The sequence below is a fragment of the Gopherus evgoodei genome, chromosome 21, assembly GCF_007399415.2.
Source record: "Gopherus evgoodei ecotype Sinaloan lineage chromosome 21, rGopEvg1_v1.p, whole genome shotgun sequence".
NCBI classification, from domain to species: domain Eukaryota; kingdom Metazoa; phylum Chordata; order Testudines; family Testudinidae; genus Gopherus; species Gopherus evgoodei.
The window spans coordinates 328,311-388,153 of NC_044342.1; the positions used below are offsets into that span (position 1 = coordinate 328,311).

The following is a 59,843-nucleotide window of genomic DNA, read 5'->3' on the forward strand; positions in this document are numbered from 1 at the left end:
ACCAGATGTCAGGGTAGAGCTCATCCTGACTCTGCTCACATAGGAGATCAGGTAGGTCAGCCCTGGAGCTCAACCCAAAGAGCAGCACTGCTATTGAGAGAGGATCGCTCAGCAAGGACATGGCCTCTCCTGGAGCCTGGTGGATTGCGTAGTCACAGGAGTAGGGCTCCGGCTCAGTCTCGGTTTCCTCCTTGTCCCAATTATTGGGGTTGGGGATTTTACCCAAGTGCTGGTAAAACCTGGATTTCATCCCTCGGACAGGCCTGGGAGCCGAGCTGATACACGGTATGTGTGTGGAGGGGTGGGGGGACACAGAGAGCGTGTGGGGGTCAGCAGAGAGTCTGGAATAGAGATAGCAGGGAGACCCCTAGGGAGTGAGGGGAAGAGCAGATAGGGGAAGGAGGCACCGACACAGGGCTTCAGCCCAGCCCCACCTTCCTGCCTCCTGCCCCATGACTGTGAAATAACCCACAGCAGATATACCGTGGGGGTCTCCCAGTGAACTTGTGGGAACAGCACCCCCTTCCCAGTACCTGCTGGGCCCAGCACAGCATGGCTGGTCCTCTCCCAGTGGCTGAGCTCTACACCCACCCCACCTGGATGGGAGAGGGGCCGGGGACAACTAGGTTTGGATACCACCAAGGAATGAGCAGCCTCTGGTCCATGCTGGACTTTCCCCTAGTTCTCGAGGGGTGTTGGTATCTCAACCAGTAACATGCTCACCCTAGGGAGCTGTGGGGCTGGGTTCTCACTGCCCTACATTCTCCCCACCTGGGGAAGTGAAGTACAGAGAGGGGACTGAATGGTTGTTGGCAGGGTTGTTGATGCAAATAGTTCAACCCCAAGACCCTCATTCCCATCAGGGTATTCACCCCACATGCTCCATCTGGGGCAATGAAGTGTAAGAGGGGGGAGAACCCATCAACCGACCTTCAGAGCTGCCTAGCATAACTAGAAAGCATCAAAGCGAAAGAGAAATGAGGAAGCTGAGGCGGATAGGGGGAAGGGAGGGGGGAGTTTTCCACCCACTGCATTTCCTCCGGGATCTCTGCAGAACCAGCATTTAATGACGAAGGCAGAGTCACTGCTTAGCTCAGGGACTGGAGAGAAACCAGCACCACATGCGTAGGGGAGGTGGCCATTTATCAGGGCTGACAGTGGGTGGGGGGCGGAGCAGCAGCCCCAGGTTACTGACACCCCCAGCGGTGAGCCAGGGATTCAGCTGGTGCAAAGGGGCCTCAGATGAGTTTTACTGGCTCACATCCACTGGGATCTGGCCTTAGTGACTACCATGCAGCTACGGCCCATTGATCCCAGCTGGGATCTGGCCCCATTCACTCAATGGAGCTACGGCCCATTGACCCCAGCTGGGATCTGGCCCCATTCACTCAATGGAGCTACGGCCCATTGACCCCAGCTGGGATCTGGCCCCATTCACTCAATGGAGCTACGGCCCATTGACCCCAGCTGGGATCTGGCCCCATTCACTCAATGGAGCTACGGCCCATTGACCCCAGCTGGGATCTGGCCCCATTCACTCAATGGAGCTACGGCCCATTGACACCCACTGGGGATCTCTCTCATTCATAGCGAAGAGTAGGAAACCAGCCCTCTGGTCCTGCTGTGGCCTTGGGGTGTGTTTTCATCTAACATTTGGAGGTGCTGCAGCAGCGCAGGGAGCTTAGCACAGATGGGGAGTGATGGGGCTGGGGAGGGTTTCCAGTTCCCAATCTCTGACCCCGTGTGTTGGGTATTGACTGTGCACTGGCACTGAGAGGGGGAACAGGAGCTGGAGGGTGGGCCCGGCCCAGCTGGAAGTGGGGAAAGAGCAGCAGAGTTTTCATTCTCCTACCAGCCCTGGAGAGTGGGGGGCCGGGATTCCTAGACACAAGGAGGAGAAGCGCCGCTGAGGTTGGAAGAGGGTCTCCAGAGGGAAGTCCTAGGAAGCGTTGGTCTCTGCAAGAGCTGGATGAGCCTGGGGAGATGTGATGGGGCTGCGGGGGCAGGGGGAGCCTGGGGAGAGATGAAGAATTATGTTTATCTGAGTTTATCCCCACAGGGGAGAGTCTTTAAAGTGACCTGCTGGAGGGTCGCATCATGGGAGGAGAAATCACTCCAGGGCTTGAGCTGTGCCCCACCCCTGACACGGCTGCATTTCGGTGGGTTGCTGGAGCATTCATAGACACCTCTGCTGCTACTGTAGTTAGCTGGCCTTCCCCAGCAGTCTCTTTGGATCCTTTCTGCCTTCAGCCCTTTTGTCCCTAACTGCTTGCTGCTCTTCAGTCCTTCCAAATGCTTTCTAATAATAACAAATAAGTCTCTAAAATGATCCCTAGCTACACTGGTGCAATGCACATTAAGGGGCACTGTGCTGTAGGGAATGTGGTAGGGGGCGTTGTTCCCACAGAGTCAGCACAGACCCTAGTGCGACACTAGAGGGCGCTGTGCTGCCGGGAGTTTGGTATGGGGCTAAGCGGGGGAGGGGGGGTGGTGGTGGTCTCCACTCAGGGTATATCTACACTACAGGATTATTCTGATTTTACATAAACTGGTTTTGTAAATCAGATTGTATAAAGTCGAGTGCACGCAGCCACACTAAGCACATTAATTCGGTGGTGTGTGTCCATGGTCCGAGGCTAGCGTCGATTTCTGGAGCATTGCACTGTAGGTAGCTATCCCATAGCTATCCCATAGTTCCTGCAGTCTCCCCTGCCCATTGGAATTCTGGGTTGAGACCGCAATGCACGATGGTGCAAAAACAGTGTCGCAGGTGATTCTGGGTAAATGTCGTCACTCATTCCTTCCTCCGTGAAAGCAATGGTAGACAATCATTTCACGCCCTTTTTCCCTGGATTGCCCTGGTAGATGCCACAGCACGGCAACCATGGAGCCTGTTCAGCTTTTTTTACTGTCACCGTATGTCTACTGGATGTTGCTAACAGACGCGGTACTGCAGCGCTATACATCAGCATTCATTTGCCTTTGCAAGATAGCAGAGACGGTTATCAGTTCTGTACCGTCTGCCATGCCATTGTAAATTGGCGATGAGATGACAGTTATCAGTCGTTCTGTACCGCCTGCTGCTGTCATGGGTGCCCCTGGCTGAGGTTGGCCGGGGGCGCAAAGACAAAAATGGGAATGACTTCCCGAGTGAATCCCTCCTTTATGGTATCTAAAAAGAGTCAGTCCTGCCTAGAATATGGGGCAAGTGTACTAGAGAACCAGTGTACCAGCGAACCAGAGAGCACAGACGCTTCATGTCAGATCCCGCAGAAATGATGAGCTACATGCCATTCTAGGGGGTGCCCCTGTAACAACCCCACCCATTGCTTCCCTGCTCCCCCAACCCTCCTGGGCTACCGTGGCAGTGTCCCCCCATTTGTGTGATGAAGTAATAAAGAATGCAGGAATAAGAAACACTGACTTGTTAGTGAGATAAAATGAGGAGGAGGCAGCCTCCAGCTGCTATGATAGTCCAGGCAGGACATTAAATGGTGCGGAGGAGAGGAGCCCAGCATCCCGCTGCTATGATAGTCCAGGCAGTACAGAATCTTTTCTTTACACATGAAAGGAAGGGGGCTGATGGAGCTCAGCCCCCAGTTGCTATGATGAAGACGGTTACCAGCCGTTCTGTACCATCTACTGGGAATGACCGAAAGTAATTCCTATTTTTACCCAGGTGCCCCCGGCCGATCTCACCTGAGGCCAGCCAGGAGCACTCACGGGCTGATGATGAAGACGGATAGCAGTCATATTGTGCCGTCTGCCACCGGGGACGGGAGGGGAGAGGATACTGCTGTTCACTGTCGCAGCATCACGTCTATCAGCAGCATGCAGTAGACATAGGGTGACATTGAAAAAAATCAAGAAACAATTTTTTTCCCTTTTCTTTCACTGGGAGGGCGGTAAATTGATGAGCTATTCCCTAAACCATGCCGGACAATGTGTTTGACCCTACAGGCCTTGGGAGCTCAGCCAAGAATGCAAATACTTTTCGGAGACTGCTGTGGACTGTGGGATAGCTGGAGTCCTCAGTACTCCCTCCCTCCCTCCATGAGCGTCCATTTGATTCTTTGGCCTTCCGTTACGCTTGTCACGCAGCACTGTGTAGCCTGGAGATTTTTTTCAAATGCTTTGGCATTTCGTCTTCTGTAACGGAGCTCTAATAGAACAGATTTGTCTCCCCATACAGCGACTAGATCCAGTATCTCCCGTATGGTCCATGCTGGAGCTCTTTTTGGATTTGGGACTGCATCACCACCCGTGCTGATCAGAGCTCCATGCTGGGCAAACAGGAAATGAAATTCAAAAGTTCGCGGGGCTTTTCCTGTCTACCTGGCCAGTGCATCTGAGTTCAGATTGCTTTCCAGAGTGGTCACAATGGTGCACTGTGGGATACTGCCTGGAGGCCAATACTGTTGATTTGCAGTCACACTAACCCTAATCCGATAAGGTAATACTGATTTCAGCGCTACTCCTCTCGTCAGGGAGGAGTACAGAAACCGGTTTAAAGAGCCCTTTATATCGATATAAAGGGCCTCGTTGTGTGGACGGGTGCAGCGTTAAATTGGTTTAACGCTGCTAAAATCGGTTTAAACATGTAGTGTAGAGCAGGCCTCAGACTCAGTTGTGATTCCGCTGCTCCAGTGTGGTGCTAGGGGGCGCTGTGCTACAGGAGCTGTATTGTTGTTTCAGATGGAAATCTGGCTGCCTTGTCACTCACTTTCTTTATTGTTCCCCTGGCACGTCTGTGACCAGCTGAGTCCCGAAATGTCCCCTAAAGCCCCAATTGCAGTTGGGCTTCTCTCTCTTTTGTCCCTTATGCACCGTTGCCCTGTGGCTCTCGCACATCTGCCATGGCTCACCCCAGAGGTGGCTGCATCTCAGCACCGGCAGGGAGACCCCTGTGCAGTGTTGAGTTCGGGCCTGTTCAAACAGCTTTCAAATCCCATCATAGATTCAGTTCTATCCCAGCAGGCTAATGATGCTCCAGATCAGCTTAGTGTTGATTTCACACCGGCCATAATTTCCCCTGGACCAACCAACCGTTCCTGGCTGAGAATGGTAGGGAGGGTTTACCGCCCACATGGGTCACTTTGCTGGGAGATTCAGAGATACAGCATGAAGGGCTGTTTACTGAGCTCTAGAAGCAGCAGATGATGAAGCTGTTGGTGAGGAAGAAGGAGCCGCCCATAGCCAGCTCCCAGACCCAGAGGAAGCAGTGAGCTACCAAGAGATGAGAATCACAAGTGGAAACGACAGTGAACGTCACTGCTAATGGTGAAGCACACGATATCCATGTGTCTTTGCCTCTAGGACTTACGACAAACTCCCCTGGATTTCAGGTGCCCCATCAAACCCACCCGCGGCCCTTCTCTCTTAGGCTGGTGGATACCCAGCCCTGATTCTTCCCTATCATGTGTTTCCCTCTCCTCCAACACCCCTCTGACCTATCCTGTCTTAGCTGGGCTGTCAGAGGCTCTGGGTGCTCCTCCTGTGAAGTGTGTGCGGGGTTAGGAGGGTGAATTTATCTGGGGAGACTTTAGCACCCATGAGCCACCTTACCTGCTATGGTGACATTCCAGGCCCAGCTCCTGGTGGACAGGACCCACCTCCTGCCCACATTCTCCTTGTACCCGCATGTAAATTCTCCAGTTCGTTTGGGACCAGCCCATGGGATGCTGAGCACAGAGGCATTCAGAGAGCCAGTGCCAGGTTCCAAAGTGCTGATCTCAGACCCTGGGTCCCCAGGGCCAATATCAGCCCCGTCCTTTTAGAAGTGAGACCTCCTCTTGCTGGCACCCCCAGGGGTTGGGCAGGTGATGCCTTCACTCACCACTCTAGATGGAGGATCCATGCTCAGCGCTGGCTGGGGAGGAGATCTGATGGGGGCAACAAAGGGGACGGGTCAGCAGGGGCTGGGCAGCAGGTGAGGTGGGAAATGCAGACAACCCCCAGACCTCACTGCGGAGATGAAGGAAGAGGGGAACATGCACCAGAACCCTAATTGGGCCCTGGGTGATCGCTACTTCCCACTACCCAACACAGATGTAATGATGTTGAATAGTGCCCATATAAGAAAAATAAAAACTACTGATTATTCCTCAAAAAAGGTTTTAAATGACTTTTGACTATAAAGGCAACACAGGCAAAGTAGGAAAAACAAGAAAAAAGACCAACGCTGAATAAGGATTAATATAAATGGCAAGTTATACTGAAGACAAGCACAAGTACATATAAAGTTATTATTCATCAGCTACTTACTACTATTCTTAACACTATAGTATGGATACAACTTGAGATCAATTCAGCTTGAGCAACTAGCCTTCTTTATTCCATAAACTTACCTTGCATTCATCCAAAAATACGTCACCCTTCAGTCGGCTGTTTTCCGCACTGGCCAGGTACAGATAGTCGACAAGTGCATGTCCCTTCGGTCAGGGGGTGTGGGTCAGGTTTCCTTTATGACCGAAACACACACACAGCCCGGGACTTTGTACTTTTTATGTGATCTGTCGGCCATGTCTTAAAACAGGCCAACCAATTAGAGTCAGCCAAATCTTTAATGTGGTTAGCATTGTCGCTTTGGCTGTATAATTTATGCTTACTTATCTCCTTGTGTCACTTTGACCGTATAATTTATGCTTACTTATTTCCTTGTAGCCAGTTGTTTTAAATGTGGGTTAGACAAGATGTGCCTGGGGGCTCAACTTATCTCGCCTTATAGGAGTTGTGGAGATTGGAGGCTGAGTCCTCAGGGGACCAAGGACAGTGGAACCAGACAGTATCCAACACCTCTTCACTGCTAATGCCCCGGGCCTGGCTGTGCATGGATCCCGCAGCTGGGCTTGGAGGTCAGGGATGCCCTTTCCCCTGGGCCAGCCTGATTGGAATGTGGGGTGCAAGGGGGACCCTCCAAGGGAAGCAGGCACTGGAGGAGGGGTGTTGGGTAGAGGGCAGTTTCATGCAGTGGGAGGTTTCCCCGGAAGATCTCCTCTTGTGCAAACAGGAATTGATGCAGGTCAGGTCTCTGGCCCGTGTTATGCAGGAGGCCGGGTGAGATGATCAGACTGCTCCTTGCTGACCTGACAATGTATGATCCTTCAGATCTCTCCCCCCGCCACACACACTGAGCAGTGCCCATTGCCACCAGCAGGTGACAGCATGGACACACACACACAGATCATATTTCATGTATGTATCTATGAGTTTCCTACCCTTTGACCTGCAGGTAGGTGACCTCACAATGCATTAGACAGCGACAAGTCAGGCCCTGAGTGGAGCCCAGGGGCAGATCTGCAATTCAGAAGAGGCCAGTGTTAAAAAGTCACATTCTGGAGCCAACCTGCTCTTTGAGAAGAGAGAGGTGGGTTGTTGGACTCAATATTAAGTGGGGGGAGGGAGAAGGGGGGTCCTAAAAAAGGGTAACTTAAATAACCTTCCCTGGGTCAAAATTCATTCCTGAGGTTGCATATAGAAGTCCATACAGTTGAAGGCGTTATTGTGAGTTGGGTTGTACCTCTTTGAATCCGGGGCTATGAGTGTAAATGCCACACTTCATGGAACAGAGTTGTAAGAAGCCAATAATCTCCTTTATAGAATGAGGAAGCTCAAACGAGCAGCCTCCACCCAAAGTGCACATGGGTGGATATTGTTTTAATAGAGGTGTGACTGTGTTATGGGTTAGGGTTAGGGTTAGAGGTGTGCGTGGGTGTCATGCTGAATAGTCTGGTCTCATTCTCCCTCGTACTCCCCTGTCTATCTGTCTCCATCTGATTTCTTTTGTCTTAGATTGTCGGTCTTCGAGGCAGAGACTGTCTTTTTATTCGGAGTCTATACAGCACCTAGCGTGGTGGGGGTCACGCAGCAGCGGTGAATCATGTAACATACAGAGGGACACTTTGCCCTGAGCCTAACACATTCACTGTTCATTGCATACGGCACAGGAGAGCACAGATCATACAAAACAATAAACAGTCTAAACTGCAACATCCCTCACTGGTTCCTCTTCCCCTTGGGAATGCTTAGGAACCATTGGTGTCCAGGGAAGCGGGGTGTTCTCCGCCTCGTGGTCAGCCCCTCATGCAGCCTCTCACCGAGCTTCTGTAAACTTGCTGTCTCCTCTGCCCCACACATCCTCATCCTGCCTGGCCCTCTCTATTCTGGTTTGTTTCTTCATTTAACCCCCTCCTAGTCACTTTTGTTCTGTCTTTTCTGTAACTTTCCACGGCTCCTACCTTCCTCCCTCCACTTGGGGAATAAGCTAATGTTGGGTTCTGAAGATGCAGGTGCTCTTTTTAGCATTATCCTTGTGTGGGCAAAGTTCTGTCCTTCCCTGATAATGTTTTTTTTTTTAAGGATGAAAATCAATGCAAAAATAAATCCCATTTCTGAGTAAATATTGAGGTTAATATGCAGGTGGGGGGCAGAAAAAAACAAAAAATAGAGAAATAAGAGGATAGCAAGTGTGACAGACCCAGACCAGTGGGGTACAGGAGTCTGGCAGAGAGCAAATATACTGGTCCTATTGGCATCCAGCAGGGGTGGGCGGGCGAAGCCCGCCCACTTCTAAAGGGCCTCCCCCAGCCTAAGGGGAGGACCCACAGGTCTGGGACACCAAATAATTACGGGGGACAACTAATGAAAAAAAACAGGATCGGGAGTGAGGTCATAGGGCTAAACGAAGGGAACCCGATGGGGACACCGAGCAGAGAACCCCAGACAACGCCCACTGCTCCTCGAAGACGTCAAGGGAGCCAGTGGACGCCGCCCAGAGGAACTCTGCTCAGATGCGTGAGCAGACGGAGGAACGGAAATAGGCCCTACAGTCGCAGGAAATCCCGTCGGCCAACCTCCTCTCCCTGGTGTTGTAGATGGCCAGTTTGGCCAGGGCCAAGAGGAGGTTGAGAAGGAGATCCCGCGACTTCGTGGGGCCACGGATGGGGAGCGTGTAGATAAAAAGGTGAGGGGAAAAGTGCAACCAAAAACGCAGGAAAATATTCAGGAGGAGCCGGAACAGGGGCAAATATACTGGTCACTGGATGAGTAGTTTTCTGTTCCCTGAGGGGCTGCACTAGAGTAATCAGGAACCTGCTAGAACCAATTAAGACAGGCAGGATAATTAAGTCACCTGGAGCCAATTAAGAAACTGCTAGAATCAGTTAGGACAGGCTAGCTAATCAGAGCACCTGAGCATAAAAAGGACCTCACTTCAGTTTGTGGTGTGCATGCAAGGAGCTGGGAGCAAGGGACACAAGAAGCTGAGAGTGAGAAGACAGATTGTTGGAAGACTGAGGAGTACAAGCATTATCAGACACCAGGAGGAAGGTCCTGTGGTGAGGATAGAGAGGGTGTTTGGAGGAGGCCATGGGGAGGTAGCCCAGGGAGTTGTAGCTGTCATGCAGTTGTTGCAGGAGGCACTCTAGACAGCTGCAATCCACAGGGCCCTGGGCTGGAACCTGGAGTAGAGAGCGGGCCTGGGTTCCTCCCAACTCCTGATCTGACACAGGAGGAGTTGACCCAGACTGTGGCTTCTACCAGAGGGGACAGTCTCTAGGCTGTTTTCTGACCCATATGAATCTGTGAGGTGAGCAAATCTGCCAATAAGTGCAGGACCCAGCTAGGTAGAGGAGGAACTTTGTCACACAAGTTAAAGCAGTTAAATGCTGTGGTTTATTTAATGAACTTTACATTAACAGAAACATGCACTTGTGTGTGTATCTTCCACCACATCCTGTTTACATGTAGACTAATGTATTATTCATGTAAACACATCTATCTAATATAACGTACTGGAGTTTAACATGGTGGCTCTCAAATGTTTGTACTGGTGACCCCTTTCACATAGCAAGTCTCTGAGTGTGACCTCCCCTTGTAAATTAAAAACACTTCACATCCAGCATTTATAATGGTGGGAGTTAAGTGGGGTTTGGGGTGGAGGTTGACAGCTCATGACCCCCCCCCATGTAATAACTTGTGACCTCCTGAGGGGTCCTGACTCCCAGTTTGAGAACCCCTGGGTTAACATAATCAGTATTTTGGAGTGGTCCAAATTGGTAAAAAAAAAGAAAAAATAGCTTGGGGAAAATTTTCAGTAAAAACTAAAAATGAAGGGCCTTTGTATGTGATAGTGCTACTGTGTGTGTGTGTGGCGGGTCTTTGTGTGAACCACCTTCTGTGGAATATGCTTGTGTGTGCCTGCTTTGTGTATTTCTGCATTGTGTGTCTCTCTCTGGGCGGCTCCTTGTGCCTGCCTGTGTACAATGTTTGCGTGTTGGGAAACGAATTCTTGGTTAGTGTTTGTGAGTTGTGATTTTTCTGTGTAACAGATGGCTGAAGGCAGGCCCCCAGCTGGTGTGAGTGAATGTAGCTCCACTGTGGACAACTGAATTAGGTGGTGAAAATGAGTATGAGGGTCTATCCTGATGTTCCAAATGTCTCCCTGTGTCACTAATGTCCAGGCACAAGGGTTCTCCACAGAGCTGCCTCTTCAACTGATTGATGCTAAATGACCCCTGTCTGAGACATCCATAGGGCCATCTGCATCACTGACAGCAACTGTGTATTGCCACGGTCCTGCAGCTCTGTCCAGGCCGCTCTGGGAATCACTGGGTGGTCTCAGTCTAATCCACCGCAGCAACAGGCCTGAATGACACTTCCTGGACTTCAAGATCTGAGACAAAACACTCAGATCCAAACACCCCCAATAAATGTGGTGAGTCTCAGAATCCAGAACTGAATTTCACAGACCTGGTCATTCAGTCCTGCCCTTAGTTGTACAAGCAGCCACATGTGGACCGCACCAATTGGCCTCCTTCTTGGCAGGTTCAGAAGCCGCATGAAGGGACAATAGACATGGAGTCTGAACAAACTTCTGGGTTCTGATCCATAGAAATGAGTGCCTTGGGGCATTTATGGAGCACATTGTCTGATGTGGGGTGGGTCGGTCGGGGGGATGAGACAGAGAGCACTCACCTGTATCCCCACTGATCTACCTAATCATCTCTTTATCCAACTATCGACCCATCCAACTGTCCATCTGCATAATCATCTGTCCATCCATCTAATTCTTTCTTGCTGTCTGTCCATTTTCTCCTCCTTCTGCTATTTGTCCATCCAAATATCTACCCCTTGGTCTAGTTCATTGTCTGTCTACACTTCTATGAATCTGTCTTCCAAGCTGTTCATCTGTCTAATCCTCTCTCGGTCCACCTGGCTAAATGTGTTTACACTCTCTTTGTCCGTCGCTAATGGATCCTTCCCTGTGGAAGTGGACTTCCGTGGGCAGGGGCTGCTGACTGGGGACATGTGACAGGCCCTAAATTCAATTTATAGATATAACCTGATATTTGGTAACTAAGGAACTTTCCTTCCCACTCTGTGTGCTGCTAATTTCACAGGCACAGCAGGTGGGAATTGGAGCTGACAAGAGGCTGGCAGCGTGATTGTAACACTGCTAAGACAGCGGTGAGAAGGGGATAGACTGTAACAAGTGCTATCTTGGTCACTGGTGGCTGATCAGAGAAGTGGCCCTGAATGGTCTGTCCATGGTGCGTAAGGTGCTTGACCTTAAGGATGCAGCTGTGTCTATAGGTCTGATCACAGATTTGCTGTGACGGATCCCCAGTTTGAAGGAACCCAGATCTGTTTCATTTGGAACATGTTCATTTCACTGATGCTTTGCTTTGATAAAAATAACTCAAAAAATAATTTTAAAAATCCTGCTTCATTATGTGCTTATTAAAACCACCCCAGTTAGCAACACACCTATTAAAAAGAAATCTCACCAGTGAGCCATGCAGCACCTGTCTCTCTAGAGAGATTTAAAGCAGGACACGATGGTTATTAAAACTTCACGTGCCTTAATCAGCACTTTGAGGAATGTTAAACCCAGCTGGGACCTGGGCACTGCCTGGAGATCTGACAAACCTCCCAAGGTTCTGCCACTGGCAGAACCAGTTAATTGGTATTTTAATGGGTCCTGTCGACTGGAAACACGGGTGGTAAATGCAGGTTGCAGCAACAGTCCCATCGGGGCTGATTCGAAGAGAAAGTCAAAGGTGCTGATTGAAGTTAGACAAAGGAAGGGATGAGTCTGTTCCTATGGCAATTAGCCCCCCGTGGTTGAAGCAAAATGGTCAAGCCCTTCACTCCTGGCCTCTGTGAACAGCCAGAGAGCAGGGCAATGCAAGGGGGCGGGATGGCTGCAATGAAACTGGCATGTAAACAATCTCAGATTCCCACTTGGTTGGCCAGGGCAGCACAGCCCAGGTGTGGGGAGAAAGAGGCAATTTCAGATTTCTAGGCCTCAGGGATGGAGCTCAGCCAAGGTACCTAGGTTGTGACAGGCTTTGCTGTGCTGCCCGTGAACTCCAGCTCTGCCAGTGCCCCTCAGTCCGAACCCACAGCCCCTTCCTCTGTTCCATCTCTGGGTTCACACACGCACAGACCTGTCATTACCCCTGAGTTGCAGTCTGCAGCCCCTGCTATCCCAGCCCTGGGCTGCCCCCTGCACATCTCTGCTGAATTCCATTATTCCTAACACACAATCCCTCTCGTATCCCAGTGCTGGCTCCCTTCACAGCTTTGGTGAGATGCCTCAGGCCTGACTTACATCACTCCTACTATTCCCGTTCCCAAACTGTTCCTCAGCTTGGCCAATGCATCATAATGAGCTACAACCCCCCACCCCCCATCATTGCTGTGTCTGGCCCCAAAACACACAGCCCCCCAAGTTTTCCTCTTAGCCTGGCCCTATTCGGCCCTGTATTGGAAATGGCCTGATTCCCCTCAGGTGGGGAGCCTTCTCTACCCAGTGCTGGCTGGCCCCTGGCTCTCCAGGACAAGAACATGTGGCCCTGTCACAGGCAGGGATAGGCAGACATAGTCAAAGTGGTGCAACTTGTATGTGTAGGCCAGGGGTGAAAGTAAAATACAGCTCTCAGTACGGGTCTCACTCTGCCCCCCACCCTGGAAGGGGTGGGGCCATGGTGGAAGTAAGTTACGTTTCTTACTGGTACAGTCCAAACACAAGCAACCCACCTCTCTTGCATACCTCATGGATCCCTCCCATTGCATGACTTTGATATAGAAAATAAAGTTACTATTACTACTGCCAGTACTGTCTGTAATAAAACCTGACTATTGGAATAAGCCTGAAAAAGTGAAAACTCACTGTCACATTTTTCTCTGTGTCCTCCCTCCTCCTCCAGCCAGGCTGCCGACATGGCTTGGCTCCGTGTTTCCCTGACCCCGCACTCAGCAGGGGCTGCAGCGGCTCCCCTCCAGCTTGCAGCAGGGGGACTCGCTGAGGGAGAAGTCTCCCCAGGACGCTTGCTGCCTGGGTAGGAACAGTTTAAACTTAGCTGTTCACTCCGGGGTCTGAACTGTGGGATTCAGGGCTATTCCCGGCATCCCTGTTAATTTCATTCATGGTTGTTGGGTGAGGGGGTGTGTGACCAAAGCAGGGCAGTTCTTTTCTGGATGAGGTGATCTTCAATAATATAATACACAAAAAATTACAATCAAATCAGGAACCATTTCCAAGTTCAAATCTATCCCATTCCCTCCCCAGCAGAGGATCATGGCTGTGATGTCCAAACTGCTTGCAGCTCCTCTTTGAAATGTTACTGCTTAAAAAAACCACAACCCATGGAGAACATGGTGGGAAGATGTGTTCTGCTGATCAGGGTTTATTTTTGGCCAAGCAATTTTGGTAAAACAACTAAAGATTCACAGGGAAAGCAAATAGCCCGATTGACAAAACCACAAAGGGACTGGAGGGGAAAACTGGATATGTGAAAGAGAGAGCAGTTTTCATTCCACCCTCTTTATATATTGAATTAAACACCTGAAATGTCCTTAGGACTTAGGGGCTCAGACCAGGGCCGGCTCTAGGATTTTTGCGGCCCCAAGCAAAAAAATTTTTGGCTTCCCCCTGTCCCAACCCTGGGCTCCCCCTCCCGCACTTCTCTGCTGCCCCAGCCCAGGGCTCTCCCCCCACCCCCTGCCCCAGCATTGGGCTTCTCCCTTTCCCCCCCACCCCACTGCTGCCCCAGACCTGGGCTCCCCTCTTCCCTCCCACCAGTGCCCCCCCCACATCCTGCTGCCCCAGCCCTGGGCTCTCCTCCCTCCCCACCTGCACCCTTCTTCCACTGCAGCCCTGGGTCACTGGTAACTTGCTCCCAGGGTGGGTCATTCAGCAGGAATTTTGGAGGTGCACAGAACACAGACAGGATTGGTTCCCATATGGTTACAGAGCTGCAGTAAAGTGGAACAATTTTCAGCGTGTGTAATTGGAGGATATCTGGATGCATATTATAAGACTGTCCTACATAAATGAGGAAAAGTTGAGGTGCCTTTATTATTCTTTTGTTCCACTCTGTCTTTCTATGGGGAATTTGCCAAAGCAATATCACTGTCTTCCTTTTAAACAAACAAACAAACAAAAAGGCAAAGGCTGCTGAAAATAGCAATTCCAGTCCTAATAACCACTGGGAAGCATTTCTTGCTCAATTTTCTCCTACTTTTTCTACAGCAAGTTACAGTGGATCAGGATATTTGATTTGGGAGAAATGAAGTAACAGCTGCCCAAACTGAGCCTGAGCACTCCTGTATTCTGAGGTGTTCAAATCTGGAAGGCAGGTGCTGGGGTGGGGGTGGGGGCTGTGGGCTCCGCGGGGGGGCACGGCAGCATGTATGGAGCAGCGTGTCTGGCGCTGCACAGAGCCAGACACGCTGGTCTGAGTGGCATGGTAAGAGGGGTTGGGGGGGTTGGAGAAGGGGTAGAGGGTTCCGGGGGGCAGTCAAGGGACAGGGAGCAGGGGGGGTTGGATGGGTCAGAGGGTCAGGGGGGCAGTCAGAAGCAGGGAGAAGGGGGGGTAGATGGGTGAGGGGTTCGGGGGGGCAGTCAGGGGACAGGCAGCGGTTGGATAGGCATGGGAGCCCCAGGGGTTTGTCAGGGGACAGGTAGGGGGTGGGGTCCTGAGGGGAAGTTGGGGGGGTCTCAGGAGGGGGCAGTTGGAGACAAGAAGGGAGGCTTAGATGGGAGTGGAGTCCCGGGAGGAGGCAATCAGGGGAGAAGGACCAGCAGCGCTTAGATAGGGGGTGGGGTCCCGAGGGGCAGTTAGGGGCAGGGGTCCCAGAAGGGGCAATCAGGGGACAGGGAGCGGGGGGGTGGATGGGTTGGGGTTTCTGTGGGGGCAGTTGGAGGGAGTGGATGGTGGCAGGAGGGGGCTATCCTCCCTCCCAGTGGAGTGTCCTGTTTTTTGAATGTTAAACTATGGTATCCCCATCCTTCAGAGTGCAGCTCTCCATTCACAGCAGGCTGCAGCACGAGATCCCCCTCCTTCCTTTCCTGTTGGTAGTGGCCAAGGGAATGCTGGGAAATGTAGTTCTTTCCCTGCTCCAGGGCTGGTTCTATAGGCAGGGAGCTAACCAAGGAACTACAGCTCCCAGAGCCCCCTGTTGGTTCTCAGCTCCCAGGCTGGCTCCCTGCCTGCTGCCACCCCTGCAAATGGGCTGCCCCAAGCAGGTGCTTGCTTTGTTGATGCCTAGAGCCCCCCTGGGCTCAGTTCTCTTTTTGTTTTGCTTTGTCCCTGTCCCTGTCCTGCAGAGGCTGAAATGGACAAAACTTTCTCTAGGTAGCTTGTATATTTCCCCCAACAAGGTGAGTGAAATTAACGAGGATGCCAGAAATAGCCAGTAATAGCCCTGAATCCTGCAGTTCAGACTCAGGGTTAACAGCTAAGTTTAAACTGTTCTTGTGCAGGCAGCAGGCGTCCTGGGGAGGCTTCTCTCTCAGCCAGTCCCCCTGCTCCCTGCCACAAGCTAGTGGGGGCCCCCTGCTGAGTGCAGGGTTTGGGTGAAGCAGTGAGCCCAGCCCTGTCAGCAGCCTGGCTGGAGGAGGAGGGAGGAGAGAAAGGGATGTGACAGTGAGTTTTCCTCTTCTACTGACTTTTATTAGCTCTGGATTTAAGCTCTGCGGCCAAATGGCTATTGTATTCTGCCCCTGCCTTGGTCTCACCATCCCCCGCACCCAACAACTGTGAGTGAAATTAACAAGGATGCCAGAAATGACCCCTAAACCCACGGGTTGAACCAGGGAGTGAACGGCTGCATTTAAACTGTTCCTACGCAGGCAGCAGGCTTCCTGGGGAGACTTCTCCCTCAGCCAGTCCCCCTGCTCCCTGCTGCAAGCTAGAGAGGAGCCCCTTCAGCTCCTGCTGAGTGCGGGGGTCGGTGGAACACGGAGCCGAGCTGTGTCAGCAGCCTGGCTGGAGGAAGAGGGAGGAGAGAAACTAATGTGACAATGAGTTTTCCCTTTCCAAGCTTTATTAGCTTTGAGTTTGAACTTTTTGTTATGCAGCCAGAAGAGGTGGAAGTAAGCCACTACTGAATGCTTCACTTATTTGCCTGTGTGCTGCTGCACCCTTTTTTACTGGTACTCTGCACCGGGCTGGACCGGCTTACGTTCACCTCTGGTGTAGACAAACCTTGCACATTTATTCCTCACTCTGGACACGAAGGGGATAGATAATGGGAGGTCTGATAACAGATACGACAGAAAGAGAAGACTCAGTTTAGTTCTTTTATTGCATGATGGTCTCAGTGACAGACACACAGTTACTAGGGTCTCATGGAACAAGGTAGAACCTGAGAAGGAACTGGTGGAAAACAGCCCCGGGGCGTGGAAAGAATTCTCATGCTAGCGGTTTGGCTGTAAATGTACAGGCTCAGTTCTCCCAGACGCCCAAATCCTATGGGCAGTGAATGGGAGTTGAGCACCTAACACCCTTCGGTCCCATTGTCAATTACAACTGGATGTGGTGGAGCAGACGGCACTGGATTCGGACTCTCGAGAGTTGGTTTCCTGCCACAAGCCCACTGACTGAATCTGGGCAGGTAATATCACCTCATTCTGCCTGAGTTTCCCCAGCTATAATATGAGGTTAAGGGTGAGGAGCTAGGGCTAAAATCACAAAGCTCCCACTTTAGGGAGCCAAATCCCAGAGTCCAGCCCCTGAGATTCACAAACCCAGCTCAGCTGCTGGCAAACCCTGCAGGCACCCAAGTGTTTGCAGTACATGGGCTCTAGGTGCCCCTGGACATGCCCTCTGCAGCACCACACCAGGCCCCAGAGTGACGCACAACCCTGGGGAAGGTGCAGGTTCCCCTGCCTGACTCTCCTCCAGGGCCCCGTCCCACAGGCCAGGTGACCAGATGCTTTGGAAAATCCCACTGGGCCCCCAAGTGTCTGGAATCAACTGGCCCTAAATCATTGCTGAAAGTTGGCAAATACAAGTTCTGTGCTGGCGTCCTGTGGCCAAGGCCAGAGGTTTCCTTTGGCTTTTCTTTTCCTTTGTAAAGCAGTCTGGGGATACAGTACACACTAGGAAACAAACATTAACGGTACGATCGCCTAACACTGGTATTCCAGGCAGATGTTGCAAGCCTGTTTTTATAATGTAGGTATCATATATTTTTGTGTATGTGTGCATATGCGTGTGTGTGGGGGGATTGTGTGCATATGCGTGCATGTGCCTGTGCATGTGTGTGTGTTTTTGTATGCGTGTGTGTGTGTGTGCACGCATCCATGTGTATGTGTTTGCATATGCGTGCATGTGTATGGGTGCACGTGTGCAGGGCCTGCTCGAGGCACCAGCCCAGCAAGCAGGAGCTTGGGGTGGCCAACAGTGAGGGGTGGCACATCCGGATCTTCGGTGACAATTCAGTGGCGGGTCCCTCACTCCCTCTCAGAGCGAAGGACCAGCCACCGAATTGCCACCAAAGACTGAAGTGGCAGCAGTAGAACTGATCGTGATTGCAGTTTTTTTTTCCTTTTCTTTTTGCTGCTTGGGGCAGCAAAAACCCTGGAGCCAGCCCTGTGTGTGTGTGTGCTTGTATTTTTGTAGGTGTGCATGTGAGTGTGTGTATGCATGCATGTGTGCATCCATTTGTGCATGTGTGTCTGTGTGTGTGCATACATGTGTCTGGGTAAGTGTGCACATGCATAAGCGTGCATGTGTGCATGCATGTGTTCATGTATGCGTGCATGTATGTGCGAGTGCATGTATATGTGCATGTGTGTTCGTGTGTGCATATCTATATGTGTATATGTGCTCATGTACGCACATATGTGCATGTGTACGTGTGCATGCCTGTGTGTGTGTGTGTATCTAGAAGTCTCTCATCCTACAATGAACAGATGCTCAGCGTTCCTGCTGAGTTCATTTCGCCTGCACCCTCTCACTGAGCACAGTCGCGGGTCATTGTCTGAACTTTGAGTAGCCACAAGTTCAAGTCTCCCACCATCCCAGTGAAAGCCAGCTGTGGAATTTGATACAGGCCTAAAAATACTGGGGACCTGGGACCCCAGTCTTTTTAGGTCCCAGGTTTCAAGAGGTCTCTCCATCTCCACTGTCTCCTAGGGCTGTAAGAGCTGTGGTTCTCAACCAGGGCCTTGTGTAGCTTGGGGATACACAGAGGTGTTCCAGGGGCCTGGAGCGGGGTCCTTCACTCACTCCGGGGGCCCTGGAAAACTATCATGGGGCCTGGGCCCGTGGAGCTTCTTCCACTCCGGGTCTTCGGCGGCAGGGGGTCCTTCTGTCCCAGGGAGGAAGGACGCCCTGCGGCTGAATTACTGCCGAAGACCCAGCGCTTTGGCGGCGGGTCCCACTTCGGCGGTAATTTGGCGGTGGGGGGTCCCCGCCGCAGGTCTTCGGGGCACTTTGGCGGTGAGTCCTGGAGCGGAAGGACCCCCCTTCGCCGCTGAATTACCACTGAAGCGGGGCCCCCTGCCGCTGAAGACCCCAGGCCCCCTCAATCCTCTGGGCGGCCCTGGGCTCAGTAGTCTGGAAAGGTTGAGAAACACTGTGTAAGAGCAGGACACGAAGCCCAGTGGAGCTCAGGGAAGCTGCTGGTGGTTTCTCTGCAGCTTGAGGTCTTCAAACCAATTTTGAAGATTTCATTAACTCGATCCTGGGATAGGGGTTGTTATAAAATTGGATGGGTGGGGTTCTGTGGCCTGCCTTGTGCAGGAGGTCAGACTAGATGATCAGATTGGTCCCTTCTGACCTATGAGTCTATGAGTCTATGAGCTGGGACTACAACAGACTTTGGTTCAGTCTCTACCCCAGCCCATGTTACATCTATTTTAATCCAAGGAAATCGATCAGTTAGCATGGTCCAAACATGACTTTCCTGCAAGCTTTCCTCAGGGCTGCCTGGACCTCTTTGTTTCTCAGGCTGTAGATGAGGGGATTGACCAGGGGAGTCAGGACTGTGTAGGCAACAGACAGAACTTTCTTGAAGTCGCTCAGGATGTCGGTGGTTGGGAACATATAGACAGTCAGCAGAGTTGCATAATAAATGCTCACCACGATGAGATGGGACGAGCAGGTGGAAAAGGACTTTTGCCTCCCGGCGGTGGACGGGATTCTCAGGATGGTGGTGATGATGCAGATGTAGGACATCAAGGTAAGAAGGAATGGGCCCAGTAAGAAAAGCAAGCTGAGTGCGAAAGTCACCATTTCCATCAAGTGAGGGTCGTTGCAGGAGAGTTTTACAAGGGGGATGACATCACAGAAAAAATGGTCAATACAATTGGGGCCACAGAATTTTAACTGAGATATCGACAACACATTTATGCTATTAGCTAGGAATCCACCTATCCAAGAGCCACCTGCGAGCTTCAGGTAAGACCTGTGACTCATTAGGGTTGCATAGTGCATAGGATTGCATATGGCTAAATATCGATCATAAGACATCACTGATAAGAGGAAGCATTCTGTAGCAATCAGAGAACCAACGAAATAAAATTGTGTGAGACACCCATTGAATGAAATAGTGCTGTCCTCAGTCAGGGGACCAGCCAGCATCCTGGGCAATATGGCGGAGCTGTAGCAGGTCTCCAAGCAGGACAAGTTCACCAGGAAGAAGTACATGGGGGTGTGAAGGTGCTGGTCAGTCACAACTAGCACAACGATAAGAATGTTCCCTGCCATGGTCGCGATGTAGATCACTAGGAACAGCAGGAAGAGAAGGACCTGCAGTTCTGGGAGACCCCCAAATCCCAGGAGGATGAATTCTGTGATGGACGTTTGGTTTCCCTACGGGAAAGAAATGAACTCTGCCACATAAATGAAGAAAATTCACTCAATAAAACATAACCTTGTTTTTCATTGTCCCCCTCTGCTAGCTACTGGAAGGATGGGTGAGTGGAGAATGGAGGCCGGGGGCGGAGGGGAACTGCCATCTTGTGATCCCTGGGGCAGATTTCAGATCTGAGCAGACTCCAGGGTCAACAAAACATTAATATCTCTGGAAACTTGTGTAGTAACTTGAGAGATGGCACCAAGCACTCAAATATTAAGGTATCGGGGCGGCTCTAGGCCCCAGCATGCCAAGCGCGTGCTTGGGGCGGCAAGCCGGGGGGTGGGGGGGCGCTCTTCCGGTCGATGCGAGGGCGGCAGGCAGGCTACCTTCAGGGGCTTGCCTGTGGAGGGTCCGCCGAAGCCACGGGACCAGCGGACCCTCCGCAGGCAAGCTGCCGAACGCAGCTTGCCTGCCGTGCTTGGGGTGGTGAAATGCCTAGAGCCGCCCTGTTAGGTACAAGAGTACAAAAACGTGTTGCTTCAAATAGTCACATGTTTCACTACCTGGTGTATCAGAACAGGGCCAATGTCCTATATAGATTGGCGATCCATGGGCGAACCGGGTCAGGATTAGATATTGTAGAGGAAGCCACAACAGGGAAACAAACTAAACAACAAAGGCTGGGATTTGCAGTGTGTTAGCAGCCAGCTCCAAGTGAATTGCAGAGGAAATGGGTCGTTTAACTCTGTCAGAGCCATTTGAAAGTTTTTGTCATCAGACAAATGCCTCCGCTTCCCTAGGACAATCCTTCATTGTCCTGCAGTCAGACACTCTGCATACGGTGATGAGATCTCCATTAAAAACCCAATCCAAAAACCTCCTGCTAGAAACCACCTCTTTAGCTAGAAATTGATCCTCTTTTGCAAGAAAAAATTCTGGATAAAATTCATTATGTGGAAGAAATGTGCAATTTTCATATTATGAGAGTGGTGTAGGACCCGAATTTCCACTTCACTGGCAATTGCATGATTTCAAATGTTGGATTTCATTCCAATTTTACTTGTAAAAATGTTTTTACCTGTGTTTAATGTTTTTCTATGGTATTTTTATAGTATATTGCATTGTGTTTTATAGATATTTACATTTATTTCTATTCATGTTTATATGATTTCATAAACCTCTATACGATAACTTTTTCCTAAACAATATTGCGTAGAAATTGATCTGTTCCCAGGAACATTTTAATTCCTATCAACCAAACATTTTTTCATCAAAAATACCATCAGAAATATTGATCAGCTCAACATTTCTTCTTTATCTTTATATTAATCCTCTCTCTCTCTCTCTAGTCTGCCGTTACTGTCTCTCTCCCCATTCCTGATCCTTAAAGAGAGAGGGTGGGTGAGGGCACATCTTTTCCTGGACCGATTTACTAATCTTTATTAATTGCTCCGTAAGGCCCTGATCCTGCACAGAGTTATGCACAAGGTTAATTTTGCACCCCAGGAATAATTCTGTTCTGTCCGAGACTTCTCCGCTGATATCTAAGATAAAATTTCCACTGACTTCTAGGATGGGCCCCTTTGATTTCAATGGGATTTGGACAGCGAACACCATGAGCTTTCTTTAAATGTGCAGCTTGGCTGGATTCGATTTCCATCGACAGATGTTGGTAAAGGTCAATATTAGCTGATACAACCAAACCAACAACAGAAACTATCAATAAGAGTAGGCGTTAGTGTAGCCTCTTCCTGAGCCTTGCACCCACAGGGATGGTGTCACTGGCCTATGGCCAGGCAGGGAGCCCTCTTCACACAGTGGTTCTGGGAGTGAATGAGTGGGGCTGGAAGAGCAGAGCTGCAGAGGGCTCCCTGCACAGCCGCATGGCTGGCAACACCCCTCCCTGCACGTGTAAGGTGCTCAGGGAAGGCTGCGGTCCTGGCGGGCCTGGGCTGTGAGAAGGATGGTGAGTCCCTGGCTGTGGGGAGGCCACCCCACTACTGAATGGTTTCTGCCCATCGATGGAGCAGTTCAACAATAAGGCGACCACTCCTGTGGCCGGGGGCTCGCCGCCATCCTCCTCCTGCTCCCAGCCCTGGCCATGGATCTCTGCTCCCCTGGGCCAGAGCAGCCTCCTTCCCTGCCCCTTGCGCCCTGGTGTCTTGGATCCCTCAGCCGGTCAGGAGACCCTTTCCCGCCCTGCTGGCAGCCCTGCCCTCGCCCTGACCCGCACCTTAACTCCTGCTGAGTCTCCTGTGACTGTAAATATTAAGAGTTAAAAATTGGGGCAAAAATCTACCTTCTAAGGGAAGAAACATACCGATTTGTGCCAAGTCCCCTTATAGCCAGTGTCTGCCCCCGAGCACCAACAGCAGCAGCCAACAGCAGCTCCACTTTCCCCATGGCAGTTCACTCAGTGCCCCGTGACGGCGGAGCTGCCAGTGAGGGCACAACCCTGTAGGGGTCAGGAGGGGAGGTTAGAGAGGAACGGAGGCCGCTCCCCTCTTTGAGGCGCTGCCCTTGGATTCGGCAGATGTTAGTTAATTTCCCTGCTTCTTCACCAACCCCTTATGTGACATTCAGGGCAAATTTCCAAAGGCTGGTAAGTACCTAAGAATGCACCCTGGTGCCTGAGTAGTGGCCGTATCTAATGTCCATTGATTTCCAATCCCACTGAGGGGTCTGGGTCTTGAGGTGCCAAAAAACCACCATAAATCTGCCCCTCTGTGCACCGCCTCCCGTCTATAAACTGGGGGTAATGGCATCACATAGGCGTAGTGGGAGAATAGATACATTCAAGGCAGTGAGGTGCCCAGATACCAGGGTGATGGAGGCCAGGAAAGGAGCTAGGATAGATGTGACTTGACAGGTCTTTCCTATTCCTAAAATCAGTCATTTTGCTTTGGGTTGGGAGTTTGCGAGAGAACAGTGCCCAGTTTCCCTTGGATTCCCATGGGATTAGTCACTGCCCTACACTGCTTCCAACTCCTCAAGATTCAAGTGTCGGAGCTGAAACGGTTGATTTACCTCTAAGGTGGGTCTGTCAGCAGCCGGAGCCTCTATTGTCACCTGCTCACACAGCATTTCAAGTGCCAGGAGCCGGATTATTCAGTTCATTTTCTGTTCCCACTGCATTCGCTTACTTCCATGTGCCCAGTAACTGGAACGACAACCTAGAAAAGCTACTGAGGCTCCTTTGCCATGTCTGGTAACATGACCCTGGGCCTCATACCCTCTGTCAAATGGGGAACATCTTTTCTGATTCTTTATATATCCTTCTGCGGGGAGAGGCAGTCTCCTGAGGCACGTGTGCTGTGGGGAAGGCAACAGGCAGGGGGAAGTTGGTATTCACTGACATTTTCTAAAACTAAACCAGTGTCAAACTTCCAGTCTCAAAGGGAGAGTCCTGGAGAGGGAAGAAACTTCTAATCCTGAAACAAACCTCGCTCTCAATTGCATGAATGCTATGGTGACTGTCAAGAAATAACACTAATTTTAGATTTTGCAGCTGCCTCAGTGATTTAGACACTGAGTTTCCATCCAATTCCCTTAGAAAGATTTGAAAATGGCAGCAGAGTTAGCTGATCTTCCCTTTTCTCCATCCAACCCCCTTTTGTCCTCTGTAGCAAGCGCACGTGTACCCAGACCCCATCCAATGAGCTCACGCAATTAGTTCAGGTAACATTTTAAAAAGTGTCTAAGTGTTTTAGAAGCCTAAGTCCAATTTTCAAGTGTTTCTCAGTTACTCAGGCTTAGCAACCTAAATCTGACTGAAAGGCAACGGGACTTAGCCTCCTATGCCACTTTTGAAGTTTGCATTAGTGCTTTTGAAAACACTTTTGGGTGTGGTAAAGTAAACTGGTGGTTCAGTCATTCCTTCATGAGACAGGTATCTATATGTGAGGAAAGTTCCTCCAAATTTCCATGCATCCCTGCCCTGTTTGGCCAAGATTTGAAAGAAACCACGGCATAGGATGGCTGATTCTCCATGCAGCTTCTGCCATTGATTACACTTGTGCAAAGCAATTACGGAGCTAAATGTAAAATACTGCCTGAGCAGAACGATAGGCCTGATTCTTCTCTGCCTGACACCAGTGTAAATCAGAAGCAACTGTACTGACATCAGAGGCATAAGTCAGGGAAGCAATAGATCCTGAGTATTCATATTCTCATTCCGAGATGGGAATGATTGCAGAAGTTGCAAGGCAGTAGACATTCATACTTCCCTCTCCTTCCTAGAACTGGTCCATATAGAGTAGGCCAGTTGGCTTGTTGTTCTCCAGTTTCACCATTCTAGATACACTACAGAGGAGAATTTTTCTCACGGACCCTTTGACCAACTCCTGAGTCTCTCAATCCTCTTACGGATGGAGGCGAAGTCAGTGGAGAGACTTCCATTAAAGTCTGTGAACTTTGGACCAAGGGGGAAACTCACTGCTGTTCAGAAGACTCAGCACCACCTGACTCCCAGCTAAGTACTCCAGATATGGCTGAAGTGTTGGGTAGGCCTAATACTGGCTCCCTGGGGAGGGTAATATTTCACCCCAAACAATGCATACTGACCCTTTCCCTGAGAGCTTGGCATACAACAGGTGGCTCACAAACAACTATTTGATTATCTCTGCACCCTGAGCATGATTAACTGACATGATGCGGATCAGGAGAGGGCGGAGCACTGCTAATGTGAACACCTGACCCGTTCTCTGAATGGATAGAGGATCCCAGTTCTTTCTGGTGATAGTGGGAAAACTCTTGATGTTGAGTAGAGCTGGCTGGAAAATTAGAATTTTCCTAGGGAAATGTTTATGGGAAAAATCCCCATTAGAAATATTCCTGTCTGGAAATTCCAAGTGTCCTGCATGAAATTTTGAAAACATAGGAAAGTGTTGGGTTTTTTTTCACACTTTCTTACTGTTTCCAAATGATTTCCAACTTCAGAGAATATTGCTGAGCATTGAAAGTGGACTTTTTTAAAGTTAAAGCATTGCTTTCTCTCTGGAAGTAATATTTTCAGCACTTAGTTATTTTCCAAATGGAAAAAGTTGGAGGAAGGTCAGAAAGTAGTTTCCCCCCCACACCTCAATTTCTTACCGTTTTCCAAATTTTCCATTTGGAAAATATCTTGCTGGTGGGAGGATCCTGGGCTAGAAGTTTCCCAAGAGAATAATGGAGTTAAGTGCCCAATGGGAGATGGGTAACTTGGAGAATGGGGTGTATCTATCTATCCATCCATCCATCCACATCCCTATCTACCTACCTACCTACTTACTTAGCTATCTAGTGGGATGGCAATTTTAGATGTGGTGGAGATTTTTAGCCAACATGGTGGTTAAAACAAAATAAAATGTTATGTGATTTAAAAAAAAACAACCATAACAACAGCAATAATAATTAATCATATCAAATCAAAGTACTTAGCACAACATGACTTTGGGGCAAAACATTTTTCCTTTATTTGTGAGTTATATCCTCATGCACCCTTCCATGGTGTTCCAGAAATGCTCAATCAGAATAATTTTCTGTTTGACTTTCCTGGTTACAAAATGGGAAAAATGAAAACTATCCACTTGTAAGGGATCATGTAAAGATTAACATTTTAATTTTTAACTTTCAACAGACCGGCAAAGATTCCACACCCTGCTTCGTGCCAGCACAATAGCTTTGATTTCAGGAGTTTCAATCACTGTATAATCGGAATAACACACTGATGTCTCGGACTCATCGTGTAAGGGTCTCAAAAAATAATAAGTCAAGTGGCAGCACACCAGGTGAAAATGAGCTAAAATTCGTAGTGTCTGAGTGTTTCAATGAGTGAAGTAGAATCCAAAGACCTCTGGTCACCCAGGCCCAACTCCACAAAGGGACTAGGCATCTGAAGACTAGATGTAGCAGCTTTAAGCACCACTGCGATCCACAAACACATGTTCTGCTGCCATTTAACTCTGTAGGCACTTAAAATTACTAATGGCCAGATATTTAAAAGGTATTTTCAAAAGCTTCTAAGCACCAAAACGCCATCAAAATCCATACCTTTACTAATCTGGCCCATGGTTCCTCAACTTGCACTGTAACTATTCCCTAAGAGCCTACGTTTCTGCCTCTGGGCGTGCTTCTCTGGACACCCATCTGACACCTAAATCCCAGCACAATCCTCAGACCTGTGAAGATGGGCCTTGCCCTGCCTATCTCACCTGTGAAGCCTTATCCAGTAGGCAGGCTCTGAACACGCATAACTCTACAAAACGTGGCCAGAGGGAGATGAGGGAGGAGGAGGAAGCAACAGCAGGATCTTCCCTAATAAAATTTAGTGCAGTCATTAGGGGACCCACCTGGGCTGGGGGAGGCCGCACTTAAATTCCCCCGTCCCACTGGTCAATCAGGAGAAGGGATCTGAACAGGGATCTTCCACCTCTGAAGTGACTGCTTTGACCACTGGGATACAGAGTCATTTTCGCTCACTATGAGGCCCGAGGTATATTTAATTGTTGTATGCAGTGGAACAGCTTCAGCAAGAGCAATTGGAAAAGCGCAATATCAGGATATCCTTTAGTTAGGCTTGGAAGAATCCCATTTGTTTTCTAATTTCAATGCATAACACCAGTGTGCACCTTTAAGCATTTTGTTTCTATTTTTATCAATTAATGGTTTCACAGTTGTGCAAAATTCTGAGTTTTAAGGTTTTTTTTTTAAATTATTTTTATTGATATGAACAATCACAATGCTAGAAGGCTTTCCCTTCACCTCCTACCCTGGTTCTTGTCACGCAGACAGAAAGCAGAAGACCAGAAATCCAAAGTACAGGCAGTGTGATGTTTATTCTGGTCCGTTTCAAGCAAACATATCCACAGATTTACCCGCCGGCCAAGTCTGTTTCCCAGTGTTCTGTTCCCAGCTCTGATACTGCAAAGCCTTGCCTGTGTTCCTGTTCCCCATTCCCCTCTTCTTAGCAGGCCCAAATATACCTGCAGTGCATACCTTAGGTCCTACCGGTTACAACTTATGGTCATGTTCCATTAGGGAGGGTCGTGAGTTGGGGGTCTTCATCTGACCTCTTTTGTACTCCATGGGAGAGGTAAGGAGTGATATTGTGTTCTGGCCAAGGCCAGACTTTTCTTTGGCTTTTAGTGTGTCTTATGCCTGCTCCCCACCCCATTCCTCCTTGCCCTTCTTGATTGGTTGCTTGACCCTGGCTTGAGAGAAGATCCAGGCAACCTTCCAGTGTATGCTCACATATTACACTCCCACCATACCCTGTAACACTTTAGCTCTATCTGCTTGTGGGCAGATGTAACGCACAGCGTCTTTGTTCTTTGTTCACACAGATTAGTAAGGATATAAGAGTATCAAAAAAGTCAAACCCTAAAGTGGAGGAGCAGGTGCCGATCACAGCTTTTTTTTCCCCTCCTGCTGCTTGGGGTGGCAAAAACCCTAGAGCCAGCCCTGCCAGGGCCCATCCATACTATAGCTCACGAGTCAGCCAATACCTGGCTCTGCAATAATTACTTATGAACTGGCTGTTCTGCATGGGTCTCACTGGTGGTATTAGAACAGCTCTGGTAATTCAGGGCTCCCACATGAGCTGTTGTTTGCTACATTGCACCACCTCATGAGTTCCTGTTGTACACATTTAATTGCAACCTACAATAAATGCCTAGAAAAAAGTTTGTGATTGGTTATAAAAGTCATAGTCTTACTTAGAGCTTTTCTCAGAGCCTCCTTGGCCTCTTTGTTTCTCAGACTGTAGATGAGGGGGTTGACCATGGGAGTCAGCATCATATAGAAGATGGAGAACACTTTATTCAGTGCCGCAGTGTCTGGGAGCATATAGACAATGAACAGGGTCCCATAGAAAATAGTGATGATGATGAGGTGAGAGGAGCAGGTGGAGAAAGCCTTTTCCCTCCCCGTGCTGGAAGGGATTCTCAGGACAGTGCGGATGATACACACGTACGATGTTAGGGTTAAGAGAAATGGAGGAAGAATGAATATAAGGGAGAGAAGGAAAATCACAAGAACCATCCAGCTGGTGTCACTGCAGGACAGTTTTATCAATGGGGTATAATCACAAAGGAAATGGTCAATTTCACTGGGGCCGCAGAAAATCAATTGTGATAACCAACATGCCGCAGTGGTGTTGGCTACAGACCCACTTGGCCAAGACCCAGCTGCTAGCTGGAAGGAAAACCTTCTCGTCATGTGGGCTGCATAATGTAGAGATTTGCGTACGGCTAAATACCGATCGCAATGAAGAGGATGATCTCAGCCACAGTCACAATGTAGATCACTAGAAACAGTGGGAAGAGAAGAATTTGAAGTTCATGGAGATTCCCAAAGCCCAGGAGGATGAATCCAGTAATGGATGTTTTATTTCCCTCTTTTGTGTCTGCCATGAGGTCTATCAAGAAAAGTAATAGTTAAAAGCAGTAATAGTAGCCTGTGGAACATGGCTTGAAACAGATACATTTTTGGAGGGGTGGGGGCATTACTTCATTTTATTTGATGTTTAAACTGGTTATAGAGGTAGGGACAGGCTCTTTGGAATTTCTACACTTCAGAAGGAGGGATAGCTCAGTGGTTTGAACATTGGCCTGCTAAACCCAGCGTTGTGAGTTTAATACTTGAGGGGAACATTTAGGGATCTGGGGCAAAAATCTGTCTGGGGGCTGGTCCTGCTTTGAGCAGGGGGTTGGACTAGGTGATCTCCTGAGGTCCCTTCCAACCCTGATATTCTATGGCCTTTGCCCTGCAAACACCATCAAAATCAGCAAGACAGATTTAGTTGAGATAGTAGAAAAATAACTGTAAGGGTAGTTAAGCCCCAGAACAGGTTACCAAGGCAAGTTTTGTAATCCCTGTCATTGGACATTTGAAAAACAGCTCCAACAAACACCTGTCAAAGATGGTCTAGATGGTCAGCACAGGAGGGTGGACTAGGTGACATCTCAAGATGCTTCCCAGCCCTTCATTTCTATGGTTTATTATTCTATCTCCTTGCAACACACATCTCATGCATCTGAGGAAGTGGGTATTCACCCATGAAAGCTCATGCTCCAAAACGTCTGTTAGTCTATAAGGTGCCACAGGATTCTTTGCTGCTTTTACAGATCCAGACTAACACGGCTACCCCTCTGATACTTAACATCTCTGAATGTTTTACTGATTCCTTAGTGATTAATTTGTATGTGAATTTTTAGTTAAGCAGTACAATATTAGTTGTTTGATTGTTATTCTATGTCTTTTTTAGGGTGTTTTGACAGGTTTACAAATCCTAGACATGTAAATATCAGATACAATATTTGCCTATTTCTTCTTCATGTCACTAGAAATTACATTATTTCAGTCATGTCAAACTGTAAGCTCATGTGTTATAGGGTTGCTTTTATCATTTGTAACCTAAAAAAACACTCTGATGGGCAAATTAATGAAGAAAGAAAGAGCGATGGATGAAGGAAAGGGAAGACTTTCTCTACCTCCTTCTGGGATCTCACTAACTCTGGGCTTTAACCGACATCAATCTGGAGGGTGGCTTTTATGCAGTGAATGACTGGGGATATACAAATTATCGTAAATCCTCAGAAATTCCTGCCATTTTCTCTGGCTAGGCCTGACTGAGTAAACCCAGGGTGTTCTATGTGCATCTAAACGGTCTGCTCAGGGTGTGTCTCACAGAAAGAAATCTGTTACACATCATTCATGACAATATACGTACCTTCTGTGAATCTGATGAGAAAGGTTGTGTTTCCTCAAAAACAAGTATAACAAAAGCTGGAGTCTCTGATGTGACCTCTTCATGCAGGCTTTCAGAGAGTACGATACAGGATCTAGAGTCTATCACCATCATCTTCATGGACCTCAGTAAAGAGATCTGAGAGTTCTACACAGAACCCCCAGTTCCATTCTCCTACTTGGCACAGCTGGCTTTTACTTGATCTCAAAAGTCACTGCCTCCTCTTATTCGTTACAGGAGAGAGACACAACACCCTGGAAACTTCTGCTAATGGGAATTTTCAAAGACAGAGTTAATGCTGCATTTATTTTTAGAACTTACAAACAAGTATAACAAGTGAACGCCTGACCTAAGTGAGAAAGTTGTGGAGATAGGAGAACTTCTAGCTTCAAAGAAGGTGTTTCTCTTTACCAGTGCTAAGGAACATAGGAATTGCCACTTTAGAGGAGGTCAGTCATCCACCTTATCCATTCTTCTGTCTCTAAACTGGATAGTATCAACTGCTTTAGAAGAAGATCCATAGATTCACAGATCTTAATCCAGCAGGGTCATTGAATCATCTTCTCTGACCTCCCGTACATAGCAGAAGATTACTTTTAACCCAGTTAACTCTGTATTTAGTCCAATAATGTGTGATTGGTTAAAGCAACTTTCAGAAAAGCATCTGGGTTTGATTTTAAGATATCAAGAGATGAAGAATTCACCACTTCCCGTGCTAGCTTGTTCCAATGGTTAATCATCTTCTCTGGAAGAGTGACTCCCTGGCTGGCGTGCCTCCTTATGGCTGGGTATGGCCTAGCAGGGTCATCTTCTCCAGAACCCTGTGCTGATTGTCGCTTTGGCCACCCTCCGGTGGTCTAGTTCTCGTAACTTGGCCTCCAGCTAAATCACATATAATCTCACCCCTTCTGACGTAAACCCAGTTCAGCTCAACGGTAGTTCAGTAGCTGCACACCAGATCTTCAGCCTGACTTCAGACTCCATTGGTCTTCCAGCTCATCTCTGCAGGTCTTCATGCCACTATCCTCTGCAGGCTGGTAGACGAACCCCGGCCTGCCCTCTACTCTGGGTTCCAGCCCCAGGACCCTGTCATAAGTAGCTCCGCTCTGTCTATTCACTCCCATTGCCTCCTCCCTGGGCTACTTTCTAACTCGGCCTGTCCCTAGGCCTTTCTCAAAGTCCCTTCTCAGGCCCTCTCCTCAACAGTCCCAGAAGGAAAGAGGATTCATTATGGTGAACAAAGCAAATGTAGAGGTCCTACACCAGGGTTATCTGCCCCTAAGAGGCTCTGTGTATTTAGCAGTGTCAGGACATCCCCTGGCCCCAGACTAGCCTTCCTCCACGCAAACTATAGTTTTTCTCTGACCTCAGCCAGGCCTTCCTTCAAGCTGCTAGCACAGGAGAACCATCCCTTCTCCTACTCATCCCCTACTGTATTGGCCTTTTCCTCTATTAAATCATCTCTCAGAGTTTGACCTCTCTCGTAAGTGTAACAGGGTAGGGCTGACTGAGCTCCCAGGCCCTCTTTAACCTCTTTCCAGCCAGCGTGGAGTTAGTGTCCCCCTTCAAGCCCTCGTGGTTAAACATTTGTGCCCTATTTCTAATTTACATTTGTCTGGCTTCAGTTTCCAGCTACTGGTTCTTGTCCTGCTAAATTAAGAGTGCCCTTTAGTACCAGGTCCTTCCTCTGCATGAAGGAAGGTCTACGCCGTAATCAAGTCACTTCTCAGTTGTCTTTTTGATAAGGCTGAGAGATGGAACACCAGGGCACCATTGAAAGTCTCCAAGTATCCAAACCAGTTAGCTGTTGGCTCAATATGGGATGATAATGCCAGTAAATCTGAAGCAATAAATAATTTATCACTAAAAGCAGTGATGTCCTGGAGGCCTAAACCTGCTTTTCTTGTTTACCCAAAATTTCCCATTGATCATTACTGGTAAGGGACTAACTACTATAACTTGGGATGCAATGTTTCACCCAACGTCTTTCTCACATAATGGGCTAAGCGGAGAAGCTGAAGATAGTGATCAATCTATCAGGGATCGATTTTGTCGCATCTAGTGTAGATGCGATAAAATCGATTCCCGATCGCTCTGCCATCGACTCCAGAACTCCACTGCAGCAAGAGGAGGAGGAGTGGCAGCGATCAACTCACCGCCGTCCTCACAGCCAGGTAATCGACCTAAGATACGCTGACTTCAGCTATGCTAATCATGTAGCTGAAATTGCATATCTTAGGTCGATCCCCCCTCCCCCCAGTGTAGACTTAGCCTAAAAAAATTAATGATCCAAAATTGGTATGCTAGATATTAAGACTTATTTGAAGAGAAAATAACGGGGGAATGGACTATTCTACCCGTCACTCCCTTTCTGCTTCCTTAAAAGAAAGATATTTTGTGGGGAAAATACAGAAAGAATAAAAAGAACAGATGGAGGCTTCTGGAATGTGTGTCACCATCATGGCTGCCACTCCTACTGTCTCCTGGGCCTCCAGGACTTTGTCATCCTGCTCCTGAGAGGTGTCCTGGGTAGAAGGAGGGACCCATATGACATCATCACCCCTACCAGCTCCAGCTGAATCCCAACCACCACCTGGGATCACAGTTATTTCCATCTTTGATACCATTGAAGGGATTGACAAACTAGGAGGCTTTTGCTTCTAAGACTGGACAGTAACAGCGACAGCAACAATGACAGCTCCAGCCCAACTCAACTAACTTCTTCTCTTTTCCTCAGAAGGATGGTTATTACCATCCCTGGGCTGGTCTTCACTACCGGGGTAATTTGACCTAAGTTATGCTACTACAGCTACATGAATAGCGTAGCTAGAGTACACAAAACTTAGGTCGACTTACCCTGGTTTCTTAACTGCACTCAACAGGAAATGCTCTCTGGCTGACTTCCCTTACTCTCCTTAGGGAGGTGCAGTAATGGGGTAGACCGGAGAGGGTTCTGCCATTGATTTAGCGGGTCTGCACTAGATCCACTAAATCAATCCCTGTGTTGATCTCCCCACAGTGAAAACAAGCCCTCTGATACCTCTAAGAGTGTGCCAGACAGCCGGGGGGTTTCCTTCTAAAAACTGCCTCCAGCTAATGTGAAAGGGAACAAGGGGTGTCCCTAAAATGAAAGCCTGACTTAGCACTCTACATTTCAAATACTCTGAGTGGTTTCCTTTCCTGTTTGGATAGTTAATAAAAGGTTAACAGGATTTTTAATGGTGTGTTTGCCATGGTGCGAAGCAGGCTGAGGTCTCTAGACACCAAGCTCCGGAACTTGTTTAACACTCCTTAGTGGTGGACAGTGACTGGGTTATGTTAACACCTTCAGCCCATTTAGTCTCATCTAAATGAATAAATTAGAGCGAGGCTGGAGTTTTATTTTAGATTTAAAATAATCAAAGGCCCTTATCCAAGGCGTAAGGCTCATAACACGTCATTACTAATTCAATACAATCACAGCACCATCCAACCCTGTGAGTCCAGGGTTCATCCGTGTTTCAAACTTGGCAGAGTCCCACTGCCATCTTGCTTCTGAAAGTCTTTACTACACGTAGCCATGGATGGCCCCATGCAACCTCAACAGGGGCATCACACTGTTAAGTAGGCCCCAGTCTCTTGGCCATGGGCTCAAACTGTGAAGTTCCATCTCTGACGTCCATGCCTGTGGGCCCCCTGTGTAGAAAAATCATTTTCTCTTGGGGCTGGCAAGTAGCGGAGACACAATAAAGATCTATGGCCGCAGACTCTAGTCTTGATGGGCTCTCAATGATGGTCCTTCAGTGAGGTGTCAAAGACCTCTCCCAGGCAGGGCAGCTGACTGGAATGCAGCACAATAGACTGCCATAGAGCCAGGTCAGACTTGTCCTGTCACCCTGACAATATTTCCACATATACAACAAAGTTCACAACATGACACCATTGCACCCCACTGTCACACAAGCAAACAATTAACCAAAGTCATGGCATCCAATGCAGCATTTATACCCACAAAAGGAAAAAGGGTCAGAGACCTCATCAAGTTCATTAGGAACTTGATCATAGCTATTCATTTTAGGTGGAAGGTGCTGAGATGGTGTGATGGTGGGTGGCAGTACAGGATAGATAGATAGATAGATAGATAGATAGATAGATAGATAGATTCTGATCTTATATATATACAGTTGTAAATATACAATAAGTCCATTGACTTGATTCTGCATTTTTAGCCACTGTAAATGCCCCTTTCTGCATAAGCAGATTTCAGATAATGTTTTCAAGGAGACAATAATGCCTTCATTTGATTATATTTAAAAAGAAACACAGGAAGAAATCCTAATCAAAGATGAAAGATGGACAGTTCATTTTTGGTGAATAACCTCCCCGCCATCAGTTTCCTCACGGCAGCTTTGATCTCCTTGTTCCTCATGCTGTAGATGGTCGGATTCATCATTGGAGGCATCACAGAATAGAGAACAGCCACCATGAGATCCAACCCTGATGCTGAGCTGGAGGAGGGTTTCAGGTAGGCAAAGGCTATAGTGAAAAAGAACAAGGAGACCACAATGAGGTGAGGGAGGCAGGTGGATAGAGCTTTATGCCGGCCCTGCTCAGAGGGGATTCTCAGCACTGTGGTGAAGATCTGAACATACGACACAACTATAAAGACAAAGCAGCTGAAGGCTAAGCATGCACTAAAGACAATAATCCCAGTTTCACGGAGGTATGAGTCAGAGCAGGCGAGCTTGAGGAGCTGGGGGATTTCACAGAAAAATTGATCCACCATGTTGCCTCCACAGAAGGATAGTGCAAAGGTGTTCCCGGTGTGCAGTGCAGTGTAGACAAAAACACTCATCCAAGCACTGGCTGCCATTTGGATACATGCTCTCCTGTTCATCACTCTCTCGTAGTGCAATGGCTGGCAGATGGCGATGTATCGGTCATATGCCATGATGGTGAGTAAGGAGTACTCAGTTACAGCAAAGAACATAAAGAAAAAGACTTGTGTGACACATCCAGAATAAGAAATTGACCTGGTGTTCATGAGGGAGTTGGCCATGGATTTGGGGACTGGGACAGAAATGAAGCCGATGTCCAGAATGGACAAATTCATCAGGAAGAAGTACATGGGGGTGTGAAGGTGGTGGTTGAAGGCAACAACTATGATGATGAGAAGATTCCCCATCAGTGCTGCCAGATAAATCACCAGAAACATCACAAAGTGCAAAATCTGCAGCTCCCGAACATCAGAGAATCCCAGGAGAAGGAACTCGGTCACGGTGGTTCGGTTGAACATTTCCCTCTCCATACACTGTGTCCTCCTGTGGATGGAATGACAAGGGCAATGGGCAAGATTAGAGTGATAGAGAAAATGACCTAATTATCTCTCCGTAATATCTCATGATGGGAATGTCAAGGGTGCACAGTTCTTCTCACTTCCATTGACTAGAAGTTGAGAGTGCTCCTTACCCCTGAGAGTCAGAGCACAGTGAAATTCATTATCACATCAGCAAATACTGGATTATAACCTTAAAACTAAGGATGATGGATTAGTTTACACCATATGAGGATCTGGCCAGTGCTGTATGAGGGCTGGAACAAAGTGCAACTAAATCCAACATTAATAGCCAATATGGTACCCCATTGTGAGAAACAGAAGCCTCTAAATTTGGGCACGAAATGTAAATACTAACATGGCTAATACTGATAGCAAATCTGAAATAATCAAGGTGCAAAAGGAGCTCTCAGGGAAGACAAGGCTGTTGCAGAGAAGCTAAATGAATTCTTCGCATCAATCTTTGCTGCAGAGGATGTGAGGAAGATTCACACACAAGAGCCATTCTTTTTAGGTGACAAATCTGAGAACTGTCCCAGATTGAGGCGTCAGTAGTGGAGGTTTGGGAACAAACTGATAAATTAAACAGTAATAAATCTCCAGGTGCAGACTGTAGTCACCCAAGAGTTCTGAAGGAACTGAAATATGAAATCACAAAAACTATTAAATGTGGTAAATAAACCAACACTTATATCAGCCTCTGGACCAGATGACTGCAGGGTAGCCACTGTAACGTGATCCAGGTGATGTAGGGCACTTGGACTTTCAGGAAGCTTTCGACAAAGTCCCTCACTAACGGCTCTTCAACAAAGTCAGCAGTCATGGAATGAGAGGGAAGATCCTCTCATGAATTAGTAACTTGCTGAAAGATCGGGAACAAAGGGTAGGAATAAATATTCAGTTTTCACAATGGAGAGAGGTAAATACTTTGGTTCCCCAAGGATCTTCCCTGAGACCTGTGCTGTTCAACATATTTATAAATGGAGCGAACAGTGAGGTGGAAAAATTTGCAGACAATACAAAATTACTCAGGATTGTTACGTCCAAAGCACACTGCAAAGAGCTACAAAGGGATCTCACAAAACTGGGTGACTGGGCAATCCAATGGCAGATGGAATTCAGTATGGATAAATGCAAAGTAATGCACATTGGAAAACATAATCCTAGCTATCCATACAAAATGATGGGGTCTAATTTAGCCATCACTACTCAAGAAAGATGTTGGAGTCATTGTGGTTCATTGTCTGAAAACATCTGCTCGATATTCAGTGGCAGTGAAAAAAGCAAACAAGATGTTAGGAACCATTAGAAAAGGGATAGATAATGGAGCTGAAAATATAACGCCAGCATATAAATCCATGGTACATCCAGACCTTGAATACTGTGTGTAGTTGTGGTTGCCTCATCTAAAAAAAAAGATACATTTAAATTTGAAAAGATATAGAGAAGAGCAACAAAAATGATTAGGGGCATGGAACAGCTTCCGTATGAGGAGATATGAAGAGACTGGTATTGTTTAGCTTAGAAAAGCGATGATTAAGGGGGAATATGATAAATGTCTATAAAATCATGCATGTTGTGGAAAGAGTGAATAGGAAAGTGGTATTTACCCCTTCACGGAACGGAAGGACCAGGCATCGCCCAGTGAAATAACTAGGCAGTAGGTTTAAAACAAACAAAAAAAGAATTTCTTCACATACCACACAATCAACTTGTTGAACTCATTCCAGGGGATTTTGTGAGGGCTGAAAGTATAACTGGGTTAGAAAAGGAACTAGACAAGTCCATGAAGGACAGGTCTATCAATGGCTAATAGCTAAGATGGTCAGGATGCAACCCCGTGCTTTGGGTGTCCCTAAACCTCTGTTTGCCAGAAGCTGGTAATGGGTGACAGGGAATGGACCATTTGATAATTGCTCTGTTCTCTTCATTCCCTCTGAAGCTTCAGGCACCAGCCACTGTCACGGACAGGATACTGGGCTAGATGGACCATTGGTCTGAGCCGGTGCGGATGTTCTTATGTTCTTATTATTGAAGGTGCCAAATCCCACTGCATTTCCATCTCTGGGTGATGACGGACTAGTAGCATCCCTCCATTCTTGTTGTGTTGTATCCTTTTTCTCTGCGACTTTATGTCTGTACAGGCAGGAGCCTTGGGTTCTGTTCTGGTTTCTGCCACTGACCTGCTGTGTGACCTTGGGCCAGGCACTTCCCCTCCCTGTACCACTGATTCCCCACACCCCTTTCTCTGGCTTGTCTTCTCGGACTGGAAGCTGTGGGGTGGATGGCCAGTGTCATACTATGAGTATATTCTGAGCACGGCTTGGCAGCACTGCCGCTCAGCTGGCTGCAGTGTGGGACAGAGAATACAGTGAGTATGTTCTAGGGCATAGCCAAGATGGAAAGGTTTTGGCTGGGAGCTTTAACTCTGGTTTTGATTCAAGGCGTTAGTATGTTTAAAATATATTCTGGCTGTCAACTTTGCTCCTCACTCAGATTAACCAACCTGCAACTACCCCTTTGTAACAGAAATAATAGAAGATGAAACATAGGGACTTCGGGGTGAAATTTTAATATGAATTGAAAATATTAATTTTGCACATCCTAGCACAAATCTAAGTTTCCATTTAAGGGCAATCAGACTTTTTCCGCTTTATTTATGGCAAAGGAAAATAGGGTTTTCTATTGAACACATGTTCATGGAAAATCTCTGCTATCCTCCATAGGTATTTTGTTTTTCAAGGATAACAGAGGCTAAAACTCTTCAGTTTTCAACAGCTCTTACCTAAAATTGCCTTGTTCTCACTTCCTAGAATGACAAAAGATGTTTGGGTTTTCCCAATTTCAATGAAAAGTCTATTTTTGCTGCTGCAAAATATGCAAATAAATCTGTCTGGTGCCAGATTAAATTGACAGTAAAGTCTTCAAGAGTTCCGACTGTCATGCACATTTATGTTCTTAAATCTGCCCTGTATATTAACACACCAGCATATTCAGTTGAAAAAGCAAACTTACGATGCAGATTTGTGTGGAATTTCTCACAGCTAGCGAAGCATTTGATCCTCCAGGGTTCTGATTAGTTTGTCATTATTGAGCTGTCTCTCTCTCATGCCCCCATCACTGTATTAGCCCACAGCCCTTTCCATGTCCTTCCACTGGAGTTGCTGAGTCTCTCTGCAGTTCCCAGCAGACAGGGATCCACTCTGCAGATGGAGCTTCCTGCTGCCCTCCTGGCTGAGAGGTGATGGACTAAATAGGATGTGGGACTGAAAGCCCCTCCTATCTCTAGAGCTGATTGCAGCTTGTGCAGGCTCCAGAGATGGTCACAGCGCAGGATGTCCCTCCTCTGGGGCTAAATGTCTGAATATGGTCTCCAGGGCTGTGAACCCAGCTCTGCTCTCACCTCTGCAGCAAACCACCCTGACAACCGGCCCTAGCTGAGCCCAATCCCTGAGAGGGGAACAGCACCTGCCCTGGATCTCACACAGTGGTAGCGTCCCTGGAAGGACCTTTGGCGAAAAACAAGGCAGGTCTGAGGTGCAAAGGGTGTTCTGAGGGGTTGGCAGAATTAAAAAATATATTTTCCGTAGCATCATGTGACCTGGAATAGCTCATAGCCCAGTGGCATCATAAACACAGCTGTCCTGGAATAGCCTGTTCCTTCATTAACGCCACATCATTACCACTGCTGGAACAGAGATGATGTTCCCTTGCATTGCATCAACAGCTCTTGGGATGCAGCCAGCAGAGGAACCCACAGCTCAGCCTGCCCTGGCTGGTTGAATTAGGTTATTAGGAGGAACCCAGAAGCACACACTTACAACTAAGGACCAGATCCTCAGCTGGTATGTATTGACAAAGTTCCACTGTCTCCGTAGCAGCTACTACTGTTTTCAGCAGCTGGGGATCTGGCCTCTTGATTCTGATGGAGCAATGGCTGATTTACTCCAACTGGGAAACTGACCCATTACACAGTTTTAAATCCATATTCTTTGCCTGTGAGTTTAAACCAAAGGTGAGTCACGAGTACCAAGTCCATTAGAGCATGCTTTCTTTTCACTTCATGCTTTGACATTTGGTGGTCTTCAGCGGGGTTCAAGGTAGGCTTAGTGACCCAAATTTAGGGTCGTTTGAGCTAGGAGTCGCACAGATAAAAGTCCTGGGGAAAAAAAAGCATTTTTAAAAAAAATTATATAAGCTAAGGAGGTTGCAGAGATAAAAAGTTTCTAAGGCTGTTTTTGTGCACAGTGCTGGAGCTCAGACTGTTACTTTGATACGGGTCAAAAAGGTCTCAATCTGCCCAGTTTATTCCCTCAGGCTTCTGATCCCTCACTGTATTTAAGGAAAGGTACCCTGAGAATAGTCTGTATGCACCAGCACAGAGAAAGGGCCCTGGCTTTCCATTCCAGCCATGTTGTGTGGTTTAAAGCTTAACTCTTGTGAGTGCTCTAAAATCCAAACGATCACTTGGATTATTTTTAAATTTGGTGTGTCTCATGGTGGGATAGGATAGGGGAGCATTAGTGATCCAAATCTGGGGTCATTGCACCCCAGGGTTCCTGAGTTGTAGCTCTCTACCTCATTTCCCTTTTGCTGCCTTGTGCCATGAAATGGAGAGGTCCTGATGAGTGGTGGAATCACAGAGATCGCTGAGAATGACAGCTGTGAATTCACCCTTCAGTCAATGGAACTAAGGAGCAGTTAATAACTTTTTTTTTGAAAATTTACAAAAATATTTTTTTTATTTTGAAATTTGTGTAAAGAATTGTGTTTTTCTCTTTTAGTGTAATTTCAATTTTTTACTTTTTACATAAATTTCACTTTATTTCTTAGAAAAGAAAGGACTAAATGTGGAAAAATCAAAATTTGTATATTTTGAATTAAAAGGATAATTTTAAGAAAAATCCATCAAATATATTTCCTATTCTACTCCCATTCTATATCAGGATTAGAAGAAGAGGGAAACAAAGATAACTTCAATTGTGAAGTTATAGATAGAAGTGTAACGTAGACAAAACGAAAATCAATTCTTTTTGAAGGTAGGTTTGTTTATCTTATTAAAAAATTCTGATTAGACTTCACATGATAAATGTAGATAAGTGGTGTATATATGATAAAAGAATTAGCGATAAAGTAAAAAAAATCTTATTCTCTGTTGGAACATTTGATAGAAATTTCTTCATCAAAATCAGTACATTCATTATGATACATAATTTATTCAACAGACTTTGGCAAAGCGGATATTGATTTTCATGGATTCCTCATTAGCTGAAATCATTCTTAGAATAATTTCAACCAGGAATTATCAGTGTCAAAGCCCCAGCTAGTGGAAGTCATGGAGTGAGATGCACCCATTTCCTCCCGCTGGGGATCTGGCCCATTTACCCAGATGGAGCTATGTCTTATTTTCACTGACTGCTTTATTTTTTATACCAAGGTTCTGACCCCTTGGCCATGTCTACACTATGTGAGAAAGTCAATGTAAACCATGCAATTTGAGTTACATTGATAGCATAACTCAAGAGGACGTAGCTTAGATCTACTTACTACGGGGTCAACACTACTACATTTCAAAGGGAGATGCTCCTCTTACTCTTCTCATTCCGGTGGAGTACAGGAGTCGACGGCAGAGTGATCTGTGGTCCATTTAGCTAGTCTCAGTAGACCCGCTAAATCGACCACCGCTGCATCGATCACCGCAGCATCGATCTGCCGGTAAGCGTAGACAAGCCCTCAGTCTATTATGGATTTGCGAGATGAGATTCTCATGAGTAGGCAGGATTTGAACTCATTTGACCACACACACATTTCACATGCCACATACAACTGTTCTCTGATACGTCACTGAGATCAGGTTTTTAACACAAATGGACATTGAAAGATAAATTATGTCTCTATCTCCTTCTCTGAGGACAGCATTCTGCTCATCAGCCTCCTGATGGCCGTCTTCATCTCGGCATTTCTCAGCGTGTAGATCATCGGGTTCAGCGCTGGGGTGATTGCAGTGTAAATGACTGAGACACCTTATTCAGGGTGAACTTCTTGAAGGTCTGAGTGTAGATGAAGATGCTGGGTATGACTTGTAAACGTACCACAATAATCTGGGCTCCACAAGTGGACAAAGCTTTCTGCTTCCCTTCCGTGATGTGTGTCCTGATCTTGACTAAGACGGTGGTGTAAGAAACAATCAGAATGATGAATATTGTTATTATCACTGCTCCACTGTTGAAGATCATCTGCAGTTCAGCCAACTGAGTGTCAGTGCAGGCCAGTTTGATAACCTGTGGGACATCACAGTAGAAATTGTCCAGGACATTTGGCCCACAGAAGGGTAACTGGGGGAGCAGTCCAGTCTGAACAGCAAAGTGACCCAATCTACCCGTCCATGCCAGTACCATTATCCCCATGCAGACACACTGGTTCATGATCGTCAAGTACCGCAGTGATTTATAGATGGCCACATACCAATCAATCACCATCCCCACAAGGCATAACCCTATAGCGCCAGCCATGAAGTGGAAGAAAAACATCTGCAGAAGGCATTCATTGAAGGAAATGGTTTTATGCTGTGAGAGGAGATCTGAGAGCAATGTTGGAGTATTGACTGATGAGTCGCTGAGGTCTAGGAAAGCCAAGCTGGGCAGCAGGAAGTACATGGGCGTGTGGAGCTGATGGTCACTGATCACAGTGGTGATGATGATGAAGTTTCCCAGCCAGGTGTTCACGTAGATTATGAAGAAAGCCACATAAAGGAATTGCTGCAGTTTAGGACTCTGGGTGAGGCCCAAGAGGACAAATTCTGTCACTGGGCTGCTGAGGTTCTTCTTCTCCATTTATTAACCTCTAAAGAGTCCTGAAGAGGAAACACTATGTTAATAGTTATGATGTAATTTTAGTACATTACGGATATGAAAGGGATACTAACTCCATGTTAACTGATAAATGTGCTTGGACATTTTCTTTGTTTACCAAATTCCAGACTGTGTCCTCAGTCCCAGTGGTGAGTGTCCTGCTGCAGCAAAACGCCTACCCTCCCCCAGTGGTTATCCCCAGTTTTGTGTATTTGGGCATGAACAGTAGCAACCTACACTCCAGAATGTCCCCTGCTAACAACTGTCTCCATTTATCAGCCTGAAGCCCTGATGGTGCCCACCTGACGCTAGCCACAGATTCCTCATGTGCTCCAGAGGTTCAGGGTTGGGAAGAATGTGGATTCTGTGGGAGTCCAGGGGTTCTAACAGTCCAGATTTCTCATTGGGAGTGGGGGGTGTCTGTCACATTCTGGGGTGCAATCCAGACCAGGGAGCGTTTGAGTCACCACCTGCTCCATAACCCTGGGTGCCTCACAATGCTTTGCTCTGGTAGCTCCCAACCTGGGACACTCACAACCAGCCTAGCAGCATGCGAGATGCACCCTGAGTGTCTGTATAGAGGTGCAGCACTGGCCCTGTATCTCTGACCCCAGCAGCCTGTCAGCAACGCACCAGACACATTGTGGCTTCCACCAGCCTTGGTTGCTACTTGCAGGTTGACCCCAGTACACTCCCGGTCCCAAATTTCCCCCAAATCCGTGTTCTGCACTGTCCAGCAGCTATTAAAGGTTCATTGCTCCTGTACAGAGTCAATACTCAATGGTTTGCTAGTTAAACTTTAGTTACCAAACAGTTCAGTTGAAACACAGCATTGGATTGGTTTAGATTTCAAATAAAACCAATTTATTAACAAAAAAACACAAGATTTTTAGTGAATTCAAATATGAGAGACCAAATTAGAAATGTTTGCCAGTGAGCAAAAGTGAAAACAGAGCTAAAAGTCTAAATCTAAATCTAGAAAGTTTTGATTCAAGGCTTTGATTGAGATAGTCTCTCTCACCCACAGTCTTCCAGAAAGATGGTGACTGACCCTTACCTTGGTCACAATCTCTCCCAGAGGCCCAAAGTTGCTGGCTTCCTTAGGTTAAAGAGCGAGAGAGCTCAGGCAAATGTTTTGAACCCAGTTAAGAACTAGTCAATGTAGATATTAAGGTTCTTTATGTTGTAGGAATCTTGGCATTTCAGCCATGAAACCAATATGGTAGTGTGCCTCAGTTTCCCTTCTCATACCACACATTAGGTCTGCAATGTCTTTTCTGCTGTGTACAATTTCCAGATGAGTTACAGGCACTAACTGTGAACTATTAGTATCACGATATCTTTTAACATGAAGTGTGCTCTTATGTATCACTCTTAACATGTTCAAGGGTTTTTCCCAAAAGATTAGGCACATTGTAAATTTTTACAGTTCTTAGTATTAGCAACACATTAATCACAAGAGTTAACATTAGCATTAATATTAACATCAAATTCATTGCGATTTTCTGCTCCAGGCCAATGGGGGCGGCGGGAAGCAGTGGCCAATACATCCCTTGGTCCATGCCGCTTCCTTCAGTCCCCATTGGCCTGGAGCGGCGAACCGCGGCCAGTGGGAGCCGCAATCGGCTGAACCTGCGGACGCGGCAGGTAAACAAACCGGCCTGGCCTGGCGTGGTGCTTACCCTGGTGAGCCGCGTGCCACAGGTTGCCGATCCCCATTCTAAAGCAAGGCCAGCAGATTCAGACACATTTGAAAGACTTTGCCCATTAGGTACCAACACCTTTCCTCAGAAGACAGACTGTTTACTATCAACAATGGCCCATTAAAAGTCAATGGAAACAATTCCTTCTCACAGACTTTCAAGACCTCACAAGAAATTTGTTTTCTTCTGCAATGTCCTGCACTGCAACAGATTCTTTTGGGGATTTATTTATGTCCAGAACTGACTTTGGCACAACAGACAAATCACCAAACTCTTTCTGAGTTTCACATACATCCAGAATCGCCTCTGGCCCATCAGGAGGATTTTCACACAACCCCCTTTCAGCTAAACTACTAGACTTCATAATCAAACGATTAGAAGCATTCTCTTCCTTGTTACAAGCTTCCACACTGTCAGTGGGTAACATAGTCAATTCACCTTCATGCTTTCCTTGGCTATGATACCACCCTGATCAGATGAGGCTGTCACATCTTTACCCAGCAACACACTAGCAACAGGCAAAATAGAAATACTAGAATCACTTGGTCTCTGGGAGCTATTTATGACATTATGACCCTAGCACACACCCAGTCCCAACTTTTCCCAAAAACCTGTGTTCTGCACTGTCCTGCTCTCTGCTGGGCAGTTCAGCCATTAAAGGTTCGTTGCTCCTGTACAGAGTCAATATTCAATGCTTTGCTAGTTAAACTGGAGTTACCAAACAGTTCAGTTGAAACACAGCATTGGATTAGTTATATTTCAAAATAAAAACAATTTATTAACAAAAAAAGACAATATTTATAGTGAATTGAAGAATAAGAGACCACGTTGGAAATAGTTTTCAGCAAACAAGCTTAGGTGGAGTGAGATCCCTTTCATAAAGTATTTGGTAACAAATTTCCTTAAACATTGAACAAATAGATGTCTTTTTAGCCTTCCTCCAGAATGTTTCCCATTGTTCCAATTGATATCTGCTTTTGGATTTTTTTCTCATTTTCCATAAATATTCTCATGTCTTCCATAAGAAGACAAGAACATAAGGATGGCCCTACTGGGTCAGATCAAAGGTCCATCTAGCCCAGTATCCTGTCTTCCAACAGTGGCCAATGCCAGGTGCCCCAGAGGGAATAAACATAACAGGGAATCATCAAGTGATCCATCCCCTGTCGGTCAGTCCCAGCTTCTGGCAAACAGAGGCTAGGGGTACCATTCCTGCCTATTCTGGCTAATAGCCATTAATGGACCTACCCTCCATGAAGTTATCTAGTTCATTTCTGAACCTTGTTATGCGCTTGGCCTTCACAACATCCCCTGGCAAGGAGTTCGACAGGTTGACTGTGTGTTGTATGAAGGAATACTTTCTTTTTTTTTTGTTCTAAACCTGCTGCCTATTAATTTCATTTGCTGACCCCTAGTTCTTGTGTTATGAGAAGTAGCAAACAACACTTGCTTATTTACTTTCTCTACACCAGTCACGATTTATTGATCTCAATCATATCTCCTCTTAGCCATCTCTTTTCCAAGCTGGAAAGCCCCAGTTTTATTAATCTCTCCTCATACAGAAGCCGTTCCATTCCCCTAATAATTTTTGTTGCCCTTTTCTGAACCTTTTCCAATTCCAATAGATCTTTTTTGAGATGGGGCGACCACATCTGCATGCAGTATTCAAGGTGTGGGTGTACCATGGATTTATAGAGAGGCAACTTGATATTTTCTGTCCTGATATCTAGCCTTCTCTTAATTATTCCCAGCATTCTGTTCACTTTTTTGACTGCCGCTGCACATTGAATGGACGCTTTCAAAGAACTATCCATAATGACTCCAAGATCTTTCTTGAGTGGTAACAGCTAATTTAGATCCCATCATTTTATTTATATAGTTGGGATTATGCTTTCCAATGTTCATTACTTCGCATTTATCAACATTAAATTTCATCTGCCATTTTGTTGCCAAGTTACCCAGTTTTGAGAGATCCTTTTGTAGCTCTTCGCAGTCTGCCTGGGTCTCAACTATCTTTAGTAATTTTGTATCATCAGCAAATTTTACCACCTCACTGTTTACCCCTTTTTCCAGATCATTTATGAATACATTGAATAGGACTGGTTCCAGTACAGACCCCAGGCGGACACCACTATTTACGTCTCTCCATTCTGAAAACTGACCATTTATTCCTACCCTTTGTTTCCTGTCTTTTAACCAGTTACCAATCCATTAGAGAACCTGCCCTCTTTTCCTGTGGCAGCTTACTTTGTGTAAGAGCCTTTGGTGGGCTCGTCAAAAGCTTTTTGTAAATCTAAGTCACTATATCAATGGGATCCCCTTTGTCCACATTCTTGTTGACCCCCCTCAAAGAATTCTAGTAGATTGGTGAAACAATTCATAGTACTAGGAAGTCACACATTTCATAGCTTCTGTAGGATGAGCTCATTGCAAACACACAGGGCTTCTTGCATCCCCCGCCCCCCTGCAAACTCCTGTGTGTGACCCTCCCATCCCCCTCTATTTTAGGCACTCCCGTTGCTCTCAATTCTCCTCCACCAGGTGTTCTACATGCCACCTATACCCCCTATTCCCAGAGTCCACCTCTCCCCGATTCCCACCATACGCACACCCCCATTCCCATCTTTCCCCCACATTGCTCCCTCCTAGTTATTTGTCTCTTCTTCTCTGGGTAGTAAGTCAGCCAGGGTGTCAAACTGTTATCCTGTGTTGGGAGGCTGGGCAGAGATGGGATGCAGTATTGTTATAATGGAAGGCCCAAAATTTTTGAATTGACCAAAAGCCGTATTCAAGAGTGATCACATTACAGAGAGACAAATAGAAAAATGCTGATGAGTTTGGTGGAAGGTCATCATGAGCTAGAGAACCTTTGGGAAATCAGATTGTCTGAGGTGTCCTTTCCCTTAGTTAATGGGTCAATCATTTTTAACGTTCTACTAAAACGCTGACTTCCCACACTGCATTATAAATGTTTTAGTTGCTTTACCCTGAACCCTGACATAAAATGTGTTTTTCCTTTGCAGTGTTGTTGCAGCTGTGTTGGTCCCAGGATACAAGAAACATGAGGTAGGTGAGCTTGCAAACGTGTCCCTACCACAATTTATTTCTCTATGAAAAACATTATTTTTATTATAATTGAAAATTATGAAAAATAGTCTCAGAAATTCTCAGTTTTTTTTCCCCAAAGGAAAGCAAAAAAATTGGGAAAAAACATGCTTTTTGTCTTTCTTCCACCATAAACAGTTTCTCTACCTTCACTTATTTTTATTAGGAAAATAGACAAAAAACTACTAGGACTACTACTGAAAATGACAACAAAAGACTGAAGTATGAAAATCTGAACATTTTTACTAAATGTTCTTGAAAATGTTCAAAAATTGGAAAATCAGTTCTTTTTCATAAAATCTTTAAAACATTTCAAAAATAAGTATAGCGTGTGTTTTCTTTCCTGATGAAGTCTATATTTGTAAGAATTGATAGCTGGGTTGTGCAGCTCTGCAAAGTTATTCAGTCAATTCAGAGATCTACTAACCATGTGTAGCTGAATCATGTTTTCTGCAAAGAATATAAAAGAATAAATTGTAAATGCCGTTTCTCCTGCCAGCCCTGCTCAGCAAACACAGATCTGGGAAAGTGGATGGTGGCTGTTCCTGGCTGGAATATTTTCAGCACAATCGTGAAATGATTTTTTCATCAAAGACTCTTGCAAAATGTCTGAAAGCAGCAGGGGTGCGCAGCAGGATGGGGCTGCAGAGGGGTCCGTGAGGGCAGGGTGTGGTAGAGAGGGGGATGCACAGGAGTCCCTTAAAACTTGGTTTTACCTGTAGAATGTTTGTTGCTGTTGATGATGACAGAGAAGGCGAGACAGCTTCACACTCAGGTCCCAGGCTGACCTCACAGAAGATGTAGGTAGGGAATGAAAGTTTGATTTGTAAACTGAGGCAGTGTCCAATGGCCTAGATAAAGTCATTTTTACAAGCACAGTTCAGAAAGTTGTGCGACAGAGCCCAGAGCTGTCCTCAGTGCACACAGAGTAGAATGCCACTGCAGTCTGATGACTCTGAATATTTCCCCTTCAACAGCCATTCACTGGTTTTATTATTGCTGTGTCGGTGCTTTAGTGCCTATGAGCACCAGTCCTGGGCCAGGACTCCAGTACGCAAGGTGCTGTACAAAAACAGAACAACAACACCACCTCTATCCCATAGCATACCTCACTGCTCACCTAGAACCCAGGAGCATGGCTTCCTTTCCTCCTGCTCTAACCCTTTGATCACATTTCTCTCCATGCCAGGAATAAAACTCACTGGAGTTCTCTCTGATTCACAGGCCATTCAAATGCCCGTTTCTTTCCCTGCACCCCCAACATCTGCCTTGTGTCCATCCAGCCTGGCAGGGAATTGCAGAGCAGGTTGGGTTTGGGTGGCTAAAATAAACACATAATTGAACTGAACCACTCCAGGAATTTCTTAATGATTCCCCTTGTGCAGACTCCTTCAGTCTCCAGAGAAGCAGCTCTCTTGATCCTCCTGAGAAAAGCTGAGGGAGATTTCAAGGGATCTCTGATCCAAGACCCAGCATTAGTGAGGAGGGCAGGTATTATATAAGAAGATTTCTGGGGCTGTCTCATTATTGGAACCAGGTCCATTTCCCCTGCCTGTCAGCAGAGCAGTGATCAGCTCCGAGATGTGACTTCACCAGGGCTTCCTCACATGGTTGGAGGAACTGGTTCTGAGACCACGTACACAGCAGATTTTGTGAGGTATTGACGCTTGACTCCTACAATGTGCCATGTGTTACTAGGGACAGGCATGATTATTTCGGGGGGAATGCAGGAGATAAAGTGTGATTGGAGATACTAGCCCACACTATGACCATCTGAGGTCTTCCTGTGACTAATGCTGTGTCCCCAGGTTTTCCCACAACAGGGGCTTCGTGAGGCTCAGATCATCGGGGCAGGTTACTGCTGGAAAAAACACCCCAGAAATAACCCAGGGAAGGGCCCAGATTGATGGATAAACCTTTAGTGATTTTCCCAGCATGGGCTTCATTATTTCCTTCTCTTAGTATGTCCCAGGTTCTGTAGCTCTGCAGCAGCTGTAGACTGGTGTGGTGAAACAGGACCCACATCAGAACTGAAGGTGGAATTTGATCCCTAGATTTCTTGGGTTCCTTTAAGAAGCCCAGCCTCAGAGCCCAGAAAACACCTCAGATCCACATGAAGGGCTAAATTCAGAAAAGAATGTAGGCACCTCACTGTGACTTTTGGAGTCTAAGTCCAACATTTTGGTGCCACTCATACTCACAAACCCAGCTTGGCTGCCGCCTAGCCCTGTGGGCACCTGAATGCACTCAGCACCTAGATTTGTGATGTAAAAGTTCCTATGGTATTTAAGTTTCTGCCTCTGGGAATATGTGATACTGCCTCTCACTAGGCATCCAGACACCTGAGCCGCTTTGTGACCCACAAAGCAGGGGCAGACAGGTGGAGGAATGGCTATTGTCCCACAGGGCCTGGTCCATTAGCTGAGCTCAGAGCTCACCTGCTGGACCAGGACCCATTCAGAATGAAGCCAGAGGAGGTAGTTGGGAAATGTGGCTGGGGAGCAAGGGTTTGAACAGGGTCTTCCACAGCCCAGGTAATGCCGTAAGCACCGGGCTAAACACTATAAGCTGGCGGATGCTGATGCCGCCTCCTTTGGCCTGTCTTGCCAAAAAAATGGCATAGACTCCTAGCTACAGGAGAGGGGTCCTGGCTATAGGTCCCTGCAGCCCAACCTCCAAGCTCTGTGAGAAGGGTGGGGTAGAGCACACACCCTTTCCTGTGCCATCTCCCATCACAAACACAGGCAGGGAGCCCCTCAGCCCACTGGCTTTGGTGAATCTGATTCTTAGGCACCTACCTCTCCTCATTGGATAGGGATCCTGGCACCAAACTCAGGCTCTGTGAATCCCAGTGATTTCGTAGGTGTCTGAAACCCGATGTCCCATTGTGAATCTAGCCCTTAGGTCCTCAAATGGTTAAAAGTGGCTTATATCACATAGCTTAAGGTGCAGCCTTGGCTAATCTAATGATTCCCTTTGTGTGTGTCTCTTGGTTGTGCTCCATATAGATTTTCATGTATCTGCTACAGGGCTTTGAACTAAGGGTTCTTTTCCTTTATGGAGACCAGTTTTTAGATGATGAGGTCATTCGTTTAATCTCATGGACATCCCACTAAAATGGCCTCAATTTAAGCTCTCCACAAGCCTAGTGAACCTGAAAGTTACAGTGGTGGGCAATGTCTTCATCTTCATTGCCTTCATTCAAATAAGTCTGCAAAAATACTGATACGGCATTTGACACCATTGTGTCTGAGTTCCTCACAATCCTTCAAGAATTTAACCTCACCACCCTCCTGCAAAGTAGGAAAACTCTTGTCTTGTCTGGGCACCAGCATCTAATGATGTTTTATGGGAACTGGGCACCTAACTTGCTCTTACTTGAAAATCCCAGACTGAGAGGGTGTTTGGATTTCCCATGATTTTCCAGAAGCTGGGAATGGTTGACAGGGAATGAATCGCTTGATGATTACCTGTTCTGTTCATTCCCTCTGGGATACCCAGGGTACCTGGTGCAGAAGACAGGATACTGCACTAGATGGACCTCTGGTCTGACTCACTATGGCCACTCCTATGTTCTTATGATCACAGAGAATGTGGATGGCAGGACAGAAATGGAACCCATCACTGCACAGCCACTGGCAGTAAATCTTGGCTGATTGTGAAAAGGGGAACGATGGTGTGAGGTTTTTTACTTTTTTTCAACTTTTCATGACAAAATGTCAAACAAAATGAATTTTCTTTCTTTAACTTTAAATCAAAATTTTCTTCTGTCAAAATAAATATCACTGTCAAAAAAAGAGGTTCATATGGAAACAAAATATTGGATGGGAAAATGGCCTTTGTGGAGGAAATTTATGGTTTTCCATGGGAAAAAATTCAAACTAAAATGAAATGTTTCCTTTTATTTACATTACTTTTTGTATTGTTTTAGCTGTGTTGATCCCAGGATATGAGAGAGGCAAGGTGGCAGAGGTTATATCTTTGATTAGAGCATCTTCTTTGGTGGAAGAGACAAACTCTGTGGAGCTTGAAAACTTGTCTATTTCACCAAAAGAGGTTGGTCCAATTAAAGATATTCCCTCTCCCACCTTGCCTTTCACATTTCACTTGGATTCCTTTCTTAATCATCATCATACAAATTGCGAGAGAAAAGTTATTTCACTATCTCACATTTTAAAAAATTCACATGCAGAATTTTACAGTGGAAAAAGTTGGGTAAAGTAAAGCAGTGAAAGACAAGGAAGAAAGAGATTGAAAATCCAAAATCTGAACATTGCATACTAAAATCTGGCAGATCTGCTGAACCATTGTTATTATTTCTGTTCAATTTCCAGGGTTATTTTGCAGACATGAAATGGATCCGCAGAACCTCACCACCACAGTGACTGAATTTGTTCTCTTGGGCCTCACTCAGATTCATCAGCTGAAATATTTTCTCTTCATATTCTTCCTCATAGTGTACATAGCCACCTGGCTGGAAAACTTCATCATCATCATCATCACAGTGATCGCCGACCACCGACTCCACACCCCCATGTACTTCCTGCTGGCCAACCTAGCTTTCATGGATGTCAGTGAATCATCAGTCAGTGCTCCCAACTTGCTGTCTGGTCTCCTCTCCAAACGTAAAACAGTACCCTTCAATCAGTGCATCCTCCAGATGTTCTTTTTCCATTTGATCGGGAGCGCGATCGTGTTTTTTCTTGTGGTGATGGCGATAGATCGGTACGTGGCCATGTGTAAACCACTGAGATACCTCACTATCTTGAACAGGGGTGTGTGCATGGGGCTGGTGGCACTGTCATGGCTGGGTGGGTTGGCTCACTCTGCTGTTCAGATTGGATTGCTCATCCAGCTACCCTTCTGTGGGCCAAACATTCTGGACAATTTCTACTGTGATGTCCCACAGGTCATCAAACTGGCTTGTGCTGATACCCATGTAGTCGAACTGCAGATGGTCTTCAATGGTGGAGTGCTCCTCATCATACAATTAATTTGTCTGCTAATTTCCTACATCATCATCTTAGTCAAGATCAGGACACATGTCACAGAAGGCTCTGTCCACCTGTGGAGCCCAGATTATCATGGTCTGTTTACTGTTCATACCCAGCATCTTCATCTATGCTCGGCCCTTCAAGAAGTTCACCCTGGACAAAGTGGCCTCCATCTTTTTCACTGTAATCAGCCCGATGCTGAACCCAATTGTCTACACACTTAGAAACACCGAGATGAAAAAAGCCATCAGGAGACTGATGAACAGAATCCTGTTCTCAGGGAGGGAACTCAAGGCATCATTTGTCTTTGATTGTTTTGATTAGAAACCAGACCTCAGCACATCAGAGGGTAGTTGTATGCTCCATGTGAAATGCGTGTCCCATCAAAGAGATCACATACCGCATACATCTGAAAAACTATGTTCAAGAATAAATTAAAGACCAACAGTCACAACCTCCGTTGAAATCTCTGGGGCCAACTTGTTCAAAGCACTATAGCTCCATGGAGCCAATGAAGCTTGCCTGGTTTAAATCAGTGTAGCTGTATTGGAATCAATGGATTAGACTCCCAGCAGATGTAAAGCTTCATAAATCCATTGGAGTCAATGTGCCAGGTGCCCGGCTTATGAAAAACAGTTCAACTCACTGAAATGTTTTCCATCTGCTGAAGATTGAGACTGCAGATATTTTGTTTTTCAAACCTATGAATATTTTCAAATACTGAAAACAAAATCCTACATATCAGAGTCTCCTCAGGAGAAGAAACAACTTTCTCAAATATGTTCAAAAAATATGTATCATCAATATTTCTTAATTGAAATGCAGATTTTACTGTAGAATTGTCCCACAGCTGAATATAGTGTTCTCATATCGTATGGCTCAGTCTTTTTGCTCATCCACATTTTCTTGTTGCATTTCTCATATGATTTGTTAGCAATATGAATTAATTAATTCAACCTTTATGTTTCTGTTCCTAGCATCACAAGTTAAACTTACATTTTTTGTTGGTTACTGTGTCTCAGAAACCTAGTGTAAAAGTCTAATTTTAGACTGAGCTCTTCAACCTTTTTTTTTATGAAAACAAAATTAAGGCATCTTTTTATTGAAATTTGAATATAAAGTGAAAAATATTATCACACCTTTTCCAGAACTTTGAAGAGATAAAAATTAAAATTGTAAAATTAAAATAGAATGAAGTTACTCTTTGGGCTTTCCTTCTGTTCCCCGTTTTCTCCTCCTCTCTTTCATTTTTACTTAGAAAAAGAGGTGAAAGTATAACAGGAGAAATATGGACCAGAAGTAGTAAAAAAAAACAACCTGAAGTGCTTTGAAAGACCATATTTCTCTGCCTTGGAGATGGAGACCAGGAGCTAAGCACCGAAACAGAAAAATAGATAGAGAGCCTCTGAAAAGCGTAGTTGGTGTGAAGGTCCACAAGGTCAAACCATTTAGATTCTGTTGGGAAATACGGTGGGTAATTCTAAAGTGGAAGAAGATTTTCTGAAATAGGCCATCCCACAACCTTACAAGTTTGAATTCTATTTTACTCCATACCTATTCGAAGTTTTACATGTGGATCTATTTTGTTGAATTGTAAATTAGTTGAGGTAGGTCTATTCTATTCTATTCTATTCTATTCTATTCTATTCGTACAGTTGTGTCTATTCTATTGTATTTCAAATGAGTACAGAATGATCTATTCTAACCTATTCCATTTTATTCTAAACTACTACAGGTGGGTCCATTCTATTCTGTTCAAAGCATGTATAAGGAACTCATCACAACTGATACTGAATACCCAGTGAAATGAAGAAAAAGAATATTCTAACTGAGATATTTAGACCAGGTCCCTCACTGACACAATAATTTGATCATGCTCCTGTTGAGCTAAAATACTGAAATTTGGAGACGTTAATTGAGTCCAAAATGGAATCAAATTTGAAGTTCACTTTTCAGTCAGAGATCATCAAAGTTCTTCAGCATTTTCATATTCCCCTTGTTCCTCTCCACTATACTCAACTCACTTCCTGGACCTGGCATAATCCCAAGAAGCCTTGACTACTTCTCCCCACCTCTAACCCTTTGGTCAGGCTTCTCTCTCAGACATGTGAAGAGAACCCAGGGGAGCTGTACAGCTGTCCTGCCGCAGGTCTCCTGTTTAGCCACACCACCCGATTGGCTGCAGAGGTCAGCAAGCTGGCTCACTAGATTTCCCATGCTCGTGCTCATCACTGGGCCTGTTCCTGCGTTACCTCATTCCTACAGCCCCTGCCTTGCAACCAGCCTTGCATTTATCCTACCCCTGCTTTGAGCCCCTCCTTGCCTGTTACTCTGCTTGCTGCAGTTCCTGCCCTAAGGTTTCACCCCTGGCTTTGGTTCTGGACTATAGATACCCGCTCTGACCACTAGGCTAGACCACCCTCATCTATTTCGGCTGTCACCAAGAGACTTGGGATTTCCTTCATTGAGATGCTAGACAAATACCCCTGTCATCTCATTTCCCAAATATCCTCCTTGTGACAACTTGATAAGTCCTGGAGCACTGGGGAAGTTCTCAAAGACTGGAAGAAAGCTAATGAAGTGCTAATTTTTAAAAAGGGTCATTGAGATGACCTGGGAAATTGTAGTCCTAATAGCCTGCGATAAATGAAGGGGGGGGGTCAGCTCCCTTTTATGGGCACCCAACCAGCCAGTACCTATAAAATCCCTCTTAGTAGCTGTTCGCTCTACCTGTAAAGGGTTAAAAGTCTCACTGCGATGCATAGGTAAAAGGACGTGAGTGGGCACCCAGCCAAAAGAGCCAATAGGAAGGCTAGAACTTTTTAAAATTGAAACAAAGACTCCCCTTTTGTCTGTCTGTTGTTGTTCTCTGGGGGAGAGGCAGACAGGGCAGAGCTATGCTGTAAGAATCTTGGGCTAGGTATGAAAAAATCATCAGTATAATACCTGGAAACTACTCCTTTGAAAGTAGATCAAGAAATATCTAGGAAGACGTGATTAGGTTTGTCTATTTTTATTTCTTTATGGCTTGTGTAGTCCTCTGTGCTAACCCCCTTTGTTTTTGTTTTGCTTGTAACCTTTAAGCTGGACCTCAAGAAAGCTATTTTTGATGCATAATCCTTGTAAAAGCAGCAAAGAGTCCTGTGGCACTTTATAGACCAATAGACTTATTGGAGCATGAGCTTTTGTGGGTGAATACCCACTTTATCGGATGCATGTAGTGGAAATTTCCAGAGACAGATATAAATATGCAGGCAAGAATTAGGCTAGAGATAATGAGGTTAGTTCAATCAGGGAGGATGAGGCCCTCTTCTAGCAGTTGAAGTGGGAACACCAAGGACACACAATAGCAGATTTAAAGGTAGCCATCCTGCAGCAAAAAAACTTCAGGACCAGACTTCAAAGAGAAACTGCCGAGCTTCAGTTCATCTGCAAATTTGACACCATCAGCTCAGGATTAAACAAAGACTGTGAATGGCTAGCCAACTACAAAAACAGTTTCTCCTCCCTTGGTGTTCACACCTCAACTGATAGACGAGGGCCTCTTCCTCCCTAATTGAACTAACCTCATTATCTCTAGCCTGATTCTTGGGTAGACGAGTCATGTTTTCAGCAATAAATAAATTGGAAATACTGTTCTCCTGCCAGCCCTTCTCAGTGAACACAGATCTGGGAAAGTGGCTGAAGGTTCTTCTTGGCTGGAATAGAGTCAACATAATTGTGAACTAATTTTTCATCAGTGACGCCTTTGCAACATGACTGAAAGCAGCAGTAGTGCACAGGGGTCCATGAGGGCAGGGTGTGATAGAGAGGGGGCTGCACAGGAGTCACTTAAAACTTGGTTTTGCCTGTAGAATATTTGTTGCTGTTGATGGTGACAGAGAAGTTGCAACAGCTTCACACTCAGGTCCCAGGCTGAGCTCACAGAAGATGTAGGTAGGGAATGAAAGTTTGATCTGTAAACTGAGGCAGTGTCCAAATGGCCTAGATAATGTCATTTTTACAATCACAGTTCAGAGTGCTGTATGACAGAGTGCAGAAGTGATCCTCAGCGCACACAGGTGGGATGTCAAAGGAGTCAGATGGATCTGAATGTTTGCCCTCAACAGCCATTCACTGGTTTTATTATGGCTATGTCTGTGCTTTAGTGCCTAGGACAGCCAGCCCTGGGCCAGGACCCCAGTGTGCAAGGTGCTGTACAAACACAGAACAAAACCACCACCTCTGCCCCAAGGAGTTTATCTCCATACCTGTCATAGGTTTCACCCCCTCTCTGGATTTTGGAGTACAGATATGAGGGCCTGCATGTGAACTCCTAAACTGAATTACCAGCTTAGATCTGGTTTTGCTGCCACCACTCCAAAGTACTAACTCCCTTCCCTGAGTAGTCTTGAGAGACTTCACCAAGTCCCTAGTGAACACCGATCCAACCCCTTGGATCTTAACACAAGGAGAATTTAACCATCCTGCCTCCTTACCCCCACCAATTCCTGGTGAGCCCTGTCATAAACAGATAGCTAAGGGTTAATGTCTCTTTCACCTGGAGCACCTGACCAGAGGACCAATCAGGAAACCGGATTTTTTCAACTTTGGGTGGAGGGAATTGTGTGTCTGGGGTCTTTGTTTTCTGGCTGCCTGCTTTCTCTGAGCTTTGGAGAAGTAGTTCTGTTTTCTAATCTTCTGTTTCTAAGTGTAAGGACAAAGAGATCAGATAGTAAGTTATATGGTTTCTTTTCTTTGGTATTTGCATGAATATAAGTGCTGGAGTGCTTTGATTTGTATTCTTTTTGAATAAGGCTGTTTATTCAATATTCTTTTAAGCAATTAGCCCTGTATTGTATCACCTTAATACAGAGAGACCATTTGTATTTTTTCTTTCTTTTTTATATAAAGCTTTCTTTTAAGACCTGTTGGAGTTTTTCTTTACTTCAGGGAAATTGAGTCTGTACTCACCAGAACTGTAAAAATTTACAATGTACCTAATCTTTTGGGAAAAACCCTTGAACATGTTAAGAATGAAACATAAGAACACACTTCATGTTAAAAGATGTCGTGATACTAATAGTTCACAGTTAGTGCCTGTAACTCATCTGGAAATTGTACACAGAAGAAAAGACATTGCAGGTCTAATGTGTGGTATGAGAAGGGAAACTGAGGCACACTACCTTATTGGCTTCATGGCTGAATGACAAGATTCCTACACTATAAAGAACCTTAATATCTACATGGACTAGTTCTTAACTGGGTTCCAAACATTTGCCTGAGCTCTCTCGCTCTTTAACCTAAGGAAGCCAGCAACTTTGGGCCTCTGGGAGAGGTTGTGACCAAGGTAAGGGTCAGTCACCATCTTTCTGGAAGACTGTGGGTGAGAGAGACTATCTCAATCAAAGCCTTGAATCAAAGCTTTCTAGATTTAGATTTAGACTTTTAGCTGTGTTTTCACTTTTGTTTGCTGGCAAACATTTCTAATTTGGTCTCTCATATTTGAATTCACTAAAAATTTTGGTTTTTTTTGTTAATAAATTGGTTTTATTTGAAATCTAAACCAATCCAATGCTGTGTTTCAACTGAACTGTTTGGTAACTAAAGTATAACTAGCAAACTGTTGAATATTGACTCTGTACAGGAGCAATGAACCTTTAATAGCTGCTGGACAGTGCAGAACATGGATTTGGGGGAAATTTGGGACCGGGAGTGTACTGGGGTCAACCTGCAAGTAGCAACCAAGGCTGGTGGAAGCCACAATGTGTCTGGTGCGTTGCTGACAGGCTGCTGGGGTCAGAGATAAGGGGCCAGTGCTGCACCTCTACACAGACACTCAGGGTGCATCTCGCATGCTGCTATGCTGGTTGTGAGTGTCCCAGGTTGGGAGCTACCAGAGCAAAGCATTGTGAGGCACCCAGGGTTATGGAACAGGTGGTGACTCAAACGCTCCCTGGTCTGGATTGCACCCCAGAATGTGACAGACACACACCCCCAATGAGAAACCTGGACTGTTAGAACCCCTGGACTCCCAGAGAATCCACATTCTTCCCAATCCTGAACCTCTGGAGCACATGAGGAATCTGTGGCTAGCGTCAGGTGGGCACCATCAGGGCTTCAGGCTGATAAACGGAGACAGTTGTTAACGAGGGACATTCTGAGAGTGTAGGTTGTTACTGTTCATGCCCAAACACCTGAAACAGGGGATAACCACTGGGGGAGGGCAGGTGTTTTGCTGCAGCAGGACACTCACCGCTAGGACTGAGAACACAGTCTGGAATTTGGTAAACAAAGAAAGTGTCCAAGCACATGTATCAGTTAACATGGAGTTAGTACTAAGATTACATCATAACTATTATCATCATGTTTTCCTCTTTTTGGGGCCCCTGGAGTGGGGTCCTTCACTCACTCTGGGGGCCCCGGAAACTCTCGTGGGGCCAGGGCCCCCAGAGCTTCTTCCACTCCGGGTCTTTGGAGGCAATTCAGTGGCGGGGGGTCCTTCCGCTCCAGGACCCGCTGCCAAAGTGCCCCGAACATCTGCGGTGGGGGGGTCTTCTGCCCTGGGATCTGCCGCCAAAGTGCCGGGTCTTCGCCGGCAATTCGACGTCAGTAAGACCCCAGGCCCCCTGAATCCTCTGGGCGGCCCTGTCCAGAACCTTGATATAAAGAAAAAAAGCAGTCAGTGGAAATAAGGTATAGCTCCATCTGGGTAAATGGGCCAGGTCCCCAGCGGGAGGAAATGTTTGCATCTCACTCAATGTCTTCCACCAGCTGGGGCTTTGACACTGAGAGCTGCTGGTCGAAATTATTCTAAGAATGATTTCAACTAATGAGAAATCCATGAAAATCAATATCTTCTTAAAAAAGAATCTGTTGAATACATTGTGTCATAACTAATGAACTGATTGCGATGAAGAAAATACTATCAAATATTCCAGTAGAGAATAAGATCATTCTTTTATCTCAGGATTAATTCTTTTATCCCATATATATATATATACACACACACCATCTATCTGCATTTATAGTGTGAAGTCTCATCAGAATTTTTTAATTATATTCACAACTTACTTTCAAAACAAATTGGTTTTAGTTTGGTCTACATTATATTTCTCTCTCTAACTTCACAGGTTAAACGGAAGTTATCTTTGCTTCCTTTTCCTGCTACTGTTGCTATAGACTGGGAGTACAATGGGAAGCCTTTTTGATGGTTTTTTTTTAATTATCCTTTTAATTCAAAATATGCACATTTTGATTTTTCCACATTTACTTCTTTTTTCTAAGAAAGAAAATTAAAATTCTGTAAAAAGAAAAAAAACCAAAATTTTACTGTAAGAGAAAAAACCCAGTTCGTTAAGCATATTTCGAAATACAAATATATTTTTGTAAATTTTCAAAAAAAATATTGCGATTCCTGGTTTTCTTATCAGTTTCTATGTCTTCAAAGGTTAATTACCAAAGAGGCTGTTCTGCACTGAAAAATATTTAGGTAAAAATGGGCCCTTCTTCCTGAACAGAGCTACAGTAAATGTGTATGAGACTTGGATTTTCTGGTCCCAAAAACGAGTTAAAACTGTCTGAACTCCTGTAAGACCTCCTGATCAACGTCGCACTGAGAGAACAGCTCCGTGCTATTTCTGGTAGTAATATTTGAAAAGCACTGGTACTCAGCTGAGGTGCCTGGGGGCAGAGGGAAAAGGGGTCGGGGATGCAGAGGCGTTACTGAGGGCAGGGCTCAAGAGGATGGGATGATCAGGAGTTACTGAGGTCAGGGTGTGAAAGGAAGGAGAATGGGCAGGGCTCACTGAGTTCTCTGCCCGTAACAAATCTGAGGACTCTGCCCAGCAGGCCAGCTACAGTCCAGAGCAGCTTGTGGCATACATGCCCTTTGCATGGAATCGCTAAGGGCAAGGATTGAAGAGCCAGTTGTCATCCTGCCATGAGTTCCAGCACTCCATTTGTGGGGGGGCTTGTGATTAACTGCTCCTTAGTTCCATTGACTGAAGAGTGAATTCACAGCTGTCATTCTCAGCGATCTCTGCGATTCCACGACTCATCAAGACCTCTCCTTTT

At 46.3% G+C, this 59,843-nt stretch overlaps 2 protein-coding genes and 2 pseudogenes across 2 annotated transcripts; 1 reads left to right on the forward strand and 3 right to left on the reverse strand.

The window, feature by feature from the left end:
- Window positions 1–19,175: 19,175 nt before the first annotated feature.
- On the reverse strand, window positions 19,176–23,243 carry LOC115638346 (olfactory receptor 11A1-like). The gene is made up of 2 exons (XM_030539953.1): window positions 23,238–23,243; window positions 19,176–20,108 (listed from the first exon to the last, which is right to left on the reverse strand). The coding sequence occupies exons 1-2, from the start codon at window positions 23,241–23,243 to the stop codon at window positions 19,176–19,178; spliced, it is 939 nt and encodes a 312-aa protein (XP_030395813.1).
- A 10,896-nt stretch (window positions 23,244–34,139) lies between these two features.
- Window positions 34,140–35,096, reverse strand: LOC115638214 (olfactory receptor 14A16-like). Its single transcript, XM_030539790.1, has one exon. The coding sequence runs from the start codon at window positions 35,094–35,096 to the stop codon at window positions 34,140–34,142; it is 957 nt and encodes a 318-aa protein (XP_030395650.1).
- Window positions 35,097–40,851: 5,755 nt separating this feature from the next.
- LOC115637953 lies at window positions 40,852–41,968 on the reverse strand (annotated as a pseudogene).
- A 9,180-nt stretch (window positions 41,969–51,148) lies between these two features.
- LOC115638347 lies at window positions 51,149–52,112 on the forward strand (annotated as a pseudogene).
- Window positions 52,113–59,843: the final 7,731 nt, after the last annotated feature.

What these genes read in the sequence shown, in the direction of transcription:
- LOC115638214 (XM_030539790.1), bottom strand. Translation starts at nt 35,096, where the DNA reads ATGTTCAACCGAACCACCGTGACCGAGTTCCTTCTCCTGGGATTCTCT.